Source organism: Megalops cyprinoides, chromosome 14, assembly GCF_013368585.1.
Source record: "Megalops cyprinoides isolate fMegCyp1 chromosome 14, fMegCyp1.pri, whole genome shotgun sequence".
Taxonomy (NCBI): Eukaryota; Metazoa; Chordata; class Actinopteri; order Elopiformes; family Megalopidae; genus Megalops; species Megalops cyprinoides.
The window spans coordinates 7,157,639-7,218,586 of record NC_050596.1 but is presented as its reverse complement, the minus strand read 5'-3'; the positions used below and the strand labels follow the sequence as shown (position 1 = coordinate 7,218,586).

Here is a 60,948-nt window from a genome sequence, read left to right as displayed (position 1 = left end):
GTTTTGTTAAATGAGAACAAATCAATTAGGAAATAAAAATGTTAACTGCCTTCCAAAGGTATAAGCTTTGTCAGTATGAAATTGAGGTTTTAAAATTTACACACAAAACAGGTCTCCTTTTTTCTCCAAAGTCCTGTTACAGGACTATACCATTTTATTCTCTCATGTCTGAGTGAAGATTTGCATCCTGATATAAAGTATAGAAAAGCTCACACTCTCAATAAAATGTGAAATGGGTCCAAGATAACAGTGGACGCAGCAGAGTGTCCCTAAAGGTGAACGCAATCCTGTCTTGCTATGTAAACAAGGCGGGGTGGGGGGCTTTCACAGCATTATGAAAACACCATTGCTTACGTGTCAACAAGCAAGCAAAACAGCACGTTGTGATCATTCAGTTTCCACTGGATGAAAGCTGTGGAAGAACTCTATAACTCTGGGGAATTTACTTAAGAAGATTCTCCTCCTGAGTAGTTCTGACACTTCACTGGTCAGAACAATTGAGTTCTAGTGAAAAATAATCTCATAGCTCAAACGTCATAGCCATAAAACTATGACTAAGAGAGAGAGAATGAGAGAGAGAGAAGGAGAGATACTGACTGACAGAGAGAGATTTGGAGGCAGCATTTCATCTTTACTGATAATGGATGAGGCAAGAAAAAATACCTTTATTATTTTTGAACTTTTTATGATAGATATGTATATGCTTCAGATGTTAATTTACATGTAAATTCAGATCTGAATTTACATGTACCACAGCGTTTTGTTGTAATTATATTGGCCATTTAATTGACTTAAATATCTTTAATATGATATATGTTGCATAAATATGCCAACACTGTTCACAGCATTTCAAAACTACCAGGTAATATTAAACAAATCAGATCAGAGTAGGATACACATCAAAGTAGCTCACTGGATAGTATTTTGCACAGCTTTGCATTGTGTACAGTGCTGAATAAGCTTCTGCAGTTCAATTTTGGACATGTGCCAGGGTAATCCTATTACTCTGTACTCTTTACCCCACACTAACACAAAACATCATTAAGAAGAGATCCAAAGAGACCCACATAATTTAATTTCTGTTCTGAGAAAAAGAAAACCAAAACATAAAGTGGCAATGAATCAAATCAGTGTATTGCAAAATAATGAATATCTGAATAGCACACAAGTGGATATTTTATGCAAAGCAGTTATTTTTTTAAAAAAGTTTTAATATCTATTAAAAATGGCAAATATGAATCGTTGCATTTTCAAAATATAATTGCACAAAACTATTTAGAAAACAAAACAAAAAAACACTTTTTTATCCTTTACACTGCTTGTTCATACCCAGTTCTTAAAGGGTAGGTTTGTATTCCAGTGTGAAATCAGGGTTTTAAAAACTGTGTAAAGACTGGTCTCCTACCTCTGTTCCAAAAACACAAAGACAGGGATTTTTATTGGGTCCACACCTGAGTGACCAATTCATAAATTATGGCACTCAAGAGGAACTCAAAAGTGTAGGATAAGCAGACAGTGAGCACACGTGTATGGCTGTCCCAACAAAGAGCCCTAATCCTCTTGGAACCTGCCTGATAACCTGACATCATATGTTACCTGTATTTAGTGCTCTAAAACCTGAAATGCTTTTTCCCTGTTGTCACAGTGACTCACAACAGATTGAAATGACAGTATTATATGGCAAGTACACTTTCCAGACTTAACATGCAGTATGAATTAGCACACATGTATGGGGGAATGAGTAGGAAAAAAATAAATGATATCATGGGGTGTGAATCCTGCTCATGTTCCCTTTTTGAAGGTATTTTAATGGTGCTGTATTTACACTGCTTTTACACATATAGTCACTTGCTGGAAGCTCTTATCCAGACTTACAATGCAGAGAGCAAGTAACAGATAAATGTGCAAGATTTGTGTGTATGTGCACATGGATGTGTGTGCACGTGCGTGTGTGTATCTGGGTTTGCTTACATGTACGTGTATGATGTGTCTATGTGTGTGCTTGTGCATGACAGATATATGACACCACTCTCTCCCACCCACAGCTGTCAGTCAGCAGCCAGATTGGACTGGCCTGCAGAGCATCACAGAGTCAGGATGGCCAAAATCTGCACAAAGCGATCCTACCCCGCCCAGCAGCACCTCCCTGCCTGTCCTTCTGCAGACGATCTGGAACAGGTTGAGCATGGCATCAGCAGGTCAGTGCCCAGATTGAGTGTTCCTTCGGAAGTCAGCGCCCAGAGAGGGTATGACCTAGGCAGCTCACTGGCTAGATTTAGCACCCAGGTCAGAACACAGAGAGAGTATGTTAACCCCTCCACTGCCACATCTTTCTTTTTTACCAGCTTTAGTTCCTGGTGTGGGACAACATGGCAGAGAGACATTCCTGTCCCCGGGTGCTCAGAAAGCATAAGCATTTTGTGCTGTCATAACCTGTTGACATGTGATTTTGTTGTGAAAAGTGTATATCTACACTTTTATCAATATTGAAGTGATGGATGTTGCTTAAACATGCAGAATATAGACAGTGTTCTAAAGTTTTCAGTTTGCTCTGGGGATGTGCAAATCACAATGCTGGAAAAATCTAAAAAAAAAAAAGACTGTACTATAAAGGTTTGACAGAGATTTGAGATCATGCGATTTGTGTGATGTAACATGCAAGGTCACCACCTGGGCAATGAGCAGACTGCCTCTGTCTGTTTCACAGAGTGCACTCCCTCTGTGAGGACACCTCCTCTGACCTCCAGGGGGTCGTCTCCGTGGCAGCCAGCAGGTTGCAGGTGTCCCGCAGTGCTTCCTTCACAGGGTCTGGAGGCATGGCCAGGTGAGTCTCACCTAGAGAAAACCCTCCTTTAAAATCATCCAGATGAGCCATTCATAGACCCACAGCTACATCTGTGCACACCTCCATTCTGTCTGTCACCAGCGGGTACAAGCTACTGTTCTAAAAACCTTTAATGTGCAGTGTCACTCTTGCTTGTAGGGGCTTTGGTGATGGCGTTATCACTTGTAAGAGCTCAGGAGTGATGTTGTTCTCACTTGTAAAAGCTCAGATGATATTGTTCTCATTAATATGAGTCTCGCTTGTATGAGCTCAGGCGATGTCGTTCTTGCTTGTATGAGCTCAGGTGATGTCATTCTTGCTTGTAGGAGTTTGGGTGATGTTGTTCTTGCTTGGATAAGATCAGCTGATGTTGTTTGTTGTTCAAGCTCGAGTGATGTGGCTCTTGCTGATGTAGTTCTTACTTGTAAGAGCTCATGGGTAACGTCATTGTCACTTGTATGAGCTCAGTTGATGTCATCCTTGTTTGCCAGGCTCTCCCACTTCATCCTGATGCTGAGGAACTGGGCATCCCATAGGCTCCGCCGTGAGACAGAGAGGCCTGACTCCTTCCTGGAGCGCTTCCGTGGCCCGGAGCTCAAGGAGGTGTCCAGCCACGACAGCAACGTCCAGTCCTCCCTGGGGATCCCAGAGGGGCCACGCAAGAGGAGGTAAGTCATTACAGGTTGAGAAGGCACAACTGATGTGAGTTCAGTGAGAAAGGGTGAGTGTGGAGGGTATACACTCTCCCGCTCACTCAGGTTGGACGACTGTCCAATCACATTCATCGCTCCACACGGAGGACTGACAGAGAACTTCTGAATAAAGTCCACCTGGTCTGCACTATAGAGAATCCTGTGTGGCTGCACTGTGGTGTTCCTCAGACACAACAACTGACATGTTTACACATCTACACATCTGCCATCTGCAATCAATAACAAACCATGAAAGCTTTTTTAGATCTATTGCAAGATTTATACATTGAACACAATCCTGTACAGTTTATTTATTCTTTATTTGTCTAAGACAACATACAATTAAAAACATTCTTGACATCTGATACATTCTACCAAAATTAGCCACAGGCTACTTTTCATCGGTAGTCCTAGAGCCGGGGGATTACATACATAATCATACACATATATGGAAGGCTGGCAGCATAATGGTAAGGAGCAGGGCTCGTAACCAAAAGGTTGCTTGTTCAAAACTCTTCTGGGGCACTGCTGCTGTACCCTTGGGAAAGGTGCCTAACCCACAATTGCCTCAGTAAATATCCAGTTGTAAAAATGGATAACGTAAAAATTGTTTCCTATGTAAGTCGCACTGTATAAGAGTAATACATGTAATGTAAAACATTACATTAAATAAATACATGAATAAATAATGAAATAAATGTAAACCTTTTCATCTTGAAAATGTTTTGTCAGCACTGAAATGTAATGCAATCAATAAAATTATGTTTAAAAAAATAAGCAAAAATATAAATAGGCTAACAAGTCTGTCACATTTTTTTCCAAAGTCGTATCGGTCACTGGCCGCTGGCTACACTCAATTTCAACAACTGCAACAACACAGACGAGTAAGTGACTCCACTCTAGATAGCCAATAGCTTCAGTAGAGCCTTTAATGTCATTAGTAGCCTTTAATAGATTGTGTCCCTGTTAGCCTTCCTGTTGAGGTCAAAGCTTGGTATGAACTTGATCATTTTGTGACAGTCAAAGGGGCTCTATTTTGATTGTAATAATTGGATGAAATGCTCATATAAAACAAACAAAAAATAGTTATACATTATTAGATAATGATATTTTCTTCTATTCCATTGTTTCACCACTCTGGTATATATTATAGAAACCTCAGACTGCCATATAATGAACAGTGAAAAAAATGGGATAATGCCAATTAAGTCCATAGAGAACACACTGAATAAAACTCTGTTATCCTTGACATCCCTATATTCACTTAAAACCCAAGAAAAAGAGACTTTGTAGTACTTCTAAAAAATATACTACGGGCAATCTCGTGTTGATAAAAGATTAACTATTCAACCATCATTTTGATCTTCTTTCCTAGTTTTCAGAAAAATGCCTGGTATTTTTAAAAGCGGTATTTGGTTTAATCAAACTGTCCGCCACTGCGACAGCTGTATAGAAATAGCAGCCTTGTTTCTGAACAATTTTAGAAAGTTTGTGTCATACAGGTGCATATGTTTACTGTGAGGGCTGGCAGACTGCCCTGCCCCCTGCTGGCCAATTGATAACCTGCATGTCATGTTGCTTTTGCACTGTACTTTCAATTTGGGGACAGCACACCAAATGCTAACTGGTCAATGTGTGCAAGAAAACATTTATTTCAAACTAGTAAGCCATATTTTGACAATACATGGTTGAGGCACACAACTTAACAACACTCCTCCATAATCAGTTGCCTATAGTCTAGTCATAATACACAGATATACCGTAGCCATCCTGATTTGCTCATCTTTAGATAGGCATACTGCACTTCTTCTAAGAGTCCCATAGAGCATACAGCTCAGCATTCACTACTGTCCCGCTGAATTATGTGAAAATGGGAACACTGTCTTTAAGCAAAAAAGAGGAGAAGAAGGAAGAAAAAAAGGATGAAAAGAAAGAAGAGAAAAAAGAGGACAAAAAGGATGAGAAGAAAGACGAAAAGAAGGATGAAAAAAAGGATGGGGACAAGAAGGACGAGAAGAAAGATGACAAAAAGGATGACAAAAAGGATGATAAGAAAGATGACAAAAAGAAAGAAGAGCCACAGTGAGTATGTTGTAGACGTAGGTAGCCTTAGGTAGACTAGAGACTGTGGGTGTAAGACAACCAAAGTCCTCTTATGTTCCTCAGACTGGTTTTACTGCTGGTGACTCCTTCTAATTGGACAGCAGGTTGCAGCTCATGACATAGACCACTCCATTTTTGCTACGAATACTGGATCCATACATTAATAACAACTCAACAGCTATGAAGCAGAGTATTTGGAATTATTGTATCAGCTATGAAGTGGAGTGAATGCTTGGCATTGCCTTTCAGGAAGGAGGTATGGATTATGGACCCGGCTACAGACCAGTACTACCGTTGGCTCATGGTGATTGCCATTCCTGCCATGTATAACTTGATGATGCTTGTGACCAGGTCAGTGGCACAATATTTGGCTTCAGCTAACGTTCAGATGACGCTGATATAGCTTCCATTCTAAAGGCACCTCAGTAGTCAATACAGAATCCAATATAGACTGTTCAACAATCAATACAGAATCCAGTGAAACTGTCTGGTTGGATGTACTATACCTTTCCTGAAGTTGCTATAGGGTGTGTGTTTGATATAACTAGCTTAACACTTCCCCCAGGGTACATACTCAAACAGTAAAGGTCATGAACTTCTTCCAGGGGAAACAAAAAGAATTTTGAACTCCAATTAGATGTGTATGAAAAATGCTGTGATTGTTAAGCAAACTGCTAATGTTTTTTCATGGAACAGTGTGTGATGCTCTTTCAGCTGCCTGGGTTAGTGCGACTAAACCTCGCCTCCCTGGTTGTTATCCCCCCAGGGCCTGTTTTAATGAGCTCCAGAACACATTCACCACATTATGGGTAATTCTGGATTATTCCTCTGATGCCATCTATTACTTGGACACGTTCGTCAGATCGAGAACAGGTGCAAACTTCTTCGCTTGCCGTTTCTCCAGATATTTTAATGATCAGCTGTATCTCTTCCAGTAATGATGACTTGGTTTTTTGAGTAAAGAGTAAGTCTATGGAGAATATTTTCCTTGAAAATCTTCATAGAAAAAACATAACAAACACTATTACTGTGTTAATAATAAATATTCTAACTGGTCATGGTTATTCTAAAACAAGAAATGTGAGTGCATATACAGTGTTTTAGTATACACCTACATACCACAGAGGATTGTACTGGAATTCAAATGTAATATAAATGGGATACATTTTCATTCAAGTTAATTATGTTTAACAGGTCCTGAAATCTGTCCTTGTTTAACAGGTTTTCTAGAGCAAGGATTGCTTGTAAAAGATCCAAAGAAACTGAGAGATAACTACAAAAAGACCCAGCAGTTCAGATTTGATGTCATCTCAATATTGCCAACGGACATCATCATGCTGAAAGTTGGCTTCAACAATCCTGAGCTAAGGTTTAACCGCCTCTTCAGAATCTCACGCCTTTTTGAGTTCTTCGACCGGACAGAAACCAGAACCAACTACCCCAACATCTTCCGAATCAGCAACCTCGTCCTGTACATCCTCATCATCATCCACTGGAACGCCTGCATCTTCTTCGCCATCTCTAAGACCCTTGGCTTTGGCACGGACACCTGGGTGTACCCAAACATTAGCCACCCTGAGTATGGCCGCCTGGCCCGTAAGTACATCTACTGCCTCTACTGGTCCACGCTCACCCTCACTACCATCGGTGAGACGCCCCCTCCTGTCAAGGACGTTGAGTACCTGTTTGTGGTCTGTGACTTCCTCATCGGCGTGCTGATCTTCGCTACCATCGTCGGTAACGTCGGTGCCATGATCTCCAACATGAACGCCACCCGCGCCGAGTTTCAGGCTAAGATCGACTCCATCAAGCAGTACATGCAGTTCCGTAAGGTCAGCAAGGACCTGGAGGCCAGGGTCATCAAGTGGTTCGACTACCTGTGGACCAACAAGAAGACCTGCGATGAGAAGGAGGTGCTGAAGAACCTGCCGGACAAGCTGCGGGCCGAGATTGCCATCAATGTCCACCTGGACACACTAAAGAAGGTGCGTATCTTCCAGGACTGCGAGGCGGGCCTGCTGATAGAGCTGGTGCTCAAGCTGCAGCCACAGGTGTTCAGTCCTGGGGACTACATCTGCAAGAAGGGCGACATCGGCCGGGAGATGTACATCATCAAGGAAGGCAAGCTGGCGGTGGTGGCGGATGATGGTGTGACCCAGTTTGTGGTGCTCAGCGACGGTGCGTACTTCGGCGAGATCAGCATCCTCGGGATCAAGGGCAGTAAAGCCGGCAACAGGAGAACGGCCAACATCCGCAGCGTAGGCTACTCCGACCTCTTCGCCCTCTCCAAGGATGACCTAATGGAGGCCCTCACTGAGTACCCGGATGCCAAGAAGGCCCTGGAGGAGAAGGGGAGGGCCATCCTGATGAAGGACAACCTGATCGACGAGTCGGTGGCCAACGCTGGCGCCGACCCCAAGGACCTGGAGGAGAAGATCAACCACCTGTCGAGCAACCTGGACATCATGCAGACCAAGTTCGCCAAGCTGATGGCCGAGTACACAGCCAGCCAGTGCAAACTCAAGCAGAGGCTGACCAACATGGAGGCCCAGGTCAAGACCCTGAGGGTGGAAGATCTGTCAGAGGTCATTGAGGACAAAAAGGACAAATAGTTTCATGTTAGCTACCATTTGCGTTTTATACTGTACACAGACTGGAATGTTTGCTTTCTTTTTTGTAAAATACTCATTGTAACTGTAAAATGTAGATTGATACTTTTCAAACCATTTATATGCAGAGATATTTATACAATATTCATTATTATTGCCTCAGTGTAAAGATGTATGTTTTTCCCTGACAGTGTCAAACTTTTCTTTAGAAAATATGCAGTTAACATGTTTTGAAATTGTCCTGATAAGACATGAGCTGCTAAACCAAATTGGAACAGAAAACACAGATCAGAATAAAGTAGGGAAATATTTGTACTCTTTGGTAGAATGCATTCTTTTACTTTAATTAAAGTTAATTCAGTTAGAAAGGGATCATTAAATTTATTATCTGTACGTCTGTCAAAATGAAGGTGTAAATGCCTGTGGCATTCAGTTACTTTCTTTTAAATTATTGATTTTTTTTTAATACAGATGACACCTTTTTAGGGTAGGGCTCTTTGGTCATCTCATTTGATGATGCGTTAAGGTTAGCAACAAGAACATTCTGTCAACACAAAAATTCAGTGCTCGTGCTTATTAATAACAGAAACTCTCTGCTCCTAACACAGCACCCTACTGCACATCAGTACATCAGAAAAGAAAGCAAGAAGTCTAGTAATGATAGTAATCATCATCGTCATAATCATCATCATCATCATCCATCACGCAATGCATAAAATAAATGACCTGCCAGGGAGGAAAGACTTCTGTTGGAGAGAGACAGGAGTAGCATAGCTATTTTGGATGGTAGTAAGTGTCAGTCTGAATTAAACATATTGATGCTAAACGTGTGCTTGCCAAAGTCGGAGTGGATGTCCAGAGTGGACTAACAGAAACCATATCTGCATTTATTCAAATGTCTGCAAAAGCATTTTATTTATGTAAGTTTTTAACATGCTGAAAATTTCCATTTCTAACTGAGCACATTCATTCCACATTGGGAAACATTACACTACATTAGGCTATTTTTGTGATGTGTAGAATGATTTCCTACCAGAGAACTTAGTACCAAAACCCCTTACCTACCCCTTTCACAGTACTAGGTGCATTATTACAGAACAGCAGTTTCACTGTGCTGTTACGTAGTAGTGCAGGTCTGTATTTTAAAAGCAGTAAATAATGGGCACACGTACAGTAGCCTTATAAAAATCAGATACGGCTAAAGCTCTGCCTAAGATGGCAGGCTCAGGACCATGGCTGGCATCCTTCACTTTGGCCTGCTGCGTTAAAACCCCTTCAGCGTGTACTTCCTGCTGACGGACAGCTGCCACTGGCACAGCAGGGCCAATCACGCGTGGCAAGATCTGCTGTCAGTGAGCGCTGCTGTCACCGGCAATCAACCCGATGAGGATTCATTGTTCTGCCAATGGCAACCAGACATTCTGAAGGAGAATAAGATGAAAGGACATTTCACGTGTACCTGTACACATACCTATATATAGGCATGTTTTATTTTATTATTTTTATACATATATATTATACGCACACCCTTATCCAGAGTGACCCCAGAAGTCAAGCACAAATGGCACCCAGCAAGACAAACACAAAATGGAAACCATCACCCACACATCAGCAAGAGCCAGTGTCAAATACACAAGGCTGAGACCACAAATACACACCTGGCCCAAAAATCAAGTGCAACACAATGTATCTGACAGGAGTGTTCTATTTCAGCACTGAACAATACATTCCAACACAATACCAACACATACCCAGAGCCTCCCTGTGTAGTTTTAGTGTAATGGCATGACATGACATGTTTCCACATGTTGATTTTCCTGTTCATAAAAATTGAATTAGTTCACCATCTGTTGACATGGCCTAATCTAGATGACCCAGAGTAGAATAGAACTAGCTCAGCGTGACACCCCAAGTATTTGAAGAGAAAACTCAATACTCTCTGCCAATATGAAGTATACATGCGTAACAGCCATTTCCATGGCAACTATGATTCTAGGACAAAACAAATCATTTGTCACTGCTTTGTGGAAGGCACTTGAGTTCTAGAATTCTGACCATGACATTATGTAAGAAAAAGCTCTGCATATTTACTAAATGAACATAAAGCGATCAAAAGCAGTCATGACTGCTTCTACTTTATGATGCTTTTTCATTGTGGCCAGTGCCAGTCTTCAGATGATGACATGGCCTTGGAGAAAGATGTCTGCGTTCCTCAGGAGAGCGTGCCACAAAGTGACAGTGGTATAACTGCAGTCATCTGTCACTCAATCCCCTTTTCTTCCAGCTGATCGTAAATCACGTGTAATACACCACAGAACTGCGGAATGTTGGCTGCTGCTGCAGGTTTCACAGCTCTGTGACCGAGCGGCAGTGTTAGGGTCACCTTCCTCCTCCTCATACATGCAATGTGTTCAAATGTCTTTCATGCAGAGGCACGCATGTCAGGACACAAACAATGAAACTCCTCAGCTTCTACAGTCCAGAACATTTTGTGGATTTGAATTTGTAAACGCAAAAATGAATATTTACCGAAATGTGACTTCATGAAATTCATGTGCGGTTGTTTGTATCTTAGGTCAACCCCAGTAACACACATGCCCACGCATGCACACTCACATATACGCACGTAACAATACACACACACACACACACACAGACACAAACACACAAAAACCTCCCCAGGAGGCAAGCCATTGCGATGTCTTCTGCCTGGTTAATTTTCAATGTCACCTTGCTTTAATTACACCCAATTAATCTTGCATGATTCATTGCCAAAAATATTCCAGTCTTGGAGCAAGCTGAGGCTGAAGTGAGAGACCAACAGCACTGGCTTCGGAGTGAATAAACAGGGCTGTGGCTTGCTAAAGGGCTCCTCATGACACGCACGTTTCTGAGAAAGGGTGGGTGAAGGTAGATGTAAATCTGCGTAGATTTCAGTAACATATTAAAGCTGAAAAAACACAGGTATTCAATCAAACATGATGGCAACCGTATTACTCCACAAATATGGGCAGAACTGTAAAACGAAATTGGCTGTTCCTATTTAACGTATGGGAGTGAGAAGCAGCTGAGGATAAGCACCAGTAATGTAAAGGAATAGCCCAGAATTCCAGTGTTTTACTAAGTCAGGCTGGAATTGTATTTAATATGTGCCTAACAGATAAGTGATAAGTGTGGCATGTGGGCTGGGGACAAGGGACAGGAAGCAGGGTGTAGAGATTTGACTTGACCATGACAGCAGGGACTTCTCCCTCAACACTTCTCTCCCAGACACAGCTAAGGGCCTTCAGACAGGCAGCTGGGGTGACCTTACCCTAATGAATAGGCAATCAGTGCTGGGTATGGTAGCCCCACAGGGCTTAATAAAGCCTGCTTAGAGACTGGACCACAGAATGTACAGAGAGCTGGCTCAGAGCTAGCAGGCATATTTCCCACTAACACCATTCACCATCAGAGAATCAATAAGTGCTCAAGCATGCTGGTATGGAGCTTCTCAACAGGAGTACAGCCTCAAGCAGGCTGGTAGTGACCTGATCATCTGGTGTATAGCTTCAAGCAGGCTGGACAGGGATCTCTCTCACATAGACATTCTGGCTCATGTGCACTCAGGGACAACACCCTAGGAGAAAGTAGAGGAACTGCATAGGTACCTGCTTTTCACACTGATGATCCAGCTCGACCCCACTGGCATATCAACCATACCTATCGAAGAAAGCTGGTCTAATTCAATGTATATATCATTCAAAATGCAAACATTTTGGCTCATCTACAAGTCATGTCTGTACATTACGCATAAATAGAACTGACTAAATGAGTGGTATATGAGGAAACTAACAGCTAAGCATTAATATAAGCGTCTTCATTCCCACAGGGTGAACTGCATGAAGTCCAGAGCAGATTAAGATTGCCTCAACCCCATTGCTACACAATCTTAATCATTCACTTCAATGCTATTTGTCCCTTAACAACACTGTAGCCACAGCAATCAACACTAAGATTCACAACATATTTTTGATAATGTATGAGTTCTAAGGAAAATTTACATTCTGATGATCAGATGTATTGCTACTCCTGTGTCAACAGGAAATCTGGTGTCTAACCTTGCCGTTTTACAGGAATTAAACACTTTTCACAGCAGCTTAGGTTATCCTTAAAATGGTGCCCTAATTTCAAGGTTGACTGAAAAGTTTAATAGTCCATATGCTTTTCCTTACCTGCACTGGAGAAGGTTTCCATACTGAAAAAAAATCTTCATTTAATTGAAGAATCATCTAAGAACACATACAAGCTAAATCAACAGGCTTGTTTTTTTTCCCCAAACCCTTCATAAAATTTCCACAACGGAATGCCCTTCTTCTCTTTAAACAAACTAAACTTGCCCACTGTTTTATCTCAGGCCTTTGGTTCATTTAAGACATACACAGACAGGTATGAGTATTGGCTGTAAGGTAGGTAGTCTAGGTCTTACCATGCTTAAATTGAATAGCTACTTTAGCTGTGCACTAGCTTTGTGCGAAGAAGCAGATGGGGGCTGAGCTGGTTCACTGAGAAATACAGATACTAAAGGCATCCAAAAATAAGTGAGATGAAGTGTGCTCTGCTTTAACTAAAATAAAATTTGAAAAATTAAAAAGCTTTATCCAGAAGGAACATAACCATGCCAAACCCAGGCTGCTGGTGGAAGTGGTGTTGGTGGGCCAGTGGGGGGCGGATCATCCCTCTGGACCACACCGTAGACCAATGTCATAGTGCAGAGCAGAGAGGATGATGTTCTATAGGAGATGCTGCCTTTCGCATGAGGCGTTATACCGAGGCACTTCCATGAAAGATCCTTTTCGCAAAGAGTAGGGGGTTCCCTGGTATCCTGGCCAAATTCCCAATAATGTTCTTTCCATCATGCATACACATCCGAAGATGAAACAATTGCAGAAGGTTTATCTGCTACAAAACCCATTCCTTGCCAATTAACTTGCATTCCAGGGCAAGCTATAGGGAAAAGAACCGCATACTACATTTTAGCTGAAGCTGCTCTTAGGAGGGGACTTCACAGAACTGGTAGACTGGTAGACAGACAGGGGACAGAGTCCAACTCCTTCATTGTGTGGCCACATACCCAACCACTTCCACTTAAGAAACAGAGCAGATGGCGCTTCTCAAAACCCCTGTCTGTTCTGTTAACAGTTGTGCTCAGACTATCAACAGCCAATGGCCAAGTGAACTTGCCTTTGCATTGTCTTTTTTCACTTTATCTCATTTCAGGCAAGAAACTAACCCTACAGGCATCAGGTATTCCGCATGCTGCTCGTACCATGCCAGCCTCGACAGGGTCAACACTGACACAGAGATGCAGTATTATGTTCATAACACCTTCTAGGAGTTTTAAACGTAGAGGTGTGACCACATTCCACATTTCATAGATCTCAGCAACCTAGGGATTCTAAAGGCTGGCCTGGATGACCCCTACTTAAAAACCTGGAGTCACATGCAGGAAGTAATAAATGAAAGAGGATATTACAGCAAGCATTACCTAATCTTAGCAAGAATTTCATCTTCTAATTAAAGATGAGGGATGAGATTGGAGTTCTAAAAAAAAAAAAAATAGCTGATTACATCTGAACATCTGAAACAGGAGACACACGCTGCATAACACTTCCCCGATTGCAAAATAACAATCACACAGCCTGTGGATACATCTAGAGTCTTCTCTGGGAAAGCCTACGACAGACTACAAATCCCATGATGCACCTTGGCGTTCAGCGCTGTGCAACGTTAAAAATCACCATTTACTCATCCCGAAGGACATGATGAAAAAATGCAGTCACTTTTATTTAGCATCATGTTTACACACCACGTGTTTTTTTTTTTTTTTTGCCGTTTTGTTCAATGACTTAATTTTTTTTTTCCCCAAATAAACCTACGAGCAACGAGCTGCTTCCCTTCTCACATCTATTTAAACGTCACATTTTTGCTTCACCGGCTTTTAGAGCCGTGGTGCCTTCCTGGGGAGGGCCATTGGCAGTAGTACAAACCACAGGAACATGAAATTAAAATGACACAAAAACCAGACGAATCAACACAAATGCAAACGGCTGGATGAGAGCACGCTGACGTTTTTTTTTTCCTTTTTCTTTTCTTTTCCCACGCTATGTGACCTGGGGGTCCTTTCTGAATGTGTGCGCTCAGCACATCTGTACAGCGGCATGATACGAGTTGTTCAGCAGCCTTCCTGTCAACTCACACTGTACAGTATCTAGGTCAGGGTTACTGTGTAGGGAATAACTTGCTACTGAAATATTAAAACAATACCATTTCACTGTAGAACTGAAGATGGCATTGTACCATTTGGCTTTCAAGTGTTCAGTGTTTTTGAATTTAAGATAAAAAAGACCAAAAAAAATCTGTACAAATTCTGCACTGAGAAGCCTGAATGAATGATTTGTCTTTGAGGTGTGGAGATGGCAGGGGGGGGGGGGGGGGGGGGGGGGGGGGGCAGAGCAATGCAAAATCAGGAAAGACCAACGCTTTGTAGGATCAGTAATTTTTTTTTCTTTTTTTTTTAAACACTGAATGCTGTGGTTCTAAAGCAATATGCAGGACACTGGCCAAACTTAGCAGCACAAATTGCCAAATGGCATTACAAACGATGAAGTTACAGAGTAAAAACGGCTCCCTGGACTCAAAGTGAACCAGTATCCTGACAGTGACCGTCCCGAACTTCAGAAAACACTGCTAGAGGACATGTGCCTACTGGGAAGACTTCTGATCAAAGCTTAAAAAAAAAAAAAAAAAACGTCATGGTAACAGGCAGTCGATACAATTTTCTGACATTCTGAATATATTTGTAAGTGCACTTTCACACGCTCCACGATCAAACAGCAAACTCTCTACTCTGCGGCTCCGGTTTCCTTGAAAATACATTTTTGAGGGGGGAGGGGAATGTAACTTTTCACAGAAGTTACTAACCTTTTTGCACACATGTGGCCATGGAATCAGTACACTTTTTTTGCGGTTACAAGTACTAGACTAATGAGCAGGACACAGGACAATGGCATGAGTTTTGGGAGCATCTCTTTGTGCTTCTCTCACAGAGTCACATTCTCAAGGCTGTGGTTTCTGAATGTTCCGAGGTGCCCCCTCCGACGCTGCTGATTGGATGGAGGACCAGTGGTGGGAGGACCGCTGGACCACAGCAGCAGTGGTTACTGGACCGAGGACTGGCCCAGAGTCAAGGACACGCCCAGTCCTCAGACTAACGGGTCAGGGGGAAGGGGGGGGGGGTAGTGGAGGAGGGTGGTGGTGAGGTTAAAAAAACCTCAACCCAACCGAGATGAAGACTAAAAGATGACTTTTTCCCCAAAAGTCTTTTTCTTACAAATGGCAATTAATCCACGGTTAAATGTTCTTTTTTCCGTACAAATCTTAAATATTCCAACCCTCCCTCCCCTCCGAAAAAAAACTAACAAAAAAAAAAAAACAAAACAAGTCCAGTCAGACAAAAGAACTGCTCTTTTACCCTTAAAATAAATAGCAAAGAAAAAAACTCTCTCTGTACATACAAGGGACATGTCACACATTCACACAACAACATGGGGGAGAAAACAAAAAAAAAAAAAAAACAACAAAAAAAATAAAGGAGAGCTTGATCACTGGTGGTTCCTCTGCTCGTCCGGCCCTCGCAGCCCCCGGGGTGGCGGTCCGGGCGCAGGCGCGCGTCCGCTGCAGCTCTCTCCCGCACGGCCCCCCGGCATTTTTGTTTTTGTGGTAGTACGTTTCTTTCTCCGAGAGGGACAGCGCGTGGCGCCGGTGGCCAGGTGGTCTGCGGGCGCCCCGCGGCTCACAGCATGCCGAAGCCCTTGGCGTAGGTGATGGCCTTCAGCAGCCGCTCCCTCAGCTTCTCCTTGCTGCAGTACTCCGGGAGCAGCAGGACGTTGAAGCAGGTGTGGGACGTGGGCAGCCTGGAAGGGGGCGAGAGTGAGGGTACGTCTGTCTCAGACGCTGTTCGCAGAGCGCTGGTGCAGCCTACGCTTCAAACAAGAGGCGTGAACATACACCCCTTCTGATCCTCCCGCAAGCCCCCCGTCACCCTTGGCCCATTCCCTGCTATAGTTCAAAACAGTCCGCAGTGGTGATGCAGGACTTGTAACCTAGTCTCTTTCCAGTGGTTTTTCTGGGGACCCACTGTGTATATTAGTCCTTACGCCAGCTGAGCTCTCAGGTTTGTCTGTTGGTCTGAGCTGCTACCTGAACACTGCCCTTTACTGGAATAAATATGTAAGTTTATTCATACCCCCATGTTTAGTCTTATAGAAATTGTTGGTGAAAGAAAAATGCTGTTACACACGTGTTTGTACAAAATAAAAAGGAAGCCTGTTCAAAGTATTTTTGTGAGGGTATACCCCTTCAACACATTTTGTACAGCTGTCCTAATTAAATAGAATTAATTGTTTAATTTGTTGGTCTAGGCCCCATTGAACACCTAATTTGTCAAGGTGAATACCTGTTTGTACTAATTATTCACTTAAGGAATGAATAGAATGAATCTCCAAGAATATCTCACATGTCTACTCTATGTTTGCGCTAATATATTACCAGCAACTCATATCTGTAACAGAGAGCTGACAGCAGATATTCAAATAAAATCAAATAGAGATCAGTAGCTCAATCAAAACTAATAAACTCAGATCTCAGCTGGAATGAAAACCATCATACACAGCAGATCCCATGGACCAGGACTACAGAACACCATTGTAATCGGAGGGATGTAAGTTCAAATCTCAGGCGGGGCACTGCCATTGCACCCTTGAGCAAAATATTCAACCTGAACTATTCCAACTGAACTGTTCCAAAATGAAGCATGATGAAAAAGTATTTACCCTGGATAATGCTGTCTGCTAAGCAAATAAATAATGCCAGAGAATGCCTAATCTTTTCATTTTCCACCATGTCCAGACCTGAGTAGTTTAGAAAGCCATCCAGGTTCAAACCCATGTCCCATTATTTGTTTGGCAGACATCCATATCCAGAGTAAATAACAGCAGTGGGGTTTGTACTGGTGCATTTAAAGCAAAGTCACTTCCACCGTTTCTAATTCAGCCCTAGTCCCAGGCCCATTGCCCGCCAGGTGCGTCACCTGTCTGTGTCGGGACCGTTCTTGGCGATGATCATCTTCAGCTTGCCCAGCCCTCCTACAGGAGCCCTGTCTGTGCCTGTGGTGAACTGCAGGAATAGCCTCTTCTGCTCCTCCCCAAATGAGTGCACCGTTTCCCAGAAGTCCCTGCAGAGACACGGACATCAGTTCCCCATCATTTAAACGGCATTTCCCCTCTGGGCTCCTCACCTGTCCAGTCTGCTTATGTTTCCTCCCCTGAGTCTTTAAACAAATCGGCCGAGCCGCTTGCAGCTGAGAGAAGGAGCACGCCAGAGGACTGAGAGGCTGATGCGCTTGACGACGGCACTGCAAATTGCGACATATGACACACTGCCAGGGATGGCACGGGATGATGCAGCCCTCTACACGCCCAATTAAGCACCCTGGAACTCGTGTAGGTGTATTCAGTGATACATATCGCATCCAGTGATGCCTGGCAGTTGACTAGCGTGTCAAAAGAACTCCTCTGACGACAAAGCATTTCTGTAAACAATTTGGCAAGACAGCATAATGTCTGGTGAGATACTACAAGGGAATGTTTTGAGCATTTCTGAGACATTTTTTTTTGCACAAGACATTCACCGGGACAAGAACGCAAAACATCTCCTTACTTGATGATGCGGGAGTCTCTGTTGTAGCCTCCATCGTATTCTGTCGTTTCTTCAAGCGCTTGGAAGTCTAGGTTCTGGGTTCGAAGCAAAGCACAGGGGAAAGTTTAAGCGTTGGGGGGGGTGAGGAAGACCTCATGTGGAGCTGAAGAGCGGAGCGTTTGGCTGCCTTACCCTACTTCCGCAGATAAGCAGCTCGATTTCCTCGGGGCGGAATAAATATTTCAGAGGCGACTCGTTGGTCACCATGTGGAAGCCTCTCCTGAACGCCTTGAACTGCTTCTCCACGCTTCTGTTCAGCATGTACTCGGCGTACTGGGCCACAAACTCCTGCCAACAACAGAGACGTGACACAATTCAGTCTCCCCGAAGAGAGAGGAAAGAAACCTCTGAGCGAGGGCTTTAACCACCACGCAGTGTTGGTTAAAGAGCTCCTGCTGCAGGAGTCCGTACCCCCACAAACTAGGGCCCACAGTACTGCAGCTCCTGAGGCGAAGGGTGACTACAGACCATTCCACTGAACTTTCATTCAGAAAAGCGATACCTCCATCAGATCTGTGGGAGTCAAATGCCTAACAAATGTAAACTAGTGGCGCTGATCACGGACCGATCGCCTGGCACTTCATCCATAATGTCTTCACCATTAAGCATTCAATTTGTCAGCATGAGTGTGTCTGCACTGAGGCAAATGATGTTGTAATGATCAGAAGGCAAGCAGTGCGGAGGACTGAAAAATGCAGAATGAAACATGCAACGTTCAAATGGATCTGTGTATACGAATTGGCCTCCTGTTCTGGGCTCCGTCACGTTTTCCGGTTAGCTCTGCAGAGGGTCAAGGGTCAAAGGTCGCTCACCTTTCTGTTCTCGTTGGTGACGGGTATTTTGTCTCCGTTCTCCTTGAGGTCATACATGAGCGGGTTTCCGAAGAGGTCGGTGTGTGATATCTGGAAGGTGATCATCATGTCCTCCTCCACACTGCCCTCGTACTCCAGCAGCTCCTTAAGGCTCTGGTACAGAACCTGCAGAGACACCAGCCGTGAACTACTAACATCACATTACCAGCAAATATGGCTGAATGAGCCAACATGCCAATATTACCAGCAAATATGGCCGAATGGGCCAACATGCCAATATTACCAGCAATTATGGCTGAATGGGCTAAATTGCTAATATTTGTATTTGCACATCGGTAATCGCTCTGAAAAAGGGCGTATGCTAAATGACAAAATGTAACTATGCAGCTATGAATGAAGGAACTAATATTCTAATATTAAAAGCACCTACAGATGAATGGGCTAATGTGGTAATATTATCAGCACCTATAACTGAACAGGCTAACATACCAATATTCTCAACACCTACAGCTGAAAGGGCTAATATACCAATATTAACATTTGAACATCCTTTTCATCAATCAGAACACCAGAATTACATACATTCAGCACCTAGTTACCCTGCCCCACGTTTACTTACAAGCTTTTCTCTTCAACTATATTTTTTTAAGATGCACACTTTAAATGAAAAAAGAAAGCTAGCAAAACAGAAAATCTGACTGGCATTTGAGAAAGTATGAAACAGCAGTATTAATATGGAACAGAGTGCAGATGTGGGGCGTGTCTCCTGGCTTGGTGCGGGTGCAGCTGCAAAGCTGGCAGCCTGTATCAGGTGCGGCTGGAATACAGCAGCAGGCCGCTGTGTTCCTGCAGAGCTATGATAACGAGGGAGACACCGTGATGCCATCTCCCTCTGACGCTGTTAATCTTCCACACTTCACACTGCCTATACGGTATGCTGCACCAAAGCTATTTAAAGGCCTCTACGCACCAACCTAGCAGCCCCTCAAGATACAGGACTGGTGATTTTTGGGGAACGGATACCATTGATCTATGGTACCAGATGGGATGTGGTTAACTGTACATGAAAGCCTGCATCTGGGGGATGAGATCAAATAAAAAAATGTGCTGTACATTCCAGAGCTGTTCATATTACCCCCCTTATGGATGGGAATTTAACCTTTTCATACGCGAGTTATTTCATGCTATGTAGCGCGTGTGTTACATTACATGGTTCGTTATGTTTTCATTAGCATTATTAAGCTTCTCATAGTTTTGACCGGTGCATTTTCTATACTTTGTAACGTTAAATCACCGTTTCCTCAAAGCTAACGTTAGCTAGAATTTTCCAATCTAGTGTTCTGATCACACCAGTGCGACCGTATGTGCGAAGGGGTTAGGAGAGCAAAGACATACCGGATGGGAATCTGCAAGGTCGCGGAACGTTCCTTTCTTGCCCATTAGTTTCCGGTAGACCACCATGGGGAAGTGCACGTCCAGGATGCAGTTGTTGTAAATGGCGAGACCCAGGACGATGCCGATCAGAGTGAACTGACCCTCCGTCTCGAACGACGACGGGTTGAACCAGAAAAGCTTTGTGGTTTCATCGTACGTGAACATACCTAAAGAGGACACACAGGGGCCAGAAACCCATGAAGGTTTACAGAAATAACAGCTACCTAGAACAAAAGATAAAAGGCGCTTCTTGCAAGAATGTAGATCCTAAGGATAACTTCCTTAAAATGTGCTTACAAAGTTGTAAAATGAATAAATTGGATGTAACCTTTACTGTAATTTTAGCTACAAAGCTAGAAAAAATTCACAGTACAAACAAGTGTAATTATGTATTACCAAAGTTCCCACTTGTAAAACTGCCAGAAGCTGAGAGCTTTGTCAAAAAAACATGGTGTCTATTCTCTGTGCTGACACTAAAGGTTCATTTGCAAAAGGGGTAATATTAAAAATCTGTTACAAAAAAAAGAATAAAAAACAACGTAAAATCGCAGTAAAGAAGTCACTGATATGTACACTAACTTAGAAATACAACCAACAAAGGGCAAGAGTGCCTTAGTTGGCTAAAGCCCTCATTCTGAGCGCCAGCAGTGGCCTGTGCTATTCCCCAACAGTGATCTGAACAGCGGTGACTTCATTCCTCTGGGGTAGGGTGGGCTTCATCAGCCAAGCCTCCCCTGTCATGCAGAAGCCTGTGCTATTCCCCAACAGTGATCTGAACAGCAGTGACTTCATTCCTCTGGGGTAGGGTGGGCTTCATCAGCCAACCTTCCCCTGTCATGCCACTCTCAGCAACCTGTGACTCTTTTTGCCACCTACTGTATGAGTCATTGGAGGTGCTCCATACTCTAATCTGTTTTTACTCTCCTGATGCACTGTGGGACTTGTAGTGTGAAAAGTAGTCATGGTTAGTGCACATGGGTGTAGGAGGACTGCAACTGCTATGCCCCCGCACTCCTGGGTATGTGCGGACAATGTCAGGGTGAGACCAGTGTAATGCGCAACTGGCCAATCAAACAAAGAGGTGGAAAAAGGGGGACAAATACAACAAAGGAAGGAAATAAACAACAACAGTAACAAACAAGAGGCATTAACATCACACAATGCAAACATATAAATACTGTAATAAAGGGCCAAGATGCAAGTATGTAAAAGCACCAGGGTTTCACTCACTCCAAACATTTTTCTACATATGGGTAGACCGTGGGGGGTCAAGTGGGGGATCACATTAATCGCATTAAATAATGATCTAATGGCATTAAAATTCCCCCAGTGCTGCCATTTCCACGAAATAAAAAAAACTCCTGGGCCCCAGGTTGTCCTGTAGTATTTCTCACCAATATCAGGGTTGAAGATCTCTTCTACTACAAGCTGAAAGAACTCTTTGGAAACTCCTCCTTCATCCACTCCTTGCTCTCCCTCGAACTCCACATACAGCTGCTTCTTCAAGTCTGCAGGATTCTCCATGGCTATCATCTCCAGCTGCAGCACAAGAAGCACAATGTCCGTTAGGCCTGGTGCACTTCATCAACACCGCACAGGCCGACCGACTCACAGTAAGGCCACTGGCTTTCCCAGTCACCTTCGTCAGCACAGCCAAGCAGCATAAAACATGACTTTCTTTATGAGTAACTCAAAGAGGGAACAAAGAAAAGAACTTCAGAGAAAGGCTGCCTGAAGTTCTGTGCAATCCTTCTTCTGAAGCGTTGCTCTGATGACAATCATCACACGGAAGTTCTGTGGGACGTCAACAACCCAGCCGCTTCACACACAAAAATGCTTTGGTTCGTTATGTCCTGAGAATTCTACACAGCCACAGCAGAGGACAACAGACACTGTCAGAGACAATGCTGTCAACACAAGGAAGAACTTAGATAGCTGAGATTTTAATTCTGAGAAGGTGAACCCAGTTATCAACTTTAATCAAAGTTTTTTTTTCTGGTACTGACCTAAAAGATAGAACATAAAACATAAAACAAAACAATAAACATAAAACAATACCAGCATGCTATGATAGTTTTGAAAGAATAGAACACGGGCAGTGGAGAGAGTCAAAAACATGGTCTACAATACAAAACTCAGGGTCTCATATTACAGCCCATCTCCAGGGACACAAAGCATAAATTGCACCACCATGAGCACAGCATTACCATTGTAAAGCATTTATTTACAAATGATTATAGCTTTTATAAAGAGCGGCAGTAATTTATGAATGGGAATATTACATAAAAATATCTGAGAATGTCTGCCGCTGTAAAACATTTAGCACCTAAATACTTTCTGAAGCGCTAGTACCGTGCTCACAATGGTCTATTACACTTCTAATAAAGCTTTAAACAGGGGTTTCAAAGAAGTATGACTAAGGTTAATAATCTCAATTAACCTGTACAGTAGCTCTCTTCCACAAAAAAATGCAAAATAATCAATTAAATAGCATTATTTACAACATATCCTTCTTTATATTCAAGAAAAGTCCTGTAAACTTTAATATATGTTGCATTATCCATACTACACAACACTATGCACAGATCAACAGTCTTGATACCCAAATTTGTCATGTAGTAAATTCAAGTCAAAATGACCAGCATTGCAATAAAGCCATTGCGGTAAAATGACAGTGACAGTAATGTGAGGTCACTGCTTTTGGGTGGCAGCGGCAGCTGGTGTGACTTACCCTGACCAGTGCGTCGTCGATGATGTGGTCTCTGCGCACCTTCAGCCGCAGGTAGGGGTTGAGCTGCTGGCCCTGCACCAGGCTGTAGAGCACGGTGATGCGCCTCTCGCTGTACATCCGGATCCGGTTGTCGTAGTAGAGGCCCAGGTTCTTGGTGACGGCGTTGAGGATGAAGGGGCAGGTCATGAAGGAGAACTTGTTCTCCGTCTCCACCTTGAAGAAGGTGTAGTCCTTGTCCATCTCCAGCACGTCGTTGAGCGGCTCGTTGACGAACTCCTCGAAGGGGATGAGCGGCCGCCGGCAGTCGGTGGTCTTGATGCCCAGCTCCGTCTCCAGGGGGTCGACGCGGGGCCCCTTCTTGTTCCGGCGCTCCTCCCCCAGCAGCTCCTGCAGCGTCAGCTCGCTGGACTCCGGGACGGGCTCCTCGTCCTCCTCCTCATTGTGCTCCGTGTCCAGGTCCCCGCCCAGGACGTTTGCATAGTAGACCACTTTCAAGCACTTGGTGGCCGCCACCACGGCGTCGTCGTCGTTGACCAGGTTGCGGCTGTTGAACTCGTTGCTGATCACCTTGTAGGTGATGAGCTGCTGGAAGGTCTCGGTCATGCGGCGGATCTGCTCGGCGCTGTACTGGGACCAGAGCCGCGCCAGCTTGGCCAACGCCGGCAGGGGCAGCTTGCTCATGGCCTTGCAGAAGAGTGGCAGGGCGATCTCCAGGTACTCGGGGCTGTGGAGGTTGCTGTTCTCCATCACGATGATGAACAAGTTCAGATAGTTGGGGTCCCGGGAGTACACGTTGTGGTACGTCAGGTCGCACTCCACGTTGGGCGACAGGTACACCAGCGCGTTGAGGAAGGCCGCCTCCACCTTCTCATTGGCCAGCAGCTTGTCGTAGACCCTCCTGACCGCCTCGATGTCCACCGACACCTCGTCGGGGCCCAGCTTTTGGACGTTGTTGTCGCCCTGCGAGGAGGACGCCTCCGAGTCGTCCTCCATGGCGGTGGCGGAGCAGGCGGCCTTCTCCTTCTCGTCCTCGTCCTTGTCCTCATCCTTCTCCTGCAGGGACTTGAGCTCCTCCTTGGTGTGCTGCTTGGCCCTGCGGAAGCTCTGCACCAGGCCCTCGGAGCTGGAGAAGACCCGGCCGATGACGCGGATCAGGGGAGAGTAATCCTCCTTCGCCGCGCACATGTCCAGGATCTCATACACCTTCTCCTCTGTCAGGTAATTCACATCTGAGAGAGGTGGGGAGGAAAAAGTATTGAGTAAGCAGCAGCAACGCAGTGTAGTGGTAAGATGCACGGCTCATAAGTGGAAGGTTGCTACTGTTGTACGCTTTGGCTAGGTAATTGCCTCAGTAAATATCTAAGGAAAGAAAGGGGGTTTGAAGCATATATGCTTCATGGATCACATGACACTCATAGCTCCGCCCATATCGCAAGCTCCTTCTGACTTGCATAAGTTTACCTTCTGAAATCGTCAAACATACAACCCTTCTGCTGACCACCTCAGAGACACAGTGATCACACTCGCGCAGATTAGATTTTAAAACCCTCAACATCATCACGTAGGAGATGTGAAACATTACACACTGATACTGAACTGATGTGCAAAAGTCAGTTTAGAGGTCAAAATAAAGAAGGCATGCATAACCTTTGTTTGAAATAGTTTCTTTCATTAGAAAAGCTCTTCTATCTCTTCCTGCAGATGGACAGCTAGCATCTGTACTTCATGCTAGGAGAGTGTTAAATCAGTGTATGATTCCAGGGCCTGTTTTTCAGATACCAAAAGGGTAAACCAAGGAGCCTCTGAATTATACTGTTTTACTGATACATTCTCAGCATTTCTGACTCTTATGTCTCCACTTCTACTTCTTGCCCCTGGTTCTGACTCCCTGGTTGTTGTTCTGTTGAGAGGCACCTCAAGGTTGCTGCTTGACAAGCCCCTCCTTGTTCTTCTCTGGGCTACACCCAGCAAATAAGCATTTCACTTTTTAAGAGTGTCCCAGTTGATGTCAGTAGTGCCCAGGAAATCTGGGAAGGGAGAGGAGAAGGGAGGCTCACCTCTGAAGTCGTCCCTCACGGCCTGCAGCTCCCGGCGGTCCAGCCTCCTGTCGCTGCAGGCGGAGTTCTGGTGATGCCCTTTGGCACTGTTCTCCAGGTAGGCGGAGCTGGTCCCCTTCTTGGAAGGGTGGGGGTCGCAGAGCTTGGCGTTGATCTTGTACAGCTCCAGGGCCTTCACGGCGGCTGCATTGTTGTCCATGCGGCAGAAGCCGGGGCAGGAGGCGCAGAACTCGTTGGTGCAGGCCTCATTTCCGCAGCCCTCTGTTAACTGGTGGTAGTAGCGTTCTATCAAATGCTTAGCAGCGGCTCGCTTCCTGCAACACATACAGAGACACGGGTCAGTCCTGACCTCCCATTGGTCAGTCCCAATGCTAGTGCAAGCTGTATAGATTTAACACACAATGAACCTAGTCTGTTACTTTTTTTTAATGTGAGCTTGCAAAACAAGCATTTTTTATATTATATAAGTTACAGTACTTGGTGAACCCAAAGCTGCAGACAGAGATTTGCCATCCTTTTCAAACATGGCTAATTTAAGACAGTTTTTTAAGAATATTTAAAAAACAAGCATTCCACAATATTTTGTAGATCTGTAAAAGAGCTGCAATGTGTGAAAAGTGTTAAGCAGGTCTAAAACACTCCTGTCAGACCTATTTCACAGGTCAGGCCCGAGGGATGTGAGAAAATGGCAGTCTGAAGTTCCCATATACATACATACTTATGCAAAACACGTGAGAGTCTTCCACAGAAATCAATGCAGAAATCAATGCAGGGGGGACCTGTGAGGGTGCTTAACCCAGGGTGACAAAACTGGCCCGGATATTAATTACAAAGGCCACTCGCTGATCTATCCAGCCTCTCCATCACATCACTCATCACCCATTAGTTCCCTCTCAGGACAGGCTGTAGAAAATGACACACCTGCAGCAAGAGCCCCCAGCACTTAACAAGTGCTGAACAGCACAGTACACTGCTCAAACAAAGGCACTGCATACATCTAGCCATTACCCATATAAAAATAAGCGGTAAAAATACCACTAAAGCATTCCATACCTTGAAAAACCAGGAGCAGCACCATTACTGGTGCTACATATTCTAGCGATGCAGACTGGTGCAATAAAATAACCGAAATTTTACTGACTCATAAAGATGAAAAACGATATTCGTGGTTTCAGATACAGATACGTACTGCACATATTCGCATATCCAAACCAATCTGAACTCTGAGAGTAGGGCTACACTATTAACTTGGGAAAAATATGCTCTGACAATGAGAGGTGCAAGCCAGATTTTTATGCAGAGAATTGTATTTATTATTCATTCTGTCCCAACAACAAAAGGCTAAAACTAAGATGAGAAAAACATCTGTGAATAAGCAATGTCTAGGTATTCAATCTCTGTCAGTGCTTATCTGGAATGAAAGTGTTGAGCACAAATGGGAAGCTCAGCAGGCCTCAGAGAGTTAGCTCCCCATGACATCAGCACTCAGGCTTCCAATCTCCAGTCCTTACGCATGAAAAAAGCATTGATCTGGTATTGACGCGCATCATGGTTTGAAACGATCCCCTCTCACTGTGAGCGGAAATCAATGAGGCGGAGTCAGTGGCGCGGAACCGAGCAACGTCCTGCCCTTAGGCCGGCGTCACAGGGACAGCTTCCTACTGCAAACTCGACCCTCAGACGAGGTGGCCACGAGACGGCGGCACAGGTCTCTGGGGCTGACACGGAAAAGAACCATGGAGTCAGAGCCAGAGAGGCACGGGACGACTTGGGCCTGAAATGCTGACCGCACAGAGCCAAGTACAGAGGGCAGAACCGCTGAGCCGCACAGTATCCAATACGCTGCTGTTACTCTCATCAGCTGAGACTAAAGAACAGAACTCCACTTTTTCTTCCGTCTCGGCCTTTTTAAAACACTAGTCAAATCAGATGCATTAGATGTTACACTATGTTACATTACTGTAATTTAGCAGCCGCTCTTATCCAGAGGAGCTCTGCTCCTTTTCACTATGCCACACTGCTGCAAGATACAGTATGTTTCATTCTTCAACAGGGAGCAGCTCCAGTGAGGTGCTGCATCAGCCTCACTAACACCACCTCAGCTTCACAATTGCTCTCCTGCATATAGCATGCTGTGAGACGCACACTGCAATCCCAATGGCAACATGTCAAATGTCAGCAGACGGTTCCTTAAGAACTATGAACACTCATCATGTCAAAATAACTGTGTTCCTTGCCAGCCAATGCAGAGCATTTTCTGTCTCTAAGAAATCATTCACACATTAAAAAAAAGCTCCGCAAATTAAATTCTGAAAACAAATATCCCCAGACAATTGCATCAACCCACAAAAATCCAATGAAAAATCAGGAGGATTTCATAAACCAATAATAACGTACGTTAGGTTCAAAAGAACTGCATAATCTGGCTTCATGTGTACTGCTGTGATCTGAGGACGCACTGCGTATTTTTCATTTCAGTGTTATATTTAAGAATGAAAGAGTTGGATCTTCAAGGTTTGTTTTCCTCAGAATGCGACCTATACAAGGTCACGTGACCAGGTCCGCAGTTGTGTCAGCTTGGATTTCACTGGGAGTCAGAAAAGAAAAAAACAGCTAAATGACCCAACAAACATCTGAGAGAAGGATCTGAAAGAACAACTGATGGCACATGAGCTTGAGAACAAGGTGTTCCAGAGCAAAGCACACCAGAATTATGAATAACTGACTGCTTCAGTCCAAGACACAGAGCAAGCATTCTGTATGACATAAGATTGTAAATAAAAAGCCCATTAGAAATACTTTAGCACTGCTAGAAGCAGAACAGGGCTTCAATTCGAATGGATAGCTGCCTGCTTGTAAATGTGGAACTACATCTCTCTGAGAAAATCCACAAGGGAGAACTAAGAGCTGCATTAAAAATAGGGCTGTGCCGACTTCACAATAAGACTGTTTCAAAGATTTAAATTCTAACTGCTAACACAATTTACAACTGACCACAGCACATAATAGTGCTATTACGGCAGGCCATTTCCACCATCTTATAGTCCTGCTATCTGGGCTGCCTGGCTCTCTCTGCATGCTGAAATTGCTCAACCACAACAATGCTCGTGGAAGCTGCAGAAAATGCCCACTGAATACACAGTGCTTCAACAAGCAGCTGAAAAGCCTCAGCTAATACACAGCTCTGTGTTCAGAACCTCTTCAGCTACAAGGTAATGCAGAATTCTCATTAGTTCAGGAGCAGGTAGACCATTATTTGGCTTCAAAACAGCAGTTTTTTTTCCACAGGTATACCTGACTACAGGTCCATTCCAGCCATGTTAGAGGTGACCTCAGTCCACCCCTGCAGTGTACTCGAGCATTCATAATATTTACAGTACGCTGTGTGAAACCAAGCTGGAAAACCAAAAGGACCAGGAAAGGGTGCAAGAAGAGATGACTTTCTCAGGGCTTCAACATGAGCACACGGGTTTCATGTGTTTCAATGTCACTCTAACGCTCAAATTCTACACATAAGAACTTGGCAGCAATGAAACGCTCAAATCACATTTATATTTTCAGTGATGATTATGATTATTTTTATTGTTGCAATACTTGAATCAAAGACCTGGTTACCTTGTTAAGGCAGCATTGCAGGGGAAAATACTTCAGTCATAAAGACTCCTGAGATAAGACTCATACATTTTTATGTGGGAACCACATAATAAGCGGACTGGTACTCAGCAACAGCACAGACTAATTAGAATCTGACGATACCATACAGACACATCTGCAGCGTCCCTCTGGCAGACGCAGACCTTGTGCAGACACACCTGTGGAGTGTCCCTCTAGAGTCTGCGCAGATATCGTACAGGCACATCTGTAAATTGTGTCTCTAGTGTCTGTGAAGACACTAGACAGGCAAATATGTAGAGTGACTTCACCTACTTAAGAAGCCCTGAGCATAATACAAATACCACAAAAGAAACAATTTCCCACAAAACCCCATCCTGATATCACACTAAGCAACCAAAATGACTACAACTGGAAGCCAGTGTAACTCAACTTAGCAAGTTAGCACTCAGCTTAGCTTCTCAAAATAGCTTTTAGTTTCCTGGGTAGGTCTAGGATTGTGGCAATTTTAATCAAAGTTATATGGACACTGCTCTTGTCAGACATGTAAGCAGAGTTAAACCTGGCTTCTTTGATAGCCATAGAGGCTATCCATACACGAGTATCAAGGTCTAAAAATATCTGATATGTCCTATCATATATTAAAATGTTATTAATATCAACTACATGGCATGTGCTTTGGGGGGAAACACACGACACCGATACTGAAAATACATTACCTTAATGTGGGCCAGGAAAAAGTGTCTAACATAAATAAACACTCCACAAATGTTAAAAACTGAAGGGGAACAAGACCAAACAGCACTTACATTCGGCTTGCTTCAGGGTTTTCTATGTCAGACTCCTCTAGTGATCTGAAAACAATGGAAAGCAGAGAAAGTAGTCAGATTTTCATTTGCAGAACCAGCAAGATGGCCAGGAAAAGAACAGTTATTGACATATAATTGTGTCAGTCGGGCTGGTTTTGGTCTATCAGCATGCAAGTTCAACCAGTTTAAAAATGTCTGATGGTAAACATCACTGTTCCGCTATGAGCTGTTACCATTATTAAGCCAGGTTTGCTGTGTTAAAATCAACTAGAACTGCCCACTACTCAGCAATTAATTTCAATGAATTGATATTTTTGTGTCTAAAAAACACTAACCCCATGAATGTGGATACTTGGTAACTTGTAGGATTGCCTTGGAATTTAACTTGTGATGCCAGAAGATAAAAGAAAAATATATTCTTTTATTTTTTAAAATGTCTATCATACATTAATCATTGATTATTACCTAGTCAGAAATCCATTAACAAGCATTCTGATATCTGTATAGTAATTAATATCCTTATGACTCAAAGTTGTCTATGCAATGGAAAGACAGGACAGGTAACAGCACACAGCTTTAGGGCATCCCTGTACTGAGGCTTAGTGTGAAGGACTCATTTGAAGCAATATGCAAAGACCGTAATCAGTCCTAAAGAATGCTGTGGCTCCACATAACATGGTTTTCATTGTTCCATATAAGCAAATTTTTGATGAGCAGTACGTGGAAGAGCAGAGCATTTCAAACATTTGTAAATTTGATTAAACAAGAGGATCTGCAGTTGTGTTTTGGTCTGCAGCTCTATAGAGCTCCACTTTTTTAAAGATGTTGGGTCAGACAATGAATCCAAAAACGTAAAGTTTTGTTAAACTTCGGCCCACTTGTTTGCGATCTTGAGGCGGTTTCTGTCACTGCCGTTTCTGACCCTTTCCGCATGATATGAGTGTACTGTCATATTCCCATCCTTCGATGAGATGTAATTCTGGCAAATTCGACAGGTAATGTTGTTTGCATTAATTTGCTCTGCTCTTTCACTGGGTTTGAAACCACAACATTACCAAATATCCATGTTTTTGAAGTAAGAGACCCTTCATTCTTTCATTCACTCTCAGTCCAATCTATATGCAATCTTATCTCATGAGGTCACAACCCCCCAGCAGTAACACTTTCAACAGTCCCACCCTCTGTTATGACAGAGCAGAAACCGATTAAGGGCAATTTGATGTCCCCCACTGCTGATCACATGTGGCAATAAACAGTGGCAATTATATGTACTTTGCGCACTCCCTCAGGTGTTTAACGCAGTGTTAGAAAACACGTGCCACTTTCAGGACAGTTAGTGCATGTGAATACAACAGAACTGAAAAGAGAGTTCTTTCCACCACTAGTGTAGCTTCTAAAAACTAGTACACAAGTTGACAACAGACCACTGTTCACTACTGTTGACTGTTACCAGTTATAGTTAACTTTGACTGCCTGTCTGATACTTACTCCTTGGCTAATTTATAAGTTTAACTGACACAAGAAAAAATATGTGTCAACTGACTGTATCTGAATCAAGCTCATAACTTGCACTGCTCGCAATTAACCTGAAATAAACCCAATATCCAGTCAATGTGTCAAGATGCTGACTGCTGTTACCCTCGTTAAAATATAGCACTGTGTCACTGGTTTTATATGCATTTCATATACATAATAGAACTTTTATCAACCAGACAGCTACAAACTTTTGTTTACATCTGCATACTTTGTTTAGCTTGTTGGGAAGCATTACAAAGTGCCTCTCAGATTTCCAGATTCCTCTCATGGAAAGTAAGTATTTTTTAAAATCTCTAAAAAAAAAAATATATATATATAACCTTATATCTATGTCTATCTACCTTAGGTGGCTGCTGTGCCTAGCTGGTCAGCTGCAATTTGTTGATATTTACCTACCTACCCATTTCGCTAGCTGGAAATAAATGTAAAATGTCCAACTAGATGGCAAGAAAGCACGCTCGAATGATTTTAACCTTGTTAGATTGCGATCCAGCTAGCCAACAAACTAGCTACCGAGTTTACTTGGTCAACAACTATTTTGTTTCCTCAACGTGCTAAAATAAGGTTTTGTCACATCCTGGTCATGATCCTGAAAAAGCTGGCTGACAGCCCAATGTACAACACACCACAGCAGTACAGAGCTGGCTTACTCGTGAAAAAAGTCCCTGGTGTGAATGAATAGATCGATCCATATGATCAGAGCGGTCGTTAAAGTTGCTTCATACATGTATACAGGACTTTAGTCACAACACCTTTCCTTACAGGAGTACTTCCTGCACTGCAACCCCCTTTCGTTGGCCTTGTCCTTGCACTACCACCTGCTTAGGTGGGGGGACACTAAATATTCACAGCAACATCCTCAGCAACCGATATCTCTGACCACTGTATATCCTACTTTGACGCAGTAAAAGAGGGGGAGGTACGGATGTTACTCCACGGCACTCTTCACTTATGCGCATGCAATAACACACAGCAAACGGCTCCAGACTTCTTAAGGAGACAGTACACATCAGCTACAGGTACGGAACTCTGGCCCAGTAAGATCAATATTTACAATACTTTACAGTACTCGCAACATTTCTGAACTAACGGAACTTAGGCTGCTAATGACGCAGACGTCAATAAAAGACATTCAAGATAAAACTACTACTGCTTCTGCCCTACCACTAAAAGACGGATGCAGCCGGGATATAGTCAAACTAGCTAGAAAGTACACATGTTCAAATCATGCACAACTAGCTCCTGCTTTAAATATGCTTCGGAAGGCATGAAGCCAAAGTATTTAAAATTAGACGGTAAATCGCTTTTTATTAGAAGGCTAAACCCATCCGCGGTATTTAATGCACAAGCCAACTAGTTAATGTTAGTACCCAGCAAACCACCATAATACTCGCCACTGTATTAAAATGTAAGCCTTGAGTAGCTGTCTACATGCTCAAGTAACCAAATGAAAACCATCTACCTTGTAGCTAGCAGGCTAGCTAGCTAACGTTGGCTGACTTTCATTAACAAAAACCAGTGTCATCACACTTCGCAAGCAAAATTTTGATAACTAGCTAACGAGATAAAATAACAATAAATCCTACACTGTCGTTTCTAAACAACACCTAGCTAACTATTCAACAAAGTAGCTAGTTAGCTAAAACGGGAGGGTGATTGGTAACGCAAGCTAGCAAGCTTGCTACGTGTTGACACTGACAGACGGGCCGTATGGGATAATGACAGTGCATGTTAGTTAGCTAGCTAGTTAGCTAACTAGCCAACAAGCTAACTAACTATTTTTGTTATGGATTTTGATAGTATGAACTTCGACTGTTTTGGACTATTTTAAGACCACAACGACCGGTACCCTCACTGCATGTTGCACGTCCAAATCCACACGAATTACACTTTTCAGGCCTGGTCTAGCTAAACCTTGGGCTAGCCAACATTAGCTGGCTAGCTAGCAGGCTAACTGTAGGCTGGGAAATATGTACTAGCTAGCCAGTAAGCTAGCTATGACAGACTAGCTAACAACTGGTAACCATGGCATTGGAAATCACGCAGATCAACAGCTTTAAGAAAAGCAGTTGCTAGATATTACGTGGGCATTTTATGCAGGCTGTTCCAGCAGCACGGAGATGATCCTTTTCTTCCTGGCTTGCCCGTTCCCCAAGAGCCCCGGCACTTTCCCGAGCGCCTTACCGACCTGTCGTATCCTTCTGCTGGGTTAGACTCGGCCTGTGGTGGCGCACACTCACAGTCCTGCTTCTCGTCGGAATTCATACGAGACTTTCTCCCTCCAGTTGTGCGTGTCTGTGTATATGTCGGGGTACCGCACGTCCCTCCCTGAGTCTGGGACACAATTTCGCAATACGGGGCTACTGTCGCGGACGCGGTCTGCGCAGATGTTGCTAGCACGCCTGTTTAAAGGATTTATGTTTCATTTGTGGACCGTGTCACTCCGTGTTCCGCACAACATGATCTCAGCCATCTTGGTTTCGGAAAGGGCTCGCAGCGCACAAGCGGACCCCTATCCCAGAATGCATCGCGGTCGCTTGGTTCAAAACAGCTTTTCCAGCGTCAGCTACTCACTAAAACATGCGCTGCAGAGTGTTGCTTGTTTGCACCGAAACATACGCTGCAGAGAGCTGGCCGTTTGCACTGAAATGTGCGTTGCAGCGAGTTGGTTGTTTGCACTGAAATACGCGCTGCAGCGGGCTGGCTGTTTGCGCTGAAATATATGCGCTGGCTGTTTGCGCCATATCTAATGACGGCTGTCAGTAAGGTTATCGATGTGACCGGTGCAGAATCTGAAGCAATGAATTGAATATCGGGCATTGTTTTGAAAACATGTTTGCTAGCGGCCTTTGTGCATTTAACTAATTGCTTTGCCAGTTGGCCTGGTTTGACCTTTTAGTTACGTGTTTGAAGATGTGTAATCTGAAATAACATTTACTTCCATCTGGTGACGCAATCGTCATAGAGCATTGCTTTGTAAAACAACACAGATAAATATTTTATGATAAAAAGGAACGACAGCAGTAGTTAGACTACTTATCTTAGTTTTGGTCTGTTCATTTTTAGGAGTTTCTAGTGTAAATGGTGACAGATGATTGGTCAAATGGAGTGTTGCAGGTGTTATTTTGTTATTAGTTTTTGTGTTCAGATTGATTACCAGACTTTTTCATTTTTCACACATTTACATTTTCAGGGCCAGTTTATGGATAGACAGATATTATTTAATTAAGAATAAACTCATTGTGTTTACATTTGAAATGAATTATATTTAAAACAGATTTTATGTTTCCTCCGTGCTTTATTTCTGAATTATAACACCGGGCAAAACATTACCGTGCCTTCTTTTGGCTCGTGATTGCAGCTCTAATGAAAATGCGATATTGCTTTTTCACAGACGACTGTGCATTAATTAGTGTCAGTGGCATTTAGATGTGTAAGTACAATATGATTAATTTTGGTAACTTTCTAGCATATTCTGTTGCAGCATATAATTATTTTGTTTAATCAAAGTGACTTTGGAACATTGATCAGTTGTAACTGGATGACTTTGAAATCAACAAAACAATAAAATCTTGGAATTCACCTGTTTGGTTATATGTTGTGATATATAAAGTAATTTGTAAACTGTGCCCATGCTAGAATTATTAAGATGTTGATTTGTTATTTTCTTCGTTGTACCAGAACTGAACCTGAGGCATCCAACCTCCAAAATGTAATTTTTTCATATTACAGCATACATACTGCTTGTGTGTGCCAGGATTTGGGTTTGCAAAAGCAAGGTATTCCTCTTAGTTTTATCTCAATTTAACATGTGTTACATTGAAAACTGTATTAAAATATGCTATTACCACTAAATTTTAATGACTGGAGTTTGTATGCGGCATTTCATCTGTCGATTTCAAAGTAAATTATATCCAGGCCTGTGTTACAGTGTTCTGCCAACAAAATGAAAAATGCTAATGAGAATATTCCCTATATCCAGGTGTAATGGCTAATAAATTATCCTTATATCTCAGTGGGTGAAAAAGTAATTTCCCACTTGTAATTAACTAAATTGTACATGCAAAAGTAAATATTTTAAAGCCCTTTTTTTAACCACAGAATAAAAAGTGTGGGGTTGAGAATCCACTCTAGTGTCCCTCCTAATCACAGCCTCAACAGGGTAGCTCCTGTGGCATGCACCTCTCTGTGTTCACCTAGGAGCAGTGTAAGCTTGCTGAAAATGTGGAAGATTTTGTTGGCGCGTCTGCCTACAGCATGCACTCACATTGACTACCACTGCTGTGAGTGCTTTCAGCCATTGTCCACATTTCTCAACAAGCCCAAAAGACCACTACCCTGTAAGCCTTCACACGATGGCAGAAAGCCTCTCTGCAGTCACTTGTCCTCTTGAATTGAGTTTCTGCATTTTCTGAAAACTGAAAAATCTATTTGAAGAATGGATGCCACTGTGTCAGACATGCTGAGGAGATTCAGGAGATTTTTTGGACACACGTAGGTATGTTTTTATCAACATCATCAGTTATGCTCCTGACCATTAAAATGATATTAGTAGCAATAATAATAATAATAACACCAATAATTTCTGAATGGACTGATATAATGATGAATTGTAATTATCTGAGTACAGACCTGTAAAAATGATATTTTGAAGTTGATGGCTGGCTTCCCCATGGGCCCAGTGGAGTTGTGAAGATGCTGGGTGCTGAGCAATTGCTGCAACAGAAGCCAGCACCGTGATCCTGGTGTCATGGATACATGAACACGCTGTTAATAACAGCAGGAATGCTGGAGAACAATAGCGAATCTGATTCAACACTGACTCACTGCATTGTACCTGGGATAATCTTCTGCCCCGCCAACTGTCACAGTTTCATGGTTTACCATTGCTTTAAGTGAAGAAATTATGTCAATACAAAAAGGCAGGCCCAAATAATTGAAGGGGATGTATCAAAGTATCAAGAATTCACCTTTCTTTTTATTCAGTGATTTGTATAGTGCAATAAAATGTACAACAAAGAGCATTTTGCAACAGCCTGCTTATGCAATTTGATGTGTTACCTTAAAGGTTACCATGAGTGCAGGAGCATAGCTAAAGTTAGGGAAAGTTCTATTTTAAGGTATCAGCTATTTTTTCTCAGACAACATAAGCTGGTATTTTACGTCTATAAATATAGCCACATATCTCTTACTAAGCTTGCTTGTAATCCTCTGCGAGCAGGCCAAGTCATGTTGAAATAGCTACAGAACCCTCTGGGTTGGGATGAGATCAGGATCTTGAAATGATTACCCTTTTCCAAGAGTAAGCAATTCATAATGTTCAAACATTTTCATAAAAAACTGGTTGTATTGCCTGAGTTTTTATTTCATTTTCTGAGAGAAAAAAATAAACCACTTCAACACATTTACGTGTAAGTCTTTCAAAGTAAACAGCTCGATTTGCTGGGAGCACTGTGCTCCGATTTTATTTTTTCTTGAACCTCCATTGCTTCCATTACATTCAAGCCAAACTTATGATTGTTCTGTAAAATAATGATTTAGAGGACATTTCTGAACAAACTCCTGCCTTGTATGTGATTACAGAAACATCTTGTACTAGAAGATGGAAAAAGTATATAGGTCAAAGTCAGGACCTAACATCATAACCATATAATTTCTGTGTTTTATTAACTAAAATAATTAAATATAATATAAAGGCATTTACTAAGAGCTTTATTTTATCTAAAAACATAATGAATTGATCAAAAATGAAATTCAAAATTGTGATCAATGACATATTTCAAGTGACAAAATGTATGTATATGTAGGCATACAGGCATTCTCACATTCTAACACACACACTCAAACTCACACACGCAAACAAAGTAATGAAAAAATGAATGAATACAAAAAAAATATACAGTTCTGACATGATTTCTGCAGTTCCACCAACAATTGCAAAGAAAAATGGAAACATCTCTCTGCAGTATCAGTTCTCACCAGCAGATGTCAGGGTCGAGGTGGAAAACCTTGTACAGTATACTAAACAGTATAATGATTATGGGAAAAAGTCATGACGGAGAGCATAATTTTTGAGAGGCAACACATTTAATGGAGTATTGATACTTGTTAGCTGACACAACAGTTCATGCTCTCTGACCAAGCAGCCCATGTCACTTAAGGACATGGGAAACATGCTCATTTTAACTCTTCAAGGCACATTACATTAATACAGAATTACAGCTGCTCGAAGCAAAGCCCAGGAACCACTGGGAAAACCTACGGGATTAATCTTTATCCTGATTTAGAATTCTTGTGCTGGAACATGTTGCCGATGCTCACAATTAAAATCCTCTCTTCTACATCTTAAACAGTATAATTCTCACTATTGTTAAAGGACCACAGAGGAGTAACATCTTAATGAAGTGTCAGTGAATAAAGCCACATAGACAACATGTAAGAATGAGCTGTTGCATTTGATTAAAGTGCCCTAGTAGCTGTCTGTGAGTGCGAGTTGAGTGCCAGCGCTCCACTGACAGGCCAATGGTTTCCCATGCACCTGTCTCACATCAAGCATAATGCTTCAGCTGGCTTTTCTGAATCAGCAAAATACTTAATTATGAGCTTTCTTCCCAATAGTGATTGCTTACCCCAGTCCTGTAATCCACATGCCCTTGTAACCTCATCTCAACCTGTGTTAAACATCTGAAAATTGTAACTGAAAATGCTAATGTCTTCAATTATAGATGAATGATTATTAATTTAGCAATTGGCGGACAGTGTGAAATGATGAACAGAGGCCTCACAGTAGTGGATGATGGAAGAGATGTAAATGCTAACCGCAAGGCACGATCACGCAGCTGTGGACGTTCAGGGGAATATAGACAGCTGTTTAGCCCCAGGTCAGCACGGTCCTAGATTGCTACTACGCCTCACACATCAGTTAAGACTTTGTTGATGGAATGGTGTTAAACAAGACCAAGCAACAACACTGTCTGTCTATTTTAATCATATTAAGTAAACAATGAAACATCTGCAAGAGGAGATGATAAAAGCAGATATCTGTTTGTCCACATTGGAAAGGATTATAAAAGGGATTACAAAAGAAACAAAAAATATGCATTGGGTAAAGGGAGTATTTCCAGTCAAGAGCATCACCATGACGTGGACACTGTGCTAAAGCTGGACTGGTGATAGTGCTCATTAGAGAGAGACAACAATGAACCAGCAATGATCTCTTACACAACAAATCTTTTACAATGGGAGGCTGCAGTGGCAGTCATTTGGAGGGGAGGTAAGTGAGAATGTAACCGACAAGGAGCGAGGATGGAAGGGCGACTGCTGTGACCTACTGTTCCGCGACGGAGCGGCTGCGGGACAGCGGGATTGGCTAATTAACAAGATGGTGTACAGATGCACCTCGGAACGAGCCAATTGGCAGACAGGGGCAGTAGCAACCCCCCCTCATCAGAAGTAGGGGTGATCTGAGGAGAGGCTATAATCCCAAAGCGAGCTTGGCGCGGGGGGGGGGGATGGGGCAGGAGCACTGATGCCAAAAGTACATGGTTTCATGTTAAATTGGAAGCCCGTGGGAGTGACTTCTGGCTCTGCTGTGGGAGTGGTAAAGGGGGGGAGGAGGGGGGGTGAGCTGGCTGTGGAGAAGGGCCCCTGGGGGCAGCCAGCGCAGCACTGGAACTCACTGTTCAGGAGAGCTCAGGAGGTGAAGGACACATCTCCCCCCGAACCTCGGGGAAACAATGCACAGCCACACGCAGACACAAACATGCGGCAAATGTTATAATTTCATCTTTTACGCACACGCACTGCGGTGTGCTTTTTTTGCTCGTCCATTTTTTTTAAAAATCTCCTCCCCCCTCAGGCCTAATCATTGGCTACCCTTCCATTTTGGTGAGGTGATATAAACCCTGACATAAATGTCCATTCTGTTCACATAAACATCTGCCACACGCATGGCGTGGGGCAAATATTTATTGCAGGAAAGACTGCATTACTGCAGATGGCAGACTGCACAGTCCCCTCGGCGCGTAAATCACAGTGACTCTGACACTAAGGCTGAACGTGACAGTGAAACGTGTTTTCACAGAATCGGTGACCACAGGCAGGATAACGCTCATTTCTATCCATGTTTAAAGGCTTCACAGGCGATGCTCTCAGTGGCCCGTCAGATTAACGCCGCAATAACATAATGTAATACCGCAGGTTGCCAGGTCATAAAGTACGCAGAAATAACAGAGGCAGAAATGTGAAGCGTGGAGTACAGGAAAATGATAATGTTTTCGACCCCTCGGATACCAAAGATAAGGAGGTTTTCCCACCAATTCTGCGCTGATTGCGAGACTGAATGACAACGTACAGCTTTAGGACCCCCGGGAACTGGCCTGCAAATCTCAGGGCCAGGAGGAGTATTTTTCTTTTGCCTAATATAGTGAAGGTCAATGTAGCGCTTTATTTCCCGTCAGATAATGAGATAAGCGGTGCGCTGAATCACCCCTGACTGCATGCTTTTCACCGGGGAAGAGTGGCAGTGGGTTCGACTCACTCGCCAACGATGTCCTTCCATTCAGTAATGGAACACTGCTTTTCTAATCATTCATTATGTTTTGAACTTGCAGGATTCATTTTCCCGAGCCACGTAATTGCAGCGAAGCTTTCAATGTAAGTTAAATAACCGTCTGTTGAAGAATTGTGAAACTGTTCCTTGGACAGCTATGAGTAGTTCTGTCACAGTTTATCTCCTCTTTTTGGCCTTTGGTAGCACCGTTCCCCAGTGCAGCTCTTCAGTCAATGCACACAGGGGAACACAGTGATTCAGGAAGGAATTTGTTTTGTGTGGAGCTGCGTGACCGCAAGAGAGACTTTGGACAGGATCGTGACACTGACCTGAACGCCGTGAAGCAGCTGTTGAGCCTATAAACAGTCCCAACCAGGTGTGAGCAGTGTGTCGGAAGAGCTGTGCTTATTTGTTTTATTTCGAGGAGGTCACGGATTTTCATGGTTCAGACGACTCTCCAAAAAGAAATCGACGGCGTTATTACATTTGGGTCGAGTGATTTGCACTGAATAGCTTAGACAATTTTTTTTTATGTTCCTCACTACTCTCTCAAATCACATTGTGTTATTTAACAAGGTTGACTGTTCCTCTGTTACTCGAGCGGAACTGTTTTAGCTTAGCGTAAAGTGTGGCGAACAAAGATGCTGTTTCCTCATCCACACGGCAGACCTTGCGTTCCTCTGTCACCTAACCCCCGAAATCCCAGAGAGAACTGGGGGTGTCAGCAGAATATTTGTGTAAGGCTGCAATCTTTCAATAATTGTGCGGTGAACAGAGCAGCTGTGAGATGTGCTGCAGGGAGAGCTCAGGGGGGAGCTGGCAGCAGAGTCTGGACCCCAGGAAGAGCGGAGGGGCAGGTCCACGCTCCATGTCCCCAAATGCCTTGCAACTCCCATGAGGCCGTTTTGAGCTGAAGCCCTGACCTCCTTTCTCAGGACATCGTATCTCTGTCCTTTCCTACTCCTCTCTCCACACTTTTCTCTCCAGGTATTTGCTCATGTTACATTCTCCTCAGGTCAGCAAATCAGTGCCAACAAGTTTGTCACTTTGCATATGCCATATAAAGACGTGCGAGTCAGCTAGTGAAACTTATCATTATAACATTATAAGACTGAGCCAGTCTCCAAGAACATGATAAATATTGATTATAAGCAACAGAGGTAATTTAAAATCCAATTAAACACGTCTCATCTGAGACCGACACAGAGAAGCAGATTTTAAAAATTGATTTAATTGAACAACTGAGCTGTTTAGAATGCAAATGATTTCCTCTCTCTGTTTCCAGGGGACTCCCACAATTTAATATGCAAGCGTTTTTTTTTTTCCCACTTATTTATCTTTCCAATCTGGGTAATTCTCAAAGCCCATCATTGGGAGTCTGGAGCGCGTTCCAGGGAGAGAGAGAGAGTTTGAGAGAGAGACGTCCATGATGTTGGAGCGATACTGGCTTCCTTTCCTCGCTCTTACTGGATGCACCACAAGGAGGATGTGACAGGGGAGGAGATGGGAAACATCTATGAAGGAGCGCACCTCCCTCTCCATCAACACACAACCGTTGGGAGCAGACGGCCAACAGAGACCTCGTCAGCAGATTCATCTGGGATCATTGCCCAGGGTCTTGGCCGTGGAGTGGCTCCCGTGGTCAAAGGGAGGCCTTGGGAGTGATCAGGAATTTCAGATCAGGATTTCAGGGAGAAATGTGTTAGGCCACTGAGCCTTGCAGTGCCAAGACAAGCTCTCCTCTCTTTGTTCCTCTACAATGCGCATGCAGAAATATGTGCTGCTTGACCTTTAAGCAACTGAAAAGAAAGAGAGAGAGTTGTCTTCAATGGCATTGGATGACTACTCATTCCATTGTGTTAGTTACAACAGGATGGGACTGGGATATTGGACTTAGCAGCAAGCTATGCCATGGAGACAGGCAGTGGCCACAGTCACACTATGCAGTGGGCAGCGGCCATGAGCGAAGACTGATGTGGCATTATGCAAGGGCGCAGAGCATATTAAAGCCCCATCGAAATGACAGCATCCTTGTACTCTGTGTTACCTTCCGCCTCACAGTGAACAGGATTAAGTGCAGCCACTGCCTCACATATCCTCATATTTTGACAGCATGTTGCGTTTTGTCATTAAGGAACTCCAGGGATCCCAATAGACTTTCATTTCAACATCTTTGAAACGTAGGTCTTTATACTACTGACACCAGCATGTTATTCCACTGCCACAAGACACAAGACAAAGGACAAGAACTGCACATACAACCAAAGCCATTGGTTTTATAATGATAATAATACATTTGTATTTGCATAGTGCTTTTCTGGCACCTGAGGACACTTCACAACAATCATAACAGCAATATACTAATATAATGTCATAAAAATATGGCAGTCAAAAAATAAGATGAAAATACATATAATAGTAATAAGAACAATAGGCTCATGAAATAATTTTGATTCAGTCTGCAATAATAATAAAAATGATCCAAACTGCAGGATTGGAAATAAGGTACACACAGCAATGGTAAGTGTATGAAATACATTGCAGTGTAGTGAGTGTGGAGTTCCATGCCTCTAGTCCAAAACAAAATTCAATCAATTTCTTCAGCTGAAAATGAAAAAAAAAATGAAAATAGAGAAATGACACTGAAATACCTTCCAACTCGATGTTAGCAGGAGGAACATTTAGCAAAGGGACGTGCCAGGGATGTTAACGGCCTGCTCTTTGTCTTGTAATGAGGCAGAACTACATTAAGCATGTGGCAGCTCAGGTTTTCTGAGAGGCCACGACAAATCAACACTTTTTTTCTCTTGTAGGCCATAGACCCGTGAGAATTTTACCCCTGGAAGCAGCCATGGAAACTACATTTGATTGCCCATACTTTTCCCTCTTTTTTAAATAAAGAATGGTACCTTTTCAACAGAGGAGAACTGATGGCAAAAAAGGCTTTGCAGTTTCACTGAGAGAGCACAAAATAAAGCATTTTCTCACGGTGAGAATTTTTTCTTTTCCCAATTCGGAGACTTCATGTCTTGCAGCAAACGCTCAAGATCTCCAAACTTCTTTTCAGGAAAGGTTGTTTGAGGTGACGCTGTGGCAGGGCATTTGTTTGTCAGCTGGACGACTTATCTTCTGAGAGCCATAAAATCTGCGTTTATTGGGGGAAGGTCCTTGGGGAAGTTAATAGTGCGATTGAGAGCGGCTACCGTATGTAAAACAGGATCAATGAACCGTGACGCCCAGTGACTGTGTTCATCTGGTTCCTGTCCTAAACAAACAAGGCAAGGATGAGCTGTAAAGAGGAGTAAAGAGATGTTCCATGTCGCATTGGTTCACTTGATCTTGTAGACTAAAATAACTACCCAACACTCTTATAAGTTTGCTTTGCAAGTTACTCTGACTAAGAGCATCTGCAAAATGACTACATGTAAATATAAAAAGTAAAAAACATATAAAAGCCTTCATCCCCTCACCCCAAAATGGGCCCGGCATCATGGCATGACCAGCTGATTACCTTTCTTTTCAAGTTACGATTAATTAAGACTTTATTAAGTAGTAATAACACTTTGAATCTTCAGATAGAATCAAATAATAAACCTTTGTGAATCTCTACTGCTTATTCATAAAAAATTGAGAGTACAAAATAGTTTTAGGAGCTTCAGGACAATGCCTACCTGAAGTGTCAGTGTCCCAAGGTCAGTGTACAGGAAGACATATTCATTTTCAGATGAATGGGAAAAAAGTCCTTTTTTGACCTTGTAATATACATTATAGGACTCAGGAAGCCCACTCCGATGGAAGAGAGACAGTGCTAATCTGCTGAAAAATAAACAGTCGGATGTCTTCACTAGGAGAGGCTTATCCCTTTAAAGTGGGAAAAAAAAGTCAGCAAGGCACATTGTCACGACAGCTGATTTTTCCATTACCAACCTGCCTGCCCCCCCCCACCCCACCCGCCATCAATTTTAGAATCTAGTTAAACGGTGCTGACGAACCGCTGCTCATCAATCATGCATATCGCCAGCTCGTCATCTCCATATCCTATTAATTTATGTGTTGGGTGTATGTCTTGCGCGCTGTATTTCAGAGCCTTAATGGCCCCCGTTCCATGAAGAGGATTTCTCACGTTTCCTGCATCAATCAGAACAGGAAGACTAAACAGGGGAACAGCTGTGATGCTGGCACTCGTTTTATGAAGAAAAATGCACAAATAGTTCTGTCTCCATCACTGACTTATGTCTCCATTATTGACTTATATAATACTACCACTACTGCTACTACTACCACCACCACCACCACCACAACTACTACTATTACTACTACTAATAATAATAATAGTAATAACAACAATAATAATAATGATGAAGAAATTTGTAATAACAACTCAATAGTTCAGATGGGCAAGCTTTAATCAACCTGTCATTATCCCTTCTGTCCAAAACAGTCAGATATCACCCCTCTGTACCAGCTGTCCAGATCTCTTCCCCCCCCTCTAGCAGATTTTGGGAAGGGCCACTCTTCTCCTCCTCTGCTGGTGCAGTGATTGGGGTCATGTCTGGTCTGTGGTTCTGTAGTGTCCGAGGCTCTGGCCTGAATCTCTTCTGCTGAGGAAACCTGGAGACCAGGTGCTGGGGGCAAGATAAGCCCTCTGCTCAGTGAATGATGTGCTCCACTCAACCTATCAGCAAAGTGGGCTTCTGGTACAGAAAGGGATGTCCCCAACCCGTAGGTGTACACCTTGCATCTGTCGGCTGGGCCAGACCAAGTCAGCATGTTTCATACTCAGTGTGACTCTAATGCACTTTATGTAAGCGTTCCAGCACTTTTTTCATTTCACATGACACTGTCTGGTCACTCCTGTGGCTACACAACTGTAGCGGTACATTGTTATTAAGGCTTAAGTGTCATCATGGTGCTTAAATAAAGCTGGCCCCTTTTAAATGACCAAACACAGCCTGGACACTGGCTGCAGTGTACCTCTGATGACTCTTCTGAAGAGGGGATCATCTCCTTCCACTCCCTGTGCTATAATCCAAACCTTCACCAAACCTTCTGAACCCATCATTGCCCTCTGTTGGTTTCACTGCCTCTTCTGCATGCCCCCTCCCCACGGCAGACTTGCTGAGGTCACAGTTATCATCCCAAAGCCAATTTGACCACTCTAATCCTCTTTTCCTTCCATAATAATCACAACACTATTGGTAAGAGGATCACAGTGGTTGTTGTCTGACTGCATCAACAGTTAAAAAGTGCCACTTCACCATTACTATGTGCCTGTCCAGTTGCTGAGTGTCAGAGGTTTCCTGTGTGCTTGATGTTATAAACATAACATTCTGCAGCACACATCTCTTCAGTAACAGCATCAGTTCTCCAGAAATGTAATGCTATGAGACTAATGTATTGAAAAAGGAGAGTGAAAATTTAGGATTCAGAAGACACTCATTCTGCAGGTGTACACTAGTCAGGAGCCTCGGCAGCTGAATTGAAGTCTACAGTGTTTCTTTTTATTGGCTGCTCACTTGAAAGCATTGCACTGTTCACATCAAACTGGCCCGATATGCAAAGTGTTCTGTGAAGTGCGGGCAGCACATTTTGCCCCAGGTGACGGGATCGCATTGCCTGTGAAAGACATCCACAGTAGTCTATTGAGCTTGAACAGGGAACAGTCCGCTACAGCTTAGGGCTCCAGATCATTGCCAGCCCTGTGCTCACCTCCATGGAAGTGGGGTTGTGGTGGTGGGGTTTGTGATGGTGACCTGAGAAAGAGGTGATGAAGAGGAGGGGTATGGGGTGTCAGGTGTGAGACAGCCAGAGCAGACAGCATGCTTTGCACACTACTCTGTTTCCAGGAATTCTCCGGTCAGGCGCATTTCATTTCTGCCATTTCATTATGAGGTGGAATCTGTTTACGCAACTGGAAACGCATGGCCATCACAAACAAACCAGCTTCTGATGATTTCTGCTAGCAGGCGTTGTGAAGGAAAACATTATGGAATTGCACCTGGACTTTTCAAGTGGCTTCCACTGACCTGTGAAGAGTCTCCCTCCTATTCCCAGCACCTTTTTCCATTTTCCCAAGATGCGCGGAGGAGGAAAGATAACGGAGTGTGCATTAATCCTGTTAGCCGTGACGAGGGCCGCGAGCCGACGCCTGCTCACCTTTAACGTGATGGTTTTGATTAAATAAAAATGGATTACAGCTCGTTTCTCATGTCCTGCCCTTTCGGGAAGCATGGGGAATAGCCAGGGGCCCCTCTCCCTTCACATACCTAATGGTCCCTAATGAGCTTAGCGGAATGGGATTAGAGGCAGGCCACTGTAGGAGGCTTGAGACAGATTTACAGTATTTGAATGCCATGGTGGACTCTACTCCTCACCTCCTCAACGCAGCCATACTGTACTTATGGCTATGAGACAGTCATATTGCTCTTTATATCACAGTGTCCTGTCTTTTGGCACTACCACACACATAGCCACATGTACACATTGCCTGCCATGGGCAAACTGAAGAATTTCTCAGAGATCTGAAGCACGAGCTTTTGTTGCCATTCGTTAACGGTCTAATGGCTACAATGATTTGAATGGTTCATGACACATTGTAATTTGAAATAACGCACAATGTTTTTGCCCCCCCCCCCTCTTTTTATTAATGGAAACGGCAAATAATATCTTAGAGAAACAATTTAGTTGTTTAGGTCACGCACATCTGGAAAATGAATTACATGCAAGCAGTGGGAGCTGATGATGATTGATGTGGGTATCATGCTTCCTCACTCAGAATGGCTTTGCTCTCAGTTTTGTAAAAAAAACGCTGCTCCGCCAGGCAGTGATATCTCAATGCTTCACGGCAGTCTGCTGTAAAATATCATCGCTGCCTAATGCACTCTTCAAAAGTTAATATCACTGCACATCAGAAACATTTAATATCGTTAAACCGCGGAAATAAATTGCCACAACATGTGGCTAATTTTGTTGTTGTTGCCGCTATGCAAATGCATGGGTTATGCACAAATAAATAGAAATGAAAATAAACATAGGGCTGACTCAGTGATATCATCATCATCATCATCATCACCATCACCATCATCGTGTTTTGGTTCTTGCCTTTCATTGCCATATGTAAAGTGAAGAAACGTGCTGAGAAATGTAGATTACCTGCAGTAACCAGCATGAACACAGGGAGTCTCTACAATCATGTTTGAGTGAATAATTGATTTCCCTGCAGGAATCCGCAGTGAAACTGACACTTGAGCTCTAATTATAAGTTTAAAAGATTGTCACCAACAGCTGACTCGTACGCACAAGGTCATCTCAGAGGTTGATTATTACACACTGGAAGTGATTATGAGATATTAGCCTGATTGAGATCCACATTAAGGTTATCATTTGCCAGTTGTATTTAATTATACTTAATTATGTACAGCATAATTACATTATATTTTATCTTGATGTTAAATACAGTTTTATTTTTGTGTGTAATCTGTCATAACATGAATAAGACCCACGATATATAATGAATATGAAAGGACAATTTAGACATACTAATCATGCAGCAGATTTTCAAACTAAACGAAGATCGTTCTCAGATAAGGCTTGATGAGCCACATGAAATCATGAATTTTCAACACAATCAAATAGTGATTTTTCTCCTGTGGTGAGAGAGAAACAGAGGCTGGGAGCAAATGCTTCCAGCCATCAGCTAAACGATGAGAGGAGAGGCTGTGCTTGCAGGGACTGCATGGGAGATTAGAATAGGTGACTTCTGCCATGCACACAGAGAAACCATGGTAGAGGTGAGGGGTTGCTGGGAGAGGGAGAATGTTCATGAAAGAATGCATGTTTGCATGCGTGTGTGTCTGAGTGCGTGGGTGTTTGTTTGGGTGCATGTGCGTGTGCGTGTCTATGGGTGTATGCATGCTGGCGTATCTGTGAACGCTAGCATATGTGTGTCTGTTTGTGCTGCAGGTATGAGTGTGTGTGGTACAGTTCAGGCACTCTATACATATAGAACTGACTTCTTGTGCATCCATTAAAGTATGATCAATGAGTCATGAAACCATACAACAAACTATACCTTTGAAGCCAATCAGATGTGTTAAATACAGTTTTATTTTTTGTATGCAAAACGTCATAACATCAAAAAGACCTGCAATATGACAAATGAAGAGGTAAAGGAATACTTTTGTAAAAATGAACAAACAAATGTTGTGCGGAGAAAGAAAAAAGCACACACACTTTGTGAAATCCTTTGATGCAAGGCCAAAATGTAAATTGTGTCATATTAACCCAAGGCTACACCAGAAGAGGAAAAACAATAGATGTCCATATACTGTTCCCCCACTCCCCCAGAACAATATTTTGATCCTGCCCTAAAATTCCACTAGTATTGTAGAATAGTTTTAATTTAATTTTCTGTAATGCACTAAAATAGCTTTCTGGGAGGGAAATAATCCTGTGTGGACTTGTACTTTTGTTCCCTCATTTGGAACATATACTTGTAGCATTGGCCCTCCACCACTAAAATGTATTGATGAAACCAAGGTTAGCAGTTTATACTGATGAGGCAGCAGTAGATCATAATCGAACATAATTCCGTTTGCGTTTTACAAAGCTGCTCTACATTTTCTTATGTGAATGTTTGAATATCAGCAAAACTTGTCTCAGAATGGCAGAGGGAGAGGACTGTTACACAGAACACCCAGATCAATGAATGTTCTTGAATCCAGAAAAGAACTGATTTTGTGCAGCCTGTTTTAAGCTGTACCCCAGTATCTCTCACAGCGAAGGCATTAAGTGTAATAATAAGCAGATGAGAATGAGACATCTCCCCACGCCCCCACCCCCCCACCGTCTTTAGATGTGCTGATTATAGCATCTTCAGCGGAATGAAAAATCGCCCTTTCATAACACTGTAACGCGTATTCGTTACAGAGCTTTGGAGCCCCCAGAACTCCAGCCCCTCTGGTTGACGCACAGCGTCACCCCGTCAGTGTGCAGTCAGGGGGGACAGCTGCATTCCAGTGAGCATGGGGGCCAGTTTCTTGTGTTTCTTTTTTACATCATCCCGGCTACTGTTGAAGAGGCACCATGCTGCTCCACTCGTGTAGCACATGAATTATTAAAATGAGGAAATTAGGGCATTTGATAGACAAGTCTGCAGTTTCCAGCTGAATGCATGCCTCTTTGAAGCAGACTGATGGTGTACAACAATGCGTGAATGCACTGTGGCATGGCGGATTCTTCTACAAGCACACAGGGCCTGCACCAGTGCTAGAAAGATACCACACAACCATGTTCAGACGAAAACCAAATGGGAGCTGGGGAAATTCACAATAATCCTAAGGTCATAATAGAAAGTGCCATAATTTGAAAGGGAGCCATTTACTTTATTGTCCATTCACTGAAGTCAGCTGCGACGTGACCTTGAGGAGACAGTTATGGTATAAGGCATCAGTCCCATTGAACAGTTAATGGCATCTCTCTATGCCATTCATCAAGCGGTATGGCCATGCGTACACCCCATTCGGATTGGCTGTAACCTCTGCTAAAGATGTGCTGGTTGGCTACAGTGAAACAAAGCTGCCCTCCTGCTCTGTTCAAAAGGGCAGGGGATGACACAGCATCTCCTGCGGAATTCCATGTTCCCGGATTGATGCGCCGTCACCACCATTTATCAAGCGGGCCCCGGCGATGTGATTGACTAGGAAAATGTGCGCCGTCTTTGCGGACGCGCCGGCGATGCTAACCGTAGCCGCGGATGCAATTACGCTGATTACGCCGATGAATATTCATCCACGAGCTGCCGCCCCTCGCCCCGGAGCCCTGTGGAGGGGTTCTTGCGAGCCGCTGATGAGAGCTCGGCATTGAAGGTTGGTATAAGGACAGGGCTGCGGCATAAAAAATATAGACATTTACTCATTAGCGTTAAAGCGATCCCTGGATAGGAGCCATGAGGACCACAGGAGAGGGAGCAGGGGTTACTAAGGCGATTAGGAGAGCGGTGGAGTCTCACGCGACCTTAATGAGCAGCAGGGGGTAATGAGTGTACCCTAACTCCAGCACCTAAGTAAGACCTTCTCTTGCTCACCTTTCAGGCTACAGGTTCATGAACAGGTTCCATTGTCTCACCATTTTGCCACAGAATCAGTCTGAGCTAACTGGCCGCTGCCCAGTGAGGCTGGACTCACAATTCAAAATGCACATCGAAAGTGAGGGGAAACTGCCAAAGGAATTTCAACAAAGTGCATTTGTTTTGGCTTTGCAGTGGACCAGAATCACACATCTACACTAAAGAGAGGAGTCCTGCAGGCGGCGACAGGGAGCTCCAACCATCGTCACACAAAGCCTTCACAGAAGAGACTTTGTTTACAGTGTGCCATGTGAGTTGAGGAAAGCTGACCTTTCTCTCTTAGGAGAAGCTTATATATCTACTAACATCACAGATGGGCCTTTTTTCTTATGATGCAATGCTGACGAAAAACCTAGAACCCAAGGAAGTAACCAACAGCCGTGGTGTTTTGACAGATGGTGATGTACAGTGCAACATGAAGCCTCGATAGCTACACAACAGATGGCTTCATCAGTGGTGACGAGGAGCTGAATATGATCTTTTATGCTCCTTACTGCAATATACATCTAATAAAAAACCCAGCTAGAGTGCTTCAGGCTACTTTTAGCAGGTGATGGCTGATATTTTCCTGAACAAACAAAATGCTAAATTCATGACACATGTGCTGGCAAGTGTAGAGTACCATCATAGGTCTTCTGTGTGGTGAATCAGACACTTTAAACATTGTAGATCAACAAGCTAATTACCAGTTTATTATTGGCAAACATTGTTCATTTGTTTCTGTACAACGGGCAGAGGACTTGACTATTGTGTGACCATTTGAAAGGTCGTGGAGAGCAGCTCTGTTCTGAACTCCGTGGATTGTTTATCCTCCTGTAATTACACCTCTTGTAGACTGACAGAATAAAAATCAAAAAGAAAAAACAAAAGAGCACCATAACACAATATGATTATATATAATTGAAGTTCTGAGCAAAGAATCAGGAGAATTCTTTTCAGGCAATCCCTACACAATTAACCAAACCTAGATAATTCATTTTCATCCATGTCTATAAAATGCCACTTACCACTTCCTTTCTGCATGAGCTGTTCACAGCATCCCTCCTCCACCCCATCTCCCCCCTTTTCCGTGTTTATGAGATCTACACAGGGGGTCAGCAAACCTCGGCCCACAGCCAGGTGCGATCTCTGTATCAGACTCAAAGCCACATAAAACTGCCATAATAACCACATCAAACACATTTTTTACACTTTGATTGCATGGACATTTATATCTACTGAATTGCTACATATAATAATAATAATAACGCCATATCTGCTGTGTATATGTTCCTGTCAGAAAAGGTGAGATAGCACATAAATAAAAATAGCCTTTTGCTTTTGAGTCCTAGAAAGGTAGAGTATCTCATAAAAACCAAGGGAAAAAATATAAATTCATGATTAAAGATCAGGTATTGCAAAAGCGCATTCTATGAATATGAATGCACTGCAGTGTGTAAGAGCTCGCAAATCTGTCCCTGGTGCATTAGGGTCAGAGCTGGATGCGAAGGACGCCACCCTGGGAGAACCTTGACAGGACAGGAGCTAACTGCGCCTTTGCTATGATAAATGTGAGGCATGTCGCACGGGCAGGTGTCACTCCCGTTGCCATGGCCACGGAGTCCACGCGGGGTCCACACTTAGCAGGCTGTCAGCCTGGTGGCATCACCCGTGCCCCTCACAGAGGCCAGCTATAGGTAGGGGAAGATCCAGCTCACTTGTCGTTTTTTCCTCAAGTGATTGGGTACATTCCTCCAAACTAAGGTCCATGTTCTCAAAACAGTTTTTCTCAAAGGTTCACACACAGTGACGGCAGGCATACTCTATGATTAGAGGATGAAACTCATGTATCAAAATCCACTTCTGCCAAACTCCAAACACGTTTTACTTGTGTCCACTGTGTCCACTGATATTGCAATTTCACTCTTTTGCAAATGACTTCACACACAGCTCCAACTGACAGCACAGTTTTCATGATGAAATCTTGTGTGTTCATATGGCAAACATATGATGGCAGATGCTAAACCACAATTACCAATTGCCATCATTCACACTTAACCTGTACAGAACTTTCTGTTTTGTTTTTGTTTTTTTTTGGTCTATTCTTTCTTGTACCTGAAAAATATTTGGAAAAAATATTTTCAGGATATCTAAAAATTAAAAAATAGAGAAAAATACCTGCATCAAGACTATAACACATGTAACCTGTTAAGAAGATTGTATGTTGATCTGCAGAGGAATACTCGTAAACAATCAGAATGCCCAGCAATCTGTTTCACTGAATTGTGTCTGTGTGTTGTGTCTTTCATGTGTGATAAAATACATTTTTTCTTTATGTAAAATGTCTCAATTGATCATAATTTTGGAAATCTGTGAACTATAACGTGTATTTTTTATGTGATGCGAGGTGGGCTGTGTGGGCTTGTTGACCATACTGTACGATTATTTCAGGTGTATACAAGTGATCTGCTGGACAATGATGTGATCTTGTTCAGTTTTGTTGAGAATTTCATTCAACAAGAGCCTTTTTGCACCCGGACAGCAGGGGCATCAAGCGGTGAAATAGAAGGCATAGCTGAAAGCGTAGTTAAGGAAAGTTAAGGAAAACACATAAAGAATGGGAAGTTAACAGGGTGTTTTATTTTGCCTTGAAAAAAGGCAAAATCAGTCCATGGTAAAATAAAACACCAAGAACCCAGAGAGTATCTGGTCAGAGTGCAATAACAGAAGCATAGTGTTCCCGCTTGAAGAAAACAAAAAGCACTAATAACAGATTAAACATCAGGAATTATAGTCTGCCGAGGCCTTGACACCCTTCCAGTCAACCAATCGAATCACTTTTTGGAATTGAGGTGGGCATTCAGAACTTAAACCAAAATGATATATTGTCTTGACATTGTTCCTTGAGGACAGATAGCATGCGGGGCTGTCTGACCTAAGGGAGACAGATAGCCTTTGGGACTAATTATGACAACAAGGACAGGCATGCTGGTGATGTCACCTCTCAGGTCATCAAATCTCAAACTATGACCCTAACTCTGTCAATGCAGTCTATATAAAATAATGAAGAAATATTGATGCCTTACACACAAAATCACTACTTTCCAAAACACAGCTGCAAAACAGATTTACTTTAATGAACAATTACTTTATACATAATGATGATTAGCACTTTCTGAACTGACCACTTTGTTAACCCAGCTGACATAAATATGATAAAATTGAACATTTGACATCATATTGTGACATCAAAGTTGATGAGAATTTTGATAGTAAATGTAGTTACTTTTTTAAGCACAAAATATGTTTGTGCTTAGTTTTGTAATTTGGTGAAAATTAAGAAAATGTATTGTTAGCTTTGCAAAGGATATCAAGCATTTAGACAGCTATATTAACTGTCATGGAAAGCATGGAAATCATTTTTCAGTAATTTATCAAATCAGTTGAGGAAAACTGGAATGGGCGTGGTCTGGCAGAGTGGCACAGTCATTGAAGCAGGTTTGGCTGATGCATCACCCAATGACAGATGGGAGAGCTTAACAAAAAATACAAATCATTTATACTAAAATAACCAAGCAAGCTCAGGAGACAGTGAATTCCCATAACCACAGCAAGAATGGTTAACTGCTCTGCTCAACTGACTCAGCACTTCAGTAGCCATACACCTGTTTTGAAACGCTGCTGATTGGGCAGGTGTTGCTTGTTACTCAATGGTCACACCCCTGCCATTTAAAATACAAATAACATGTTACTATCATTTTTGGTGCAGTTAATTTTACAGCATGAAGCCCCTCACCTTCACAGTCATAATAATGCTATTGACAGTCTTTACCAGTCAGAGTTTATGGCTGCTAGTTTGAAGTTTAGCTGGCCCAGCCTTCAGCCCTGCTAGTTGAACTGGGCCTGGATGGAGGCTGGGCCAATGGAAACAATTCCAAACTGAGAAGAAGGTGGCCTTGAGAGTCAAACATTACCCTTGAAAGGCCTGAAAGTCACTATATTAATAATACCTTAGACTTTGCATCTTTGTAGAAAATGTGTTTGATAATGGATCACATCCTACTCACCCCTCTTCTCCTGAGGCTGCCAATTCAGTGGTAAGTGTATTTGGAGGAATTAAAAATGTCCCGGTTTGTGCTGTCAGAATGACCAGTTACAAAGACATTGGAAAACGTGAGTCGTGTACTCTCATTGAAACAGTCCCTCTATATTTATGTTGGCAGGTGATCAAATGTAGACATTAAAAGATGGGAAAGGAAGGCAGAAATTAATCCTTTAATAGTACCAATATACGAATGGATGAATTTATATATCACCTTTAAGGGACATAAATGCTCTTTACAATGAAGCCCAACCATGAGTAATGTGTAGCATCAATGTCTAAACTTTTGTACATTAATACCTGCTTTGTTCTGCCAAATTATATAAAAATGAAGCAAAAAGAGCCCTAAAAGGATTCACAAAAAGAGCCACATCACCTCACACCATGCACTATTGTAGATCAAAGCCTCTGAATGAAAGTTTTTCATATAACTTGGCCTTTACCATCTGAAAACAATGTGATATCTCACATGACTATGTATGACACTAGGCAGAGTGTGTTTAGGAGCTGAAACACTCACACTGTTAAGGAAGCTGTATCTGAGCTGTGTGTTCAGATGAGCCTGTATAGGACAGAGATGAGTGTCATCTTGGTTATTTTGGTAAGAAACCCCATGCTGTACAGATATAGGCCTGTGCCTTGGCTAGAGGGCATACCTGACATCCCAATCATGATAATAATAATCAGAAGCAGGAGAAGAAGAACATTACAAACCTCTGTCCACGAATGCTGAGAAATCCTAGGCTAAAACACTGTCTTTAAATTACACAGTGCTGGAACACATGGTATGCAAATGTATTCTACCCATCATTATCTTGCCAGTGAAACTAAGGCTCACGGTTTTGAACAGTCAGTAATTTGCAGGTCCCAGGACAGTGCAATGCCCCCCCCCTTCCACCCCCCGCTGTACCAAGGTATTCATTAATAACCTCTCTTCAGATTCCTCTGGCAAGGGACCACAGATGTTCAACGCGCCATGCAAAGACCCACCACGGGGACTCTGGGGCAGAAAGATGATCTTTCATCTTTAGAGCTTTCTTTCATGTGTAGCTCTCAGGGTAAAATGAAGAGCAAAGCAGTTTGGAGAAAATGAGGAAATGGATTCCAGGAAGTGTGAACTGAGAAAAGGGCAGAGAAACAGACACTGAAATGTGACATGACAGAGCAACGGACAGGTTTACACGCTAAACATGACGTCAGAAGCTTGTGAACGTTCACACTGCTGGTGTGGAGCATTTATCCATATGTGTGCACATACAGTATGCAACCATGCTTTACTTTGTTACTGTTTGTTACAGAACTCAAAATGTGATTCATGGCCTGCCCTAGTGTGAGGTTTCTGTCACAGCTGTTGTCAGTCTTTCTGCCAGTCTTTACCTCTAGTGGTGGAGATCCCAATGTGAACATCTGTCTGTCATACATGCACACACAAACATACACACACACACACACACACACACACAAGCACACACAAAACACCAAAAATCCCATATAATAAACAAGCCGTGGTTGGGGCCCTGGAAGGTGCTAGTGCTAGCAGAACAGTAAGAATGATGAAGTATGTATTGAGAACACTTCCTGCTGATGTGACAGAAGAGCAGGGCAGCTCAGCCTCATCAGTAATGCTCAGCCATGCATGCGAGAAGTTTAATTACCATCCAGAGAGAGAGGCGACCCGGAGCTGGATCCTGCCAGCACACACACTTCACACCACAGGGACCAACTGGGGTACATTCTGAAACAAGTCAATCTGTGGTGGCCAGATGCCCCTCAGCACTGACAGTTAAGTTAACCCTGTACACACACACACACACCCACACACACACGCAAAACAAAAAATTCTCCACACAGAAGCCACTTTTGCAAACTGGTGAACACAGCTGTCAAAGCTCACATTTCCCAAAATGACACATTTCATTTGCAAAATGCACCAAGGCACTCACATTAAATACATGCCACAAGGTCAAATAGTCAAAGTCAAACAAAACTGTAATCTCTCATCTAACAGGCAGTTTTACTTTCTGTCATTATACAGCAGCCCAATAGAGACTTACTGAATCTATCAATATATGCAACAATATCAATATAACTAAAATATACCAAGCTGATAATTACAAAAATCTGTATTTCCGTGAAAACAAAGCATGGTCCAAAAAAAACAAAATGCACTCACGTCCACAGCACTTTCTGTCCATTCTTTCTAGCTGATCAGGTCACATGTTCTCTCTGACATCATGTCAGATACTTTCCCTTCATAATGCAATGAGCAAAAAAATCTGCAGTGGTGCATCCACCATTGACAGCTGTGATTGCCAGATTGTTGTGGGATGGGCCAAAATAAACATACATACTACTGTTACACATCATGAAATTATTCATTTTTTCTTAAATAATTTTTTCACAAGTAGGAAAGATGAGTCAAAGTCAAAAATATAAAATGAAACCAAATGTTTTTTCATTAATTCCATTTTATCCTTCCATTCCTCTTCAGGATGTGTTCGGTTTTAAAGATTGTAGCATGATGTATATTGCGGAACATTTCATTGTCCTCTGTGATTCTTTTCCGAGTATCTCTCAGACTAATCATGTTGTTTGCGCTATTGCAGTTACTTGCTGCGCAGGGATGAGGCTGCCACCAACACAGGACTCTATACCCAAATACAAATATGTTGACAACTTTGTGCGTCAATTTCTGGTTTTACACAAGTAATGTATATGTATTCTTTCAGTAATTCACATGTTTTGTATTCACTTACATGCTGCATTTCCTATTCTATGATTTGGCATGTGAGAATACAATAGATAGCACAGCAGAGCACTGACTGATTTTGCCTTACATATTCTCATTTCTGAGTGTCCGAATTATGAAGACAATGGCAAAATGACTCAAATTGGGCTGCACCCACTGCCTAGCCTCTCTAATGTGCAACCTATGGTTGATGAAATGATCGTCTAGCATTGTACGGATGTCACTGGAAAAGTTTTATTGTCTTCTTGGTTGAACTCTTTCTCTTCACCTACCTCTTCCTTTCCCCTTCACTGCTCCGTTGGTTACATTGTTCATCAGCATTGAAGAGTTCACCTGTGACTTCTTTTATTCATGCTAAAGCTCTGACAGATAATTGAACAGTTAAGCAATTTGAGTTTGTACAGGTGAAGTGTGAATGAGGGCATTTGGTAATTAGAGTTTAGTATTTGCAGTCATGTCGATGTGAACGCAGGAGATTTCCTCCTGAAAATTGTGCTGTAAGTTATGGATGTATGTGAAGTGTTTTGCCAAGGAGTGAATTGAAAATGCAATATGAGTGAATACAAGTGAAATGTGCTTAGAGTTTTGCAGAAATGGTTTAAGATTTTTATACAGGAGTTTCAAAGCCTGATCATAATGCGCATGCTTGCACTCCCAGTGTGTTAAAAAGTGTAGATAATCGGCACATATCAGGCCTCACCTGCCCTCTCTCCTGTGGTGGCACAATGCTCTGGTACAAAGGATCATCACGTGTAATTACATGCTCTGTGTTGTTTGACCCAATTGTGTGAAAGTGTAGAGGAACATTCCTACGGAAGAATGAAGCACACAGAGTTGTATTTGTCTCCCTTTTGGCATGGCACATTCACAGTGGCTCACTGATCAATGACGTTCCCTACACGTCTTCTCTCCTTTGACAGGTTCAAGCTGCTTCATCCAATACATATGAAGAGATGTGGAGATGCATTGGCTTGAAGCTCCATTATTCTCTAAGGTTCTGTTACTTAAGGCTTCATTTGTGCAAGCACCATTTCAGAGGTGACACCTTTTATGTATGTGTAAGGACTGATTGTTGGTTGAGTAAATGTGCGCGGAGGTTCTGCACACATGCAAAATAGATTCTCAGTTATGGTAGCATTCTCTACCAGCTGATACCATATCCTTCGGTTTTGCTTGACATGATTTACTTAAAAAAATTTGCATAATCTGTATAGAATTGTGCTCACTGTTTTGAATAACCACGATTAACATTTGTATTATGTGTGTAAACAATAAGAAGTGACTTATTGTTCTGCAAACAAATATATATATATATATATATATATATATATATATATATATATATATATATATATATATATATATATATTGCCGTTGCACTCATTTAGGATATGGCAGCTGATAAGGGGACCAAGGTTTTATTCAACGAGACTTAGCAACCGATACCTGTGACGCTGACTCCTCTAAAGCGCCCCCTGCTGGTGAGCACAGTCTCACGCTGCGCTGGGGATTGGAGGTAAGAGAAAACGCAATGAGAGGGAGGACTTGGCAGGTCTCTCCTCTTTCCGAATGATTTAATCTCCCAATGATTTCCACAACAGCAATTTGATATGATTAGAGAAACCAATTTGCTCTCATGTCATAAACAGATGCCATTTATTTCTGTTTTGCAACAAAATCCTCAGAGAATAGTTCTTGCTGAGAAAGGCAATAATAAGGGAGCAATGAAAACATTACCTTAGGCACCAGGCTTTGTGTAATTTGAGAAGCTAGAAACAGATATAAAACATGAATATAAAAAAAATCCTATATTAGGTAGAACAACAGCGCCACGACCGTGAGGAACAAAACACGACATCTAAAATACCAAAATAACAGCTCTTTCTGCAGGCTGTGGATGTGCTGGTGATTCTGATGCTAGCCCACACAGCTTTGCTGAGCATGCAAGGGGCTCTGTGTGATCCAATTCACAGGACTCGGACCAGAGGTGCTGAAAACAGGTCGGAGTGAGATCTGCTATAATGAGTGGGGGCTTGGGGACAGCAGGACAGCCAGGGAAGGTCCTTCACACTACGGCAGGGTGTCAGCTTCTGTAGCTGGGGGTGAGGGTAGTAGCCAGTGCTCCCCTTCCTACTGCCCTTGACCCAGAAAACCTTGGGATTATCTCACACGTCTTTTAGGAGCTGCTTTTTTATGGTTCTGTATGGTCCTTTGGAAAATGTTTAGAGAAAGGGATGCAGTGGAGGATGTCTAACCAACAAGCTTACTGGAGAATGATAAATATCATTTCAACAGATATGAATAAGTATACAATCAAAGCACAAAGGCTGTGATCAGTGTGGGTGTAGCAATACGTGTGACTTAGAGTCCAACAAAGGGGTTGCGCATGGCTGTGGGCCGACGTCATTGACCCCCTCATCTGAACAGTGTAAACAGGGAAAAGGAAGGGGGGGATGGGACAGAGGAGGGATGCCGTGAACGGCTGATGCAGAAAGGAAGTGGTAAGTGGGATTTTTATTGTCCTGGATGGGACCAGTTTGTCAAAGTATGGTTCATTGAGTAGGGATTTTCTGGAAAATCTCCTTCCAAATCTTCATTTTGAGCTTCAGTTATTTATTTGGTTGGTGCTCACATCCAAAACAACGTTCAACTCCATTGTGGTAAGATGCTTCCATATCATACCAAAAGCAAACAGGTCGGGAATAACAGAGATTGAGAGGCAAGCCGTAAAACACTGCTGCAATATAGGGTCATTGTTTTAGTACTCAAAGAGTCCATAATTATCCTTAAGATCAACATACCAACACCAAGCTAATGTGCACATAGAAATTAATTAATAAATGTCTACAGAAGCAATGTCCGATACCAACACGCTAACATACACATCATGTCTACAAAATACATAATACAATACAATATAAGATTTCATGTGGAAATTACCACATACTGGATGCTTGGAGTAAAACACATCTAGGTTATGAGAAGCAACAGGAAATCTAAATACGTGGGGTTTTTTTTTCACAGTTAGCAGTTGCAAGGGATTTTTTAAGTTCTGATATTGCAGGTAGTTCATTCCACCACTAGAGGGCCAGAGACGAGGCGAGTTTAATTCAGGGCATGAAGTGGGGAGGAGGTGTCAGATGACCAGAGAGTGCTGAGCAGAGAGTTCATGCAGGGGTGTCAGGTCTGATGACCATAATTCGACTGACCAGTAGGCTAGCACCATGTTCTTACTGAACTGAGCTTTGTTCAGAGGCAAAGAAGAAAATCAAAGGGGGTGAAACATGGGCACACTTTTGGAGGCATAATTCCAACTGGGCAGAAGTTATAGAAGAGTTAAAGTGAACTGGAGGAACAAATAGGAAGCCAGCTAACCAGCAGTTTCCAATATCTACCTCATCAGCTCGCCACCTAGTCAGAAATCTAGTCAGCTATTCAGAGCATTTGATTGATATATGGATGGACACGCTTTCACTAACAAGGATATTATTTGTAACAGAGTTCAGAAGAATGCTTCACTGTCATAGCTTTTTATTTTTCAGAATGCGTAAGTACCTTCAGGTCAAAAATTAATTCATTTCTCTGGGGAAACCTGCTGCAGCAGGTGGAATAGGCTCAGGAAATAGGCTCTATATTTTCACATATTTGGAATATTTATTTCTGTGTCTGATCCGGAACACCCCCTGTAACACTGTTTTGAAAAAAAATGAAGTTTTAATCACAGCTACTGCTACTTATGCTTCCACACAATGAGCTTCTATAAGAGTTTCAGCCTTGGAAGTTTCCATGAATATTCTGAATGAACAATAAGAAGCCGTTGTTTCTGAACACTACCAATATCCCAAGAGCTGGACTGTTCAGGATGCACACGGTCTCCACACACAACTCTACAACACCATTCTGCCTACACCCGTTTAATTTTGTGAATGAGATAATGATCAATGTCGATAATGAGCAACCAATTTAAACACTGCAGTGAAATTTAATCAAGAGAGAATGAATGTGTCTGTACATCTGTACCTTGTACTCTTTCACACCTGTTTGCAGGTAAATATTTGAATTTTCCAGCTGGGCAGGGCACAGTGTTCATCTGCCGCGTAAATGGAAACATTCCCTCTTATCTGTGCTAAACATGACCTTTTCCGACACAAGACACTGACATGACAAGGATAGCCACAAGACGAAGGACACGTTTAATGTTCGACACTTGTCTGGAAAAAAAAAGAAATTTACAGCTCCATCGTAATGGAAAAAGATCTAATCCAATCCGACGTCATAAATCTGAAACGTCTCATAACTAACCTAAACTGCTAGGAAAGCTGCCATGCGCGCACATGTAAATGTACCCACATACAGTAAATCATCAAAAAATAAAATTATTTTGGTTTCATTACGTCAACGTGCGGTTGCAACATTGTGTGGTG

At 42.8% G+C, this 60,948-nt stretch overlaps 2 protein-coding genes across 7 annotated transcripts; one reads left to right on the top strand and one right to left on the bottom strand.

Moving 5' to 3' along the window:
- The first annotated feature begins 2,097 nt into the window (after positions 1 to 2,097).
- Positions 2,098 to 8,231, top strand: cnga3a (cyclic nucleotide gated channel subunit alpha 3a). 5 transcript variants are annotated; one of them, XM_036545739.1, is made up of 8 exons: positions 2,098 to 2,198; positions 2,708 to 2,824; positions 3,361 to 3,492; positions 4,341 to 4,400; positions 5,407 to 5,598; positions 5,869 to 5,970; positions 6,386 to 6,492; positions 6,841 to 8,231. In XM_036545739.1, the coding sequence occupies exons 1-8, from the start codon at positions 2,098 to 2,100 to the stop codon at positions 8,229 to 8,231; spliced, it is 2,202 nt and encodes a 733-aa protein (XP_036401632.1). The 5 variants fall into 5 exon arrangements, with proteins under 5 accessions (XP_036401632.1, XP_036401629.1, XP_036401633.1 ...); XM_036545736.1 differs by having other exon boundaries at positions 3,316 to 3,492; XM_036545740.1 differs by lacking the exon at positions 4,341 to 4,400.
- Positions 8,232 to 15,822: 7,591 nt separating this feature from the next.
- On the bottom strand, positions 15,823 to 33,522 carry ube3a (ubiquitin protein ligase E3A). 2 transcript variants are annotated; one of them, XM_036545704.1, is made up of 11 exons: positions 33,206 to 33,522; positions 29,482 to 29,526; positions 25,061 to 25,374; positions 23,004 to 24,232; positions 21,667 to 21,811; positions 20,234 to 20,439; positions 18,839 to 19,003; positions 18,159 to 18,314; positions 17,988 to 18,061; positions 17,359 to 17,502; positions 15,823 to 16,183 (listed from the first exon to the last, which is right to left on the bottom strand). In XM_036545704.1, exons 1-11 carry the CDS (start codon positions 33,280 to 33,282, stop codon positions 16,063 to 16,065), a joined length of 2,676 nt encoding a protein of 891 aa, XP_036401597.1. In that variant the 5' UTR covers positions 33,283 to 33,522; the 3' UTR covers positions 15,823 to 16,062. The 2 variants fall into 2 exon arrangements, with proteins under 2 accessions (XP_036401597.1, XP_036401598.1); XM_036545705.1 differs by having other exon boundaries at positions 33,202 to 33,271.
- Positions 33,523 to 60,948: the final 27,426 nt, after the last annotated feature.

Coding starts and splice junctions, on each gene's coding strand:
- cnga3a (XM_036545736.1), top strand. CDS start 2,098: ATGGCCAAAATCTGCACAAAGCGATCCTACCCCGCCCAGCAGCACCTC. Junction 4,401..5,406: donor AACTGCAACAACACAGACGA/GTAAGTGACTCC, acceptor ACTGTCTTTAAG/CAAAAAAGAGGAGAAGAAGG. Junction 6,493..6,840: donor GTTCGTCAGATCGAGAACAG/GTGCAAACTTCT, acceptor CTTGTTTAACAG/GTTTTCTAGAGCAAGGATTG.
- ube3a (XM_036545704.1), bottom strand. CDS start 33,282: ATGAATTCCGACGAGAAGCAGGACTGTGAGTGTGCGCCACCACAGGCC. Junction 18,315..18,838: donor TCACCAACGAGAACAGAAAG/GTGAGCGACCTT, acceptor TGTTGTTGGCAG/GAGTTTGTGGCCCAGTACGC. Junction 17,503..17,987: donor AGAGACTCCCGCATCATCAA/GTAAGGAGATGT, acceptor GTGTCTCTGCAG/GGACTTCTGGGAAACGGTGC.